The sequence below is a fragment of the Medicago sativa genome, chromosome 6, assembly GCF_051527215.1.
Source record: "Medicago sativa cultivar Bolivia chromosome 6, Bolivia_mono, whole genome shotgun sequence".
Taxonomy (NCBI): domain Eukaryota; kingdom Viridiplantae; phylum Streptophyta; class Magnoliopsida; order Fabales; family Fabaceae; genus Medicago; species Medicago sativa.
Window position 1 is genome coordinate 75,289,524 of NC_140754.1, and position 72,089 is coordinate 75,361,612.

At 34.5% G+C, this 72,089-nt stretch overlaps 2 protein-coding genes across 8 annotated transcripts; one reads left to right on the forward strand and one right to left on the reverse strand.

The window, feature by feature from the left end:
• The first annotated feature begins 13,473 nt into the window (after nt 1-13,473).
• Nucleotides 13,474-14,585, forward strand: LOC146916830 (uncharacterized). Its single transcript, XM_085717136.1, has 2 exons — nt 13,474-14,140; nt 14,452-14,585. The coding sequence occupies exons 1-2, from the start codon at nt 13,474-13,476 to the stop codon at nt 14,487-14,489; spliced, it is 705 nt and encodes a 234-aa protein (XP_085573262.1). The 3' UTR covers nt 14,490-14,585.
• Nucleotides 14,586-22,952: 8,367 nt separating this feature from the next.
• LOC146916831 (glucomannan 4-beta-mannosyltransferase 9-like) lies at nt 22,953-28,029 on the reverse strand. 7 transcript variants are annotated; one of them, XR_015015318.1, is made up of 7 exons: nt 27,727-28,029; nt 27,597-27,641; nt 26,711-27,008; nt 24,997-25,095; nt 24,441-24,693; nt 23,596-23,787; nt 22,953-23,503 (listed from the first exon to the last, which is right to left on the reverse strand). XR_015015318.1 is itself a non-coding variant. In XM_085718736.1 (6 exons), exons 2-6 carry the CDS (start codon nt 27,602-27,604, stop codon nt 23,276-23,278), a joined length of 825 nt encoding a protein of 274 aa, XP_085574862.1. In that variant the 5' UTR covers nt 27,605-27,641; nt 27,727-28,029; the 3' UTR covers nt 22,953-23,275. The 7 variants fall into 7 exon arrangements, 3 of the variants coding, with proteins under 3 accessions (XP_085574862.1, XP_085574863.1, XP_085574861.1); XR_015015320.1 differs by having other exon boundaries at nt 23,596-23,808; XR_015015319.1 differs by having other exon boundaries at nt 23,596-24,112.
• Nucleotides 28,030-72,089: the final 44,060 nt, after the last annotated feature.

The window sequence follows — 72,089 nt, forward strand, 5'->3', positions numbered from 1 at the left end:
GCATAATCAAAGCAATAAATATTTTTTTTGAGCAAATCAAAGCAATAAAGATAAGCAATGAAAGAAAGGAACAAACACACCAAAGATTGGTAACCCAGTTCGGTCCAATATGACCTACTAGGGGGATGAGAGCAGCTCTCAAATCCACTAAGATGAATTCGATACAAAGGGGTTACAAGAAATTATCTTGCAAGCTCACAAAGAACAAAGCCTACTTTCAACCTATTTTTCAAGTCACTCACACTCTCAGTGGATCCTAAGAGAAAACAAAAAAGGAAGCTTTTTGATCCTTCCAACGGTGAAATCTCACTATCCAAGGTGATTACAATGTTTCCCAACCCAATAGAACCTCACTACAAAGACACTCAACCCTAAAGTTACCTCCTTTGTACTCCAAGTTTTCCCTCTCTAAAAAATTTGAAGATTGAAGCCTTAAATAGGGTCCAGGAACACGCAGAATCGTGCCACGTTTCCTCCCATCGTGCCACGATGGAGCAGATGATAGTACAATACTATACCTTATCTGTCTCAATCGTGCCACGATTTTTCCAAGTCTTCATCTCCTTATATAGGGAAGGATACGAGAGATGTTGGAGAGAAGGCCGCGCATAATTTAGAGTCTTTGAGAAGCTTGATTAAAAGACTACAATTCGGATGTGTCCTTCAGAGTCTTCATGCTTTAAGAGTCAGATGTTCCAAAGTTTGATGTCTTCAGATGCTCTAGATTCTAATCTTCAACAACCTCTAAGTGCAGCTAATCTTCTGATCAAAAAGTTTACTTCTAGTTTACCTTTTTTCAGATCTTCTACCAAGTCTTTCATTTTTGTTTTTTAAATTACGAACAATTTAAAATATTTTTTTTAAATAAATTAAGTGTTTGTTGTTAATTCAATTTCTAAAAATTATTTTATAGAGTCTATAATTTAAAAAAAAAAAAAGTAAGCCCTCTCCTCTCTACTCTTGGTAAACCCTCCATCCATCCAAACAAAACATAAGTAAATTATAATCTACGATCCTGCACATAGAACACGTATTAACATATCCAAGTGTTCTTCAATATCGTCCATCTCAAGCAGTACTGTAAACCGAAATGGACTATAATGTTTTCATTATAGTCCATTTCCGGTTTACTCTTGTAATTTTAATTTTTTTAATTCATCTTTGTAATTTGAATATTTTTGGTTTACCCCCTTCATGAATTTTGACCGTCAAAAATTGATGACATGGCAGGGGATAAACCAAAATTTACTTAATTACATGAGGCAAAAGTACCATAAATTTTGTAATTTGATGCCATGAAAATCCAAACCAAAGAATTTTCAAATTACAAGGATGAAATCTAAAAAATAAAAATTACAGGAGGGTAAACCGAAATGGCTTATATTACAGAGGTAAAACACTGTTAACCCAAAAATATAAATATACCAAAAACTAAAAGAGAGAATGGAACATCATAAACAGTATCCCAATGGATAAGTCATTTATGCAATCCCATTACTCAATCATATTGGGAAGGCACCCAGACGATTATAATCACTCTCATACTAGTACATCCTGTCAATGTGGGACTATTTGTATGGCTCCATTATGCTTCTTTATCTGGCGCCTCTTAGAAGTTGAACTCTTCAGTTTATGTCAATTTTAAAGAACATGTATCATTAATTGCTCATAGTTACAAAAAAGATATTTAGGTTTCCACTATCTTAAACTAAATGATCATATAAGACAAGGTTTGAATGGTATAATTCAATTGGTCATCCTTGAAAGTTTTTCTCTTAACTCCTTATAATAGTTTATTTTTCTCATTTTCAAATACCATATGATCTATATGAATTTACATACTCAATAGTTTAATCAAACAACACCAAATTTACAAGCAAATTTGCACTGGTTCTATAGGATGGAAGGTATAGCCGTCTAATCTTCGGTACTAACCTCATTGATATGACAGGTACTAATTGGAACCAATTTGATTAGTCTAGATAATTAGGAGGACATATGTAATTGATGATCGAATTGAACATAGATTCTATTTATTATCAACGATGGATGAATGTGTAAAATGACTATAACTTAACACAAAGATTCTGAAGTAAAGACGGGATTTTTGTTTTGGGTAAACAGTGCTTTTAGCCCCTGTAATATAGGTCACTTTTGGGTTTAGCCCCTGTAAAAATTTTTTTTTAGATTCCACCCTCATAAAATTTTTTTGTTTTGGTTTTGGCCCCTGACCCCCTTGAGTCAGCAGAATCTTTGACGTGGCAGGCAACGTCAGCAGATTCTGCTGACGTGGCGCGCTGACTGTATAATTATTTTTATTTTTTATTTTTTTATTGGGGGTACACGTGGCATTTTCGTTTTTTTTTAAAAAAATTTTTAAAAAATATTAAAAAATTCTGGAAAATTGAAAAATTAATAAAAAAATTTAAAAAAATTAAAAAATTCTGGAAAAATTAAAAATTAATAAAAAAATTGAAAAAAATATTTAAAAATTCTGGAAAATCGAAAAATTAATAAAAAATCTGGAAAAATGAAAAATTAATAAAAAATTGAAAAAAAATTAAAAAATTCTTGAAAATTGAAAAATCAATAAAAAAATTGAAAAAAATATTAAAAAATTCTGGAAAAATGAAAAAAATTGAAAAAATGGAAAAAATTAAAAGAATTTGAAAAATTAATAAAAATAAAAAATGACTAAAAAAATAAAATAATCCAATAAAATGAAAAATAATGAAAAAATTCTGGAAAATAAAAAAAATTCTGGAAAATATTTAAAAAAATTTGAAATTTTCAAAAAAAATTAAAAAGATTAATCATTCGTATTTTTCGAAATTTTGATTAGCTCAGGTTTTTTCAGTGTATTTTTTCCCTTATTCTCGGTTTATAAATACACAAAAGTTTCCGGTTTATAAATACACAAAAATTCTCGGAAAAAATACTAATGAAAATTTCGAAACTTCGAAAGATACATAAAAAACCTAAGCTCGGTTTATAAATACACATATTTTTTCCCTTATTCTCGGTTTATAAATACACAAAAGTTTCCGGTTTATAAATACACAAAAATTCTCGGAAAAAATACTAATGAAAATTTCGAAACTTCGAAAGATACATAAAAAACCTAAGCTCGGTTTATAAATACACATATTTTTTCCCTTATTCTCGGTTTATAAATACACAAAAATTCCCGGAAATTTTTTGAGAAATACTAATAAAAATTTCGAAAATTTCAAAAAATTTTCATTAAAATTTCATTTTTCCAGGAAAATTTCATTAAAAAATTTCAAATTGAAATTTTAATGGAAATTTTCGAAATTTTTAAAATTTTTGAAATTTTTATTAGTATTTCTCAGAATTTTTAAAATTTTCGAAATTTTTAAATATTTTCCAGAATTTTTTCATTATTTTTCATTTTATTGGATTATTTTATTTTTTAATCTTTTTTTATTTTTATTAATTTTTCCAGATTTTTTAAATTTTTTCCGTTTTTTTTAATTTTTTTCATTTTTATTAATTTTTCAATTTTCCAGAATTTTTTAATATTTTTATTGATTTTTCAATTTTCCTGAATTTTTTAATTTTTTTTTCAATTTTTTATTAATTTTTCATTTTTCCAGATTTTTTATTAATTTTTCTATTTTCCAGAATTTTTAAATATTTTTTTCAATTTTTTATTAATTTTTAATTTTTCCAGAATTTTTTAATTTTTTAATATTTTTTTTAAATTTTTTAAAAAAAAAACGAAAATGCCACGTGTACCCCCAATAAAAAAATAAAAAATAAAAATATTTATACAGTCAGCGCGCCACGTCAGCAGAATCTGCTGACGTCGCCTGCCACGTCAAAGATTCTGCTGACTCAAGTGGGTCAGGGGCCAAAACCAAAACAAAAAAATTTTATGAGGGTGGAATCTAAAAAAAAAATTTTACAGGGGCTAAACCCAAAAGTGACCTATATTACAGGGGCTAAAAACACTGTTTACCTTTTTGTTTTTAAACTGCACCAACATATCAGTTTTAAAAATATTTGTATGATGTGTCCACACATCATTGGATGCATGTGTAAAATAACTTACATGCATAGTAATTAATTTCTTTCATCAATTGGATCCAATCTTCATTGTTGTTCAAGGTAATTCCTACTTAGTCATGTTGCTTCTGTGATTCTTTCTTATACAAGGTCGAACTCATAAATGATGCATGGTATAGATTGCATGAGTTTATAATGTTCAAGGTAATTGCTAAATGTTTATCCCTGATTCCTCATTAATATTGTTTTGCTTTCTTTATGAATTACGTATTTGATATGCTGAATTATTTTTTTATCACAAAGATCCAGTGGTTTATAACACCAAATATTACTCGATTTGAAACATGAAAGTTTACTTTTTTTGGCGACTAATTAATCTAGTTTCAAGGCAAGTTTATATAGAAATTAAATCTTGGGGATTTGGTGAATGATTTATTGAAGGGAAGGATGGCAAGGTATAAGATTTATTGTCTTGGATTTGTCTTTGCATAATAAGAATTCAATGTGAGCACCTAAGATTAGAGGTGTCAATAGAGCCCCAAATTTCAAAGCCCACTTAAAAAAACCCCCACCAAGCCCACTAAATTAAAGCCCCCTAATTGAAAAGAATTATTTGGGGCCAAGCCCACTATAAAATCTATTTATTTGTGGGCCTAATAAAACCCCATATTATAATTTTTTTTCTTAACAGTTTATTTATGCAAAATAGCTTATTCGAAATAGTTTATTTATGCAAAACAACTTATTAGAATGACTTTTTAAAAAACGCTTATTCAAAACAACTTATTTATGCAAAACAGCTTATTCCGATCTCATTTTAAAAAACAACTTATTCAAAACAGCTTATTTATGCAAAACAGCTTATTCGAAACAACTTATTTATACAAAACAGCTTATTTGTGCAAAACAGCTTATTCAAAAAAACTTATTTATACAAAACAGCTTATTCCGATTTCATCTTAAAAAACAGCTTATTCGAAACAACTTATTTATGCAAAACAACATATTTATGCAAAACAACTTATTCAAAACAGCTTATTTATGCAAAACAGCTTATTCGAAACAACTTATTTATACAAAATAGCTTATTTGTGTAAAACAACTTATTCAAAACAACTTACTTATACAAAACAACTTATTTGTGCAAAACAGCTTATTCAAAACAGCTTATTTATGCAAAACAACATAATTATGCAAAACAACTTATTCAAAACAGCTTATTTATGCAAAACAGCTTATTCGAAACAACTTATTTATACAAAATAGCTTATTTGTCCAAAACAACTTATTCAAAACAACTTATTTATACAAAACAGCTTATTTGTGCAAAACAGCTTATTCAAAACAGCTTATTTATGCAAAACAACATATTTATGCAAAACAACTTATTCAAAACAGCTTATTTATGCAAAACAGCTTATTCGAAACAACTTGTTTATACAAAACAACTTATTTGTGCAAAACAGCTTATTCGAAACAACTTATTTATACAAAACAACTTATTTGTGCAAAACAACTTATTCAAAAGAACTTATTTATACAAAACAACTTATTCCGATTTCATTTTAAAAAACAACTTATTCAAAACAACATATTTATGCAAAACAACTTATTCAAAACAGCTTATTTACGCAAAACAGATTATTCCAAACAACTTATTTAAACAAAATAGTTTATTTGTGCAAAACAGCTTATTCAAAACAACTTATTTATACAAAACAGCTTATTTGTGCAAAACAGCTTATTTATACAAAACAGCTTATTTCGATTTCATTTTAAAAAACAACTTATTCAAAACAGCTTATTTATGCAAAACAGCTTATACGAAACAACTTATTTATACAAAACAGCTTATTTGTGCAAAACAGCTTATTCAAAACAGCTTATTTATACAAAACAGCTTATTCCGATTTCATTTTAAAAAACAACTTATTCAAAACAGCTTATTTATGCAAAACAACTTATTCGAAAAAACTTATTTATACAAAACAGCTTATTTGAGCAAAACAACTTATTCAAAACAGCTTATTTATACAAAACAGCTTATTTATTCAAAACAGCTTATTTATTCAAAACGGCTTATTTATGCAGAACAACTTATTATGAATAAGTTGTTTTTGCATAAATAAGCTGTTTTGCACAAATAAGCTGTTTTGAATAAGTTTTTTTTGTATAAATAAGTTGTTTCGAATAAGCTGTTTTGCACAAATAAGCTGTTTCGAATAAGTTGTTTTGAATAAGTTTTTTTGCATAAATAAGCTGTTTTGAATAAGTTGTTTTGTATAAATATGTTGTTTTGCATAAATAAGCTGTTTTGAATAAGCTGTTTTGCACAAATAATTTGTTTTGTATAAATAAGTTGTTTTGAATAAGTTGTTTTGCACAAATAAGCTATTTTGTATAAATAAGTTGTTTCGAATAAGCTGTTTTGCATAAATAAGCTGTTTTGAATAAGTTCTTTTGCATAAATATGTTGTATTGCATAAATAAGTTGTTTTGAATAAGTTGTTTTTTAAGATGAAATCGGAATAAGCTGTTTTGTATAAATAAGTTTTTTTGAATAAGCTGTTTTGCACAAATAAGTTGTTTTGTATAAATAAGTTGTTTCGAATAAGCTGTTTTGCATAAATAAGCTGTTTTGAATAAGGTTATTTTAAAAATGAAATCGGAATAAGCTGTTTTGTATAAATAAGCTGTTTTGAATAAGCTGTTTTGCACAAATAAGCTGTTTTGGATAAATAAGTTGTTTTGAATAAGCTGTTTTGCACAAATAAGGTATTTTGTATAAATAAGTTGTTTCGAATAAGCTGTTTTGCATAAATAAGCTGTTTTGAATAAGTTGTTTTGCATAAATATGTTGTTTTGCATAAATAAGCTGTTTTGAATAAGTTGTTTTTTAAAATGAAATCGGAATAAGCTGTTTTGTATAAATAACCTGTTTTGCACAAATAAGCTGTTTTGTATAAATAAGTTGTTTTGAATAAGCTGTTTTGCACAAATAAGCTATTTTGTATAAATAAGTTGTTTCGAATAAGCTGTTTTGCATAAATAAGTTGTTTTGAATAAGTTGTTTTGCATAAATATGTTGTTTTGCATAAATAAGCTGTTTTGAATAAGTTGTTTTTTAAAATGAAATCGGAATAAGCTGTTTTGTATAAATAAGCTGTTTTGCACAAATAAGCTGTTTTGTATAAATAAGTTGTTTTGAATAAGCTGTTTTGCACAAATAAGCTATTTTGTATAAATAAGTTGTTTCGAATAATCTGTTTTGCATAAATAAGCTGTTTTGAATTAGTTGTTTTGCATAAATATGTTGTTTTGCATAAATAAGTTATTTTGAATAAGTTGTTTTTTAAAATGAAATCGTAATAAGCTATTTTGTATAAATAATTTGTTTTGAATTAAAAAAAACTTTAAAAATAGTTTTTTTTTTTTAAAAAAAAAACTTTAAAAGAAAATGTTTATAGAAATTTTGGGGCTTGGGGGCTTTTGATTTGTGGGCTTGCATGAATGTGGGCCTTTTAATCTTGTGGATTTTTAAGCCCCATTACTATGTGGGCTGGGGCCAAAACTTCAAGGCCCCATGATATTGACACCTCTACCTAAGATAAGCTTAATATGCCTACTTTGTCACATATATACATACATATCACATTAGAAGATTGTGTACATAAGAAATGCAGTTTAGCCTCTATCAATTATTCTTAAATATTATTAAAGATCAAATAGTGATATATATAAGGGAATTCTTCAATTGTATCTATATCTAATAACAAAACTAAGCTAGCTGCTTCTAGTGATATAAGGGAATTTTTCATTCTTATAGCTTTCAATATTCAAATTCAACGTCCCATAGCCCCTTGTTCAAGGAGGTAATGTGCCATCCTCGTCTCTGAAATTGGATGAAAGCCTAAAACTCATGGTGTTGTGGTTAGGAATCCTTCCAATCTTCCAAATAGTGTTTGTCAAGGTTGCTTTGCTCAAAACATTCTTACATTAGAAAAAGATAGATTGGGCATACACATAACTATAAGGTTGTGCATTTATGAAAATGTCTTGACCTAGTTCCCCTTTTTTTTTTTGTATCTATTTCTTTTTGTAATGAATTTTAGTGGAGTAATTAGCCAAATACCCCCCCCCCCCGAAATTGCAAGGCGCGTCAATTACCCCCCTGTAGTTAACGAAATATCAATTACCCCCCCGAAATTGATAAACGTTAGTCAATTACCCCCCTCCGTTAATTTCCTCCATCCAACATGCTGATGTGGCAGTTAACTGCCCACGTGGCACTGCCACATGGTCAAAAAAGGCATGCCACGTCAGAGGGGGGTAATTGACTATATTTTTTAATTTTTTTTTGAAATTTTTTTTTTTTGAAATTTTTTTTTTGAACAAAAATATGATTTTTTTTTCCTTTTGAACAAAAATATGATTTTTCCTTGCAAATTTATGATAATTGATCACTACTATGAATCTTATTCCTTCTATATGCTAATTTATATGACTAATATATGCCACTGTCATTATTATCACTACTATATAATGTGAAGTTGATGGTGTGTTTCGATTTGGACAGAAGAGGGGGAATTGAAGCTTGCTTTAGGGCTTAATAATGATGAAAATGATAATGGAAGCTTTGCATGTTGATTTTTATTGAAGTACATGATAGTATTGTTGTGTATGTTGGTAGTTTTGATTAAAATTCTTGGTTCACAATAGTTATATGAAATATGTATTGTTGTTATAAGTATTTTCTTATGTGTATTGGAAACAAATGTAAGAGGCAATTATGCTAAGCTGTTTGTGCTGCTATTGTTCTAAGTTGTTTGTGTTGTTATTGTTCCAACAAGTTCGTGTCAAAAACCCCCCTGTAGTTTATCAATAATGGTCAAAAACCCCCCTGTAGTTTATCAATAATGGTCAAAAACCCCCCTGTATTTGAATTATTTGGGCTTATGTTTTGACAGAACCTGTTATGCTAGTTCTGTTTGTGGCTGGTGGCGTGTTTCTGCGGCCTGCAGTGTCTGGGTGCCTGCAGTGTCTAGGTGCATGAGTGTCTAAGTTTATAATCTATGACTAAGGTATGCTACTATATGACAGAATTATCTCTGTGAAATCATCATTTAAGTATGCTACCTATAATGACAGTATAAGCATAGAACATCTATATGACAGAATTATCTCTGTATAAGCACATTATATAGTAGTGATAATAATGACAGTGGCATATATTAATCATATAAATTAGCATATAGAAGGAATAAGATTCATAGTAGTGATCAATTATCATAAATTTGCAAGGAAAAATCATATTTTTGTTAAAAAAAAAATTTTAAAAAAAAAATTTCAAAAAAAAAAAAATTTCAAAAAAAAAAATTTTCAAAAAAAAATTAAAAAATATAGTCAATTACCCCCCTCTGACGTGGCATGCCTTTTCTGACCATGTGGCGGTGCCACGTGGGCAGTTAACTGCCACATCAGCATGTTGGATGGAGGAAATTAACGGAGGGGGGTAATTGACTAACGTTTATCAATTTCGGGGGGGGTAATTGATATTTCGTTAACTACAGGGGGGTAATTGACGCGCCTTGCAATTTCGGGGGGGTATTTGGCTAATTACTCAATTTTAGTGATTCCCTATGCATTATTTTTGCCTAAAAAAATCATTAAATATAGTTTAGCCTTAAAAAAATATTATATATTTATCTGGACTGTGATTCACTGCAGTCAGAAAAGTGATGCAGTCACACAGTCAATTAAAACACAGTCATCTGATTAAATTAAGGGTGTAGATGCACCTTCTCGAATTTTTCCATTTTAAGCCACAACACAGGATAAAAGAACAAACAGAAACCATTGTTCATCCCTCCCCCTTAGTGAGATTCATTTTCTCTGCAGCTTCAATAACAATCTTTTATATTCCTTCAACATGTTAGAGCACTCAACATTTCAAATCAAAAAGTTATGGATTCTGGGTTTCATATAATTTATTTCTCTCATCTGTTTTATTGTTTAATCATTTTCGGTAAATAAAAGTAAGCCAGAATAATGGGTAAATTGACCCTCAACATAAGATCTCCTCTAATATATCCCAGAAAAAGATCTCAATGTTTATGGAACTGATCTATATCAAGGTTTTCCATTTATTTCTTTTTTCTTTATTTTTTTATTCCGTGTTTTTGTTTTATGGAGTGCAATTCTTTTAAGGATTTTTATCAATTGAGGCCAATTCATTCCAATAGAAGAATTCTAATTAATTTCATTCCAATCCATTCAAATTTATCAACTTCACAGCAAGAGGTTGGTTGTTTTCATTGACCCAAATTTCAATGAAAAAGCTTGAAGATACTTTAATTTGTTGGCGGTGGCGGATCATATTACCTTCGTCTTGGTTGCAAGCTTGATGGGTCGTTGTTGTTTTGTTAGGGAAGATGTCGAGAAATGCAGAAGGTAGAGAGGAAGATGGAGAAGACTTGTTTGACTGTATTCAGGACTTAAGTGGAATAATTGGTGAAAGTGAACTTGCACCCTTGATTTAATTAAATGGTTGTGTATTGTTTGACTGTGTGACTGCATCACTTTTCTAACTGTTGTGAATCACAATCCTATTTATCTATCTATCCATCTATATATATATATATATATATATATATATATATATATATATATATATATATATATATATACAGTTAAAACTCTATAAATTAATAATGTCAGGACAGGAGAAATTTATTAATTTAGAGAGTTATTAATTTATCGATAAATTAATAATTATTAATTTAAAGAGTTTTTAAGTAATTATACTGTACATACCAAACAAAAAGGCAAATTAGTCTATGTCTCTTAGAATTACGTTGCAGCGAACTTTGGGACTCGACGTAAATTAGTAACTACTGTGTTCATATGCATTGGAAATCAATAATGACTTTTAAAGTACAGTAAATGTAAACAAGAGGAACAAATGTGTTCTATGAATTCTTAATATATATTTTTTCAGTTTCTATGAATTATTAATTTATGATTTTCTTGGGACCGAAAATTATAAAGGGATCTCCCGAAAAATTATTATCTTATTATTTTATCGAGTTTTTCAATTTTTTACATTGGCCCAAGTCGGGACCGGACAAATTTATTATTTTAGAGAGTTTATTAATTTACCGAGTATTAAATTAAAGAGTTTCTACTGTATATATATATATATATATATATATATATATATATATATATATATATATATATTATTTTCCAAAACTATAGAGGCATTGCACAAAACTCAAAATGCAAAGCTCTCCTTAGGCAATATTATGAAGACTTCAATGTTGAATATTTATGCGGAGACAAGTAAATGCGGTTAGCCATAATCTAGCAAAGTATTGAGTTTGAGTTAAAACAATTAAATGAGGTTGTGCAAAACCTAGTAAAGGCAGCCACATTATCAGCTAGTTTTCAAATATTTGTCGAAATAAACACATTTCGATTAAAAAAAGGTTGTTCAAAAGTTTCCCATAACTTTTGCATATATAAGCAAATGCAATTGGTAACCGTTAAACATCCTATCAATAACATTGTGATATGAAGTTTATAAACCTCGCCATACCATCCATGTTTATCAATGTGGAACTTCTTGAATGCCCTTTTCTTAAGCAAGCATTTATCTTTAATACTTGAAGGCATATGAAAATCAATCAGACTATAGTAGTTCATTTGCTTCTTCTAGCCCTCGTTTTCTCTTCTAAGAATTAAAATTTTAGACATTCACCTTTTTTCTAGTTGAGGATATTAATCTTAGTATCTTAACATCTGCTAGGACTAACGTTTGCTCTGTCATTCTATCTGATCTTCTTTAACGTTGTTTTTTAAGCTCTCAAGCCGAGTACACAAATTTTCATTCATCAAATATATGAAATAATACACTAGTTATGTTGCAATTGTAAATTATTATATATAAACAAATAGTAATACTCATTTAGATTAAATTCACCTCATCCATTTTGAATGCATCACTACAATCTTCGCCTAGTTCCATCTACGCCTTTTTAGAAACTGGAATCCCTTTCCTATGCTAAAAACATATCTTTATTTTTCAAATTTATTTAAAATTTAATTCAAAATGCAACAATATATATTTAACTATCAGCAGTTTTGAAGGGCCCAACTAATTAATTCGGATCAGAGCATATTATTGAAACTGCAAAACAAACATATCCTATTGATACAAGTTATATAGCTCATCGTGGAGTCATTTTGCAGGATATGACCGGAAACTGTGTTCTATTTGTAAATCAATCGGAAACGGCTTTCCATTTATTTGTACATGTGATTTTGCAATGCGAGCTTGGTAAGATGTGTTTAGATGGTTAGGTTTGGTGTTGGACTGCTGATCATGCTCAGAATTTATTCAGTCTATTCAAATGCATTTAGTATATTCAGATTGGTGGTTATGTTCACTTATTCGAATTGGAAGTCATCTCTTGACGGAGACTTATGACCAGCTAATAGTCAGTATACTAAATGGATTTTCTGCGTTTGGAGCTGCTATGACCAGCTGATATCTGTTTTTACATACAAAGAACGCATGAAATAGAGAACAAATCTATTTTCTCTCAATTACATCAAATAGAAGATAGCAAATCGATAATTACAAATCTGTTGTAATAAGTGTTAAGAATCATGATCCTACCTAATAACTTCCTGATTCTCTTTTGGTTGACTGATCAAGTTTAATGTTTATACTTAATTATTGCCTTGTATAGCTCCTGCTAATTACATCAGTACCTTAGTTGACTGTTTTAGTTTAATGTCCATATTAATTGTTACTTTGTATAGACTGTGCTAATAAGCACATTATCATTTCCCGCATGTATAAAAAGATAGCATCTGTATACTCAATAGATTAATAATAACAGAAGCAATTATCTTCTTTTACATGGTATCAAGAGCACTCAAACCTCTATAGCTCAAATACCCCTTTTCTCCATAGTTTCTATCATGGCAGAACATGATGAAACCTTAGAAACACCCAAAGCCTCTACAAATAAGAGCCTTACCAACAAATATGATGATCCAAGCGATCCACTATACCTCCATCACTCAGACCAACCAGGTTTGGTTCTTGTGACTCAACAATTGTCACAGAGCAATTATCCTCTTTGGAGCCATGCCATGCTCATGGCTCTCACCACCAAGAACAAGGATGGATTTGTGGATGGATCCATCAAGAAGCCATCAACAACATCTTCCAAGGAGTACAAGCAATGGATCCGCTGCAATCTCCTTGTCAAGGGGTGGATTCTCAACACTATTTCACCGAACATTGCTCAAAGTGTAATGTATAATGATGATGCCTCCAAGATCTGGAGTGAATTGAAAGAACGTTTCTCTCATTCAAACAACGTGCATCTCTTCCACATTGAACAAGAGATTCACGAGTGCGTTCAAGGAGACATGGGCATTGATGACTACTACACCAAATTAAAGGGACTGTGGGATGCACGTGATGCTCTCAGTCCTCTTCCACTCAGTGATGGTAGCGTGTCAAAGAAATTGAAGGAGTATCAACAAACTCAACACACCATTCAGTTTCTGATGAAACTCAACCCGGTTTATGCTGCAGCTCGAGGACAAATTTTACTCATGGATCCGTTGCCCCTCGTGAATAAGGTATTTTCTCTCATTATTCAAGATGAAAAACAACGTGACATTTCTTCACAAGTAACATCAGATGCAGTAGCTTTTGCTGTCAGAAATGAGCCACCAAATTCCAACAGGAATTATCAACCAAAGTATCCACACCTCAAATGTGATCGCTGCAACCTTGCTGGACACACCGCTGAAAATTGCCGCCAACATCTTAAATGTGATCATTGTGGCCACAAGGGTCATACCATTGACATTTGTCGCAAGCTCAAGCGAGCAAATGTTCAAGGGGATAAGAAAGGTTTATCAAACTCCCTTTCTAGAGCTAATCATGTGAATTCCAAATCTGACAAAGCTGAGACAACTTCATCATACAATCTGACTGCAGATCAATACCATGATCTACTTGAACTCATTGATTGGACAAAATCGGTTAGTGTTGCCAATCAAGTGTCGACAATGAACAACCTTTCAGGTATCGCTCCTAAATCTCCCACATGTGGTAAGAATATTAGATGTATATTTGACACAGGAGCCACTGATCACATGGCTTGTTCGTCTCAATTCTTCACCACTAGCAGTCCTGTTACTAATCGTTATGTCTATTTACCCAATCATGCCCTTGCTCAAGTCACACATATAGGGACAATACATTTTTCTAAAAGCCTCATACTTTATAATGTGCTTTGTGTCCCTTCCTTTGAATTAAATTTAATATATGTGGCTAAATTAAATCAAACATCTTCCTGTCATGCAACTTTTACCAACAGCCATTGTTTTGTGCAGGACCAACATTCGGGGAAGACGATTGGGACGGGAATTGAGGAAGCTGGACTTTACTACTTAGATACGTCGAAGTTTGCTAGGTGTAGTTTGTTTGCTGCCATTGTCACTTCAACCAATCCTCATCTTTGGCACCAACGATTTGGTCACCCCTCCAATAAAAGCATGCATGCCATCTCTTTGTGTTCTGAATTTGTAAAATTTCATTCTATCAATGATTGTTCCATTTGTCCACTTGCTAAACAAACTAGAAAACCTTTTTCCACTAGTTCTATCAATACAAAATCTTGTTTTGAGTTAATTCATGTTGATATTTGGGGTGGTTATCATGTTTCAACTTTGCAAGGGGCAAAATATTTCCTCACTATAGTAGATGATTTTTCTCGATGCACATGGGTTTATCTATTACATACAAAATCTGAAGCTAGAAATTATTTACTTACCTTTATAAATCTAGTTGAAACCCAATTTGAATCTCACATTAAAATCATCCGTAGTGACAATGGATTAGAATTCTCCATCCCAAACACATATCATGATAAAGGAATTATACATCAAACTAGTTGTGTCTCGACCCCACAACAGAATGGTGTTGTTGAACGAAAACATCGTCATCTTCTTAATGTAGCTCGTGCCTTACTTTTCCAAGCCAACCTTCCTAAAACCTTCTGGGGTGACGCTATCCTTACTGCCGCTTACCTAATCAATCGCACCGCAACACCCATTCTTCAAGGCAAGACACCTTTTGAGATACTATTCCACAAACCACCGAATTATCACCACTTACGGGTTTTTGGTTGTCTATGTTTTGCCTCCACCCACCATCACAAACCATCAAAGTTTGACACACGTTCTGTTCGCTGTATTTTCCTCGGTTATCCTTATGGTACCAAAGGTTATCGGGTATATGATTTAGCCACCGGGAAAATTTTTATTTCTCGAGATGTCGTATTTCATGAGCACATATTTCCATATACTTCCGCTGCCACCTTGTCTAATCCATTAACACATCAAGTTCCTATTACTACTACTTTACCTCATGTTGCTATACCATCCTTTCCTTCCTCAACACCATTAGTATTAGATGACCAACAACAAACACCACCTCTTGTGGTGCCCACTACAACACCTCCAGAAACAATTGTTCCTACCACAACGTCCACTTCAGATGCCGCAACTTCCGATTCTGCAACCTTGACACTACCAGAAGCACCTCATAATACCCCTCTTCCTGCTCCTATGCCTAAACGAAAGATACAAGCACCCAGCTACCTTCAACAGTATCACGTAGAAGTGTCCTTGCCTACTCGTTCCTTATCGTCGTCTCACTTGGTGTTGGCTGCTCCTAAAGGTAATCCTCATCCCTTGTCTCATGTTCTTAATTATGATAGACTTTCTGCTATCCATCGTGCTTTCACCACTTGCATATCAGCTGTCAAAGAACCTACCTCCTTTCACCAGGCAGTCAAGGATCCAAAGTGGCGTCTTGCTATGGACGAAGAACTTTCTGCTCTCCATGATAACAACACTTGGTCTCTCCAAGATTTGCCTCCAAATAAGAATCCAGTGGGTTGCAAATGGATTTACAAAATCAAATTCAATCCAGATGGAACCGTTGAGCGCTACAAGGCTCGTTTAGTTGCAAAAGGGTACAGTCAGGTTGAAGGTTTTGATTATCGTGAGACATTTGCCCCGGTTGCTAAGCTTGGTACTGTTCGGTTACTACTGGCTGTTGCATCATCCATGAATTGGCATCTTCGACAATTAGATGTCAATAATGCTTTCCTCCATGGTGATCTCGAGGAAGAAGTATACATGTCATTACCTCCCGGTTACGGAAGAAAGGGGGAGACACGTGTCTGCAAGCTTCACAAGTCTTTGTATAGTCTAAAGCAAGCCTCACGTCAATGGTTTATCAAATTGTCCAAAGTACTCGTTCTTGCGGATTTTACTCAATCAAAATCAGATCACTCCTTATTTGTTAGACGCCATGAAACTAGCTTTACCGCTCTCCTTTTTTACGTCGATGACATAATCTTGGCAGGAAATAATCTCCAAGAAATCGAGAGAATTAAAACTCATCTCATGGAGCAATTCAAGCTAAAGGATCTCGGTAACTTGAAATACTTTTTGGGCATAGAGGTATCTCGATCCAAACAAGGAATCACACTTTCATAAAGAAAATATGCACTTGAAATATTGGAGGACATGGGATATTTGGCAGTAAAGCCTGCCAATTCTCCAATGGAGCAGAATTTGTCTCTTAGCAAAACAGATGGTGATTTCATTGCTGAACCATCTTCTTACCGAAGGCTTGTTGGGAGATTAATCTATTTGACCATTACAAGGCCAGATTTGGTGTATCCTGTTCACATTCTCAGTCAATTCATGGACAAGCCTCTCATTCCACACTTAGAAGCTGCGCAACGGATACTACGTTATATCAAGAAAACACCTGGACAAGGCATTTTTTTTCCATCCACAAGTTCATTGCAGTTGAATGCTTATTGTGATGCAGATTGGGCTCGATGTCGAGACACACGCAGGTCAACTTCAGGTTATTGTGTTTTTATTGGAAATTCCTTAATTTCTTGGAAAACAAAGAAGCAAGTCACTGTATCCCGCTCAAGTGCAGAGGCGGAATATCGTTCCATGGCATCTGTCTGTTGTGAGATCACTTGGCTACGAAATATTCTATATGATCTTGGAATAGAGCATCGACAACCGGTTAAATTATTTTGTGACTATCAAGCCGCTCTACATATAGCCTCAAATCCGGTATTTCATGAACGGACAAAACACATAGAAATAGATTGTCACCTTGTTCGCGAAAAGGTTCAAGCCGGAGTAGTCAAAACATACCATATTTCAACATCAAAACAGCCAGCAGATGTTTTCACTAAAGCATTGAGCGTTCCACAATTTTCCAACCTTATCAACAAGTTAGGAATGATCAATATCTATTGCAACTTGAGGGGGAGTGTTAAGAATCATGATCCTACCTAATAACTTCCTTATTCTCTTTTGGTTGACTGATCAAGTTTAATGTCTATACTTAATTATTGCCTTGTATAGCTCTTGCTAATTACATCAGTACCTTAGTTGACTGTTTTAGTTTAATGTCCATATTAATTGTTACTTTGTATAGACTGTGCTAATAAGCACATTATCATTCCCCGCATGTATAAAAAGATAGCATCTGTATACTCAATAGATTAATAATAACAGAAGCAATTATCTTTTACAATAAGATCTATAAAAACAACAACAGAATCATAACAAACAACAGTAGAATAATTGAATCCAAGAAAATGAGCAATTGTAGCTAGTCATGCTCATTGCAACGTGTAGAGGAACTTGGTTGGTTTTAATTTTTCCCTCATTTTGTTAGGTTTTTAAATTTGGCCAAGTTGGTAATCAAAAACCGACTTGTAAGGTGATGATTGTTACTTTGTATAAACTCATTTTAAACACTTCGGTGCTAAACCTATTTTTATTCTAATATTATGTGTTTCCGCAATACAAATTTTACGTAAAAATTATGTTTTTTCCAATACACATTTCAATTTCAATCTATGTAGTCATACAATTAGACCTGGATAAGATATAAACATTACTACATTTGTGTGTACATGGTAATTAATTATGCTTCTACGTTTTGAGGGTCAATCAATTGTAGATCTGTGAGTAGTAACACATCATTTTTCAAGTTAAATAACATACATATAATGAAGTTAAATACCGATGACTGTCTGTCGTATAGTTTTTTAGCATCAATTAGGAGTTAGTTTTGACTCTTTAGGAAGTTTACATTTATTTTAGTTGAATTTTTGTATGGAAATCAATGGATTATATAGCAATGAGAGGAAAATGAAGAAAAACCTTGAAACATGTCAAAAATAACCCTAACCAGGCCACTACGTGGTCGTGTTGTAATTTTTACAAGGATATCAAAGTGATTTCTTGGGGTGTAGTCAATACGGTCATTTCTCGGCAAAGCGAAATGGGACAAGGGATGAATAACTACAGGGAATCAACAACTTATGTAATATCCCGCCTGTCAGTATCGGTATATTACCCGTTAATCGTGCCAGAGGATTTATGTTCGGAAAGAAAGTTTGACGGAAATATTTATTATGAGATGTCAGCTTAATACGGAGAAAGTATTTGTGTCGTATCAATTACGGTTAAAACAAGGGCATTTTGGTAACTTCACACGAAGAGATATTTATTTGGTTTTGACCCAAAATATCCCATTCTTCCTTATCCTTTCTCTCTCAAAGTTTGTTGGCAAAGAATTTCTCTCCCTTCTCTCTCCATTCTCACGCCCTCTTCCTCTCTTTTCTTCACCAATCCATTCCAAAACTTATTCCTCTCAAAGATTATGCATATGTTATGGTACTTCCAAGATCAAAGAACAAGTAGAAGCTTCATATGAGCTTGTTCTTCAACTCTATCATCACAAGGAAATAATCATGAGTTTAGGTTTTTTTTTTTTTTGGGTAAAGGAAGCTTTGGGTTGAAATAGAGATGAGCAAGCAAGGATCATGGTGCTTAGATTGCAAGAAAGAACAACAAGATTGAATGGTTTGAGCAAAGGAAGTAAGTTGAATCAAAAGCTAGGGTTTTGAGGTGTGAAGTAGAAGTGATGCTTGGAAGCTTGGGAATCTTGTGTAGCTTTGTTGAGGTGAGTTCAATAGATAGAATACCTTCCTTTGGGTTGTGTATGAGTAATGTGAGATGAATTGAAAATATAGAAGTTATGTTAGTGTATGAACTAGAAGGTTTTAGTACCCCTTTTTGCCATTAGTCATTGAAATTATGTTGTTTGTTGTTATGTATTTGTTATAAGCTTTTTTCTATGTATTCTGGGTGTCTTGTGTGCATTGGAAACTCAATTTTGAGGTTTAGAGGTCAAAATTATGAATTCTGCAGGTCTGGTACTGAAGAACCTCGCTTAAGCGAGAAAAATCTCGCTTAAGCGAAATCAATGTCGAATCAAATTAAAATCTCGCTTGGAATCTCGCTCAAGCATGATGAATCTCGATCAAGCGAGATTTCACAGCACAACACTTTTTACAAGAAAAATTCATGAAATGCAGTGGTTTCGACCAAGCTTTTCCCTGCAGTCTCTTATAACTTTAAAAACCCCTCAAAGTCAAGTTATCATTGCACATTACACCTAAAGATATTGGTAAACAAATGCATGAACAACGTTAAGAATTTCAATGACGAATTGCACATGAAATGTTATGTTATGATATAGATTGGGGTAGCAAGTTATTCCTTAAGCAAGGGAGGAACTAGAGCCTCGACATAGTTGTCGAGAACTAGCACGTTAGCAAGAATCCCGAGAATGATATGACGCGAAGTATAATCTCTTCGCACATGATCAAGAATGACATAGCAAGCATGTTAAGTCGTGGTTTGATTAGTTAATCTCTCCACCATGTTTAAGAATGTACAAACATGATCAAGTAGGAATTTACCGCTAATCGGATCGATCAAGGTTCCGAGGTAAACATGTAAGCATGAATAGGTTTATCCTACATGAACGACAAGACCATGATTAATGTAATGTAGGTGGCATGTCTGTTGCTATCCACACTAGGGGGATACAAGGGGTTCTCATAATGAGAACGATTCAAGCCGTAAGGGACCCGCATGTCACCGAGTAAACAAGCCGTAGGTGTTCGTGTCTCTTGTTATCCACATCAGGGGGATACGAGAGGTTCTTGACTCAAGGGGAACGGTTCAAGCCGTAAGGGACCCGCACGACACCAAGGGAGTCCGATGTAGTACATCGGTCATGTAAGTGATTGATCTCGGGGTTACTCCACCCGGGGCTCTCCGTAAAATGAATCAAGATAATGATTGTTTGTTCAACGCTAACTTAATGAATGAACTTATGTACGACCATGCATGCTATGTTTATGATTATGTTCATGATTATGTAAGAATGATTCCATGCACGATTATGTTTAAGAACAAGAGCACTAGATGCTATAAGACATGTACAAGACATGGAATAGAGCAAGTAAAGTATGCTATACCGGAGACGATCTTAGGTTTCTCTAATCGTCCGGATTAGAATCGTGCCATGATTATGATATGTTAGGCCTTGATACGTAGAGCGTATTCTTGGCAATGCGGTTTTAGTTTCCCCCTCGACCGCCATGTCACGTATAGGAAGTGAAGCCTATAACAAGTAAGATGAACCTATGACGGGTCTAGCATGCACTACCGTCTAGGAAGCATGACCACACACGTATAATCAACCGTTAGGTTGTATTGTAGACACGTGGTGACCGTAGGTTTCCCCTGAGGTTACCTATAGCCTAGGATTTAGGGGAACTCACTGAGACATTTTGTCTCATCCCAATCCTTATTTGTTTCAGATATCAGGTTGGACGTCAAGGTAGTAGCCGGATGGATAATTCAACAAGAGCTAGTTCGTATTCGCAGCATGATGTTCATGGATTTCAAGGATGTAATTATTACACTTTAGACAAGATACGTTGTATGGATAATGTACGAACTCGTTTTGTTGTATAATATATTCATTTGAAGATTTTATGTTGTAAATTTTTAATGTATCCAGTACTAAACATAACACACGTGCTAGACTTTCTAGATACATCTAGTATGGGTGTTACAACTTATCTGTTACGTGGCGCATGCTCCAAGCCATGCATCACGCAAGGAGAAGGGAAATATAGTGATCAGCAACTGTCCATTATGCGACGCGTGCTACAAGCTACACATCTGGCAACAACAATGAATTGCAGGCCAGCATCGCAATAATTAATCTAATTTTTATTTGATAGCGTATCCATCGCATACCCACGAAAAGATCATTAAACTCTAGTGGTTTATGCCTTGAAATACATTGGTTCAATATTTCTCATATCATTTTTCACCGCTCTTTCATTTCAGGTGCCATTTTCTTTTGAATGACTAGCTAAGGATAATTATTTTCTAACAAAAGGATAATATGTTTAATAACTTTATTCTCATTATCGTCGATGATCCACCTTTTTGTGTATCTTCAGGACTTGGCTGGTTATGCATATATAGAGTTGTTATAGCAAATGAAAAGAAATATTACAGATAAATGCTTTTAATTATAGCATAGTACAAAATTGAGTAGTTGATCTTTTATCAAAAGCAAGTTAACTGATAATATTTTATTTGTTCTTTTCATATATTCTGCTTCTATCTTGCGGTATGTGTTAAGATTTATCACAGATCATGAAATATAATTTACACATCATGAACAATAAACTTCAGTCATAGTTGCATGAATTAGGACACCATTGGAATTAAATAAGAGGGTTTAGAACTTACCTCTTGAAGCCATTGATTGTCAACGCGTATGTATGCTCTTTGATGATCTTGAATTCGAATTATGTTGGATAGGATCTTCCTCTCCTTCTTTCTCAAACTTTGATGGGTAAGTATGTAATAACATGGATGATCTTTTGCATATGCCCCAAGACATATTTATAGAGAAAGTGGAGAGGGGACCTACCCTTTCATGAATAGTCACAAGGTATCAAACCATACCCTTTCATAAAGAGTTGAATGGTTCCACCCATCATGGATTCATTCAACTATAGGCTACATTATTCAAGTACACCTACCATGTGATGTCTAATATCTATTGATCACAATATAGATATTTCAAGACCCATCAAGATACCTGATAGACGTTTGGCAAGTGCACCAAATACTATCGAAGTAGTAAAAATATCGATCCCACGAGGACTGTTTTTAACTTCAATAATTCAATTGCGTTATAAAAATAGGATGTATAAAATTTATTTTGTTTTGCCACTAGGAAGTAGATTTGGTTTGATTTTATGAAATCAAATAAAAGAAAATAGATTTAATTAAGAAAATATGAGAGAAAGATGAGATCAGATCCGTCGAATCCTCTAAGTTCCCCTAATTGGTCTACTGCACCTATTTGTTATGAATCCTCTTCTAATTTACGATGATTAACAAAATAGCCCTAATCAATCCCTTGAGTTAGGACCCTCTTCTTAAACTACAGCCCCTAATTCCTTAGGTGGTCTAATAATTCTTGAAGGTTTTACCAAACGTTAACCTAATATCACTAACAAACGATTATCTCAGTACTACAGAAATTATTTTTTACATCAGTTGGAAACGACTTTTTACATCAGTTTGTAACCGATGTAAACTGATATGATGTGGTAAGTCCACATCCTTTCACATCAGGTTGCGACTGATGTGAAATCTTGAATTTCTACATCAGGTCCACTTGCACTGATGTAGTAACGCACTTTGAAATTTAACCCTGCAGTTTTCACATCAGTTATACGATGAACACTGAAGTGAAATATGTATATTTCACATCAGTTTTCAATATCACTGTAGTGAAATAAATTTTTTTTTCTAATTTTTTTTTAAGCTTATCAAATAAGCTTGACCCCTGCTCTTTTTTTTATAGTAATAAAATGAAAACAAATTATGTATAATTTTAATGCAAAAAAAAAGTTATATTATCTAATTGGATATTACATAATCAATCCTCAATTTTCCACGTCAATATTCCAATCTATAAAAGAGGCATATGAATACAATATAGCTAGTGTGAAAACTAAAACTAAAACCCCTATGATGTAAAATATATATTTTGTAGTAGTGTGATATCAAGAATAACAAGCAAAAGGCAAATGTAATGGAAGACAACATATCTAAGCAAAAAGGCAACCATTCCATAGCCCCGACAATATTGAACTTGGGGCGTGAATATCCATCCATCAAATTCATATTTGTTTGATGGAATCTTGACACCTGATCAAAACTCCTGATGGTTGATGTACCTGGAATTGTTTCGGAGAAGTGTTGAATGACAGGAACTTTGGATACTCCGACTAAACGAGATAGTTCTCGGCTTGATGGTATATAATATTGCTGCACAATGTGACATGACATAGCCTCTAATGTGGAAATTCATGGAGGAGCTATTTTGAATGCCTATATACCATTTCATTAATATTTTTTGCCAATTCGCAAAACTGAGAACCTGTTTTGACCAATGTATAAAATTTCAAGGACCAATTTACATATTCAATCGAAAAAAGATAGAGAGAATGATATATAGACAGATCCACATACCCTATTAAGGATTCTTCCACTTGGAGTAGCATCAAAAAATGACATTCGAGCGCGAAAAATGCAGAGATGCATTTTGTTGAAGACATAAACTTGAGAATATCTCACCAAGATAAGGTCAACAGCAGGTAAGAACTCTACTTGATGTGTGACATAGATCACTGTCTTCGAACTTAAAAGTTTCAGCAAACATTCCTGCCATATACAAGGATCTTGCTATAAGAAAAACCACATTTCAGAAACAATGTAGCACTGACACTTCATATTAAAGGCATGTCTAGTGCCCACGTGTGTCAGTGTCAGGCACTGACATATGTGGTTACATTCAGTAGCTTTCATATATTCAAATTATCACTAGTGTCTGCATGTCAATGTCAATCCCTTGTTTGTGTTGGTGCTTCTTATTTCATAAGTGGATAAGAAATAGGCTATTTGCATGGTCTATGTTGTAAACAATAAAAAGTAAAATTGAAAATGAGTCACCTTAAATATATGAGATCCTGTATGAGCATCAAGAGCACTAAAAGGATCATCAAACAGATATATATCAGCATCTTGATATAAAAGATATAACCAGCATAATGTATGATCATGTGATGTGACTTAATTAAACCTTCTAACTGTGACTTAATTAAACCTCCTACATATTAAGAATATCTCTAAAGTGGTACCCACCATCACTCCAAAACCAAAATCACCCACCGACAGTTTTTTGTAAGCAAATTCCATATTAAGAATCTTAATTTAAGATTATGTCAAATGAAGCCGCCATTAAGAAAGACCAAAATCTTAATTTAGAAAAGTGCTTTTTTGTTGTTGAAACTTAAGAGAAAAAGAAAGAAAATTACCAAATTTCCAGCGAGCTTGAATAAGCCCAATTTCAGGATTATGTACCATAAACGGTACGGTACGCCACAAGAAATCAGGCTCCGGTTGAAAATCAGCATCAAATATTGCAACATGATCACATTGTTTCACATAGCTATGCTTCATTCCTTATTTTAAAGCCCCTGCTTTGTATCCATTTCTATTGTCTCTAACTTCATACTTTATATTCACTCCTTTGCTTGCCCATCTTTGACATTCTAGTTGCACCAACTCCTACATTTTTTTTGTTACCATAAAATCAATGTTAATCATCACATGATCTATGTATTTTTAAATTTGATATTTTTTCTTGTTAGGGTAAAACCAATAAAACATTGATTTTGTCCGTTGAAAGGTATGTGACTACGATCTAGCTGCGACATCAACATTTTTTATGTTATGAGAGTTTGTGACTAAGAGACATCGCAATTGAGTCGATATAAATTGTAAATGATTATGATATTTTTGCAATATTAAGAATCACGACACGAAGTGAATTAAAAATCTTGGATTTAATAATTTTAATTTAGTGGTTACCTTGATAGTTAAGTCAGTGGAGTCATCAAGAACTTGTATAATGATCCTATCAGAAGGCCATGAAAGACCACATGCAGCTCCAATTGACAATTGATAAACCTACATACATTAAAAGAAAACTCAATATCAAGCCTTAAAAAAAGTGCTTAACTACTACTATGCTTAACAAAGTTGCATTTTTTAGAATAAAAAATAAAGCACCTCTCTTTCATTATACATAGGTATTTGAACAAGAACCATAGGATAACAAGAGTTCCCTAACTCAATATCATCTTTAATCGGTTCCCATTTGTAACGTTTTTCAGGTTTTCTTCCAAATAGCTTCACAAGAGTAATGACAACACCCATATAAACCCTCTCAATGAACATCATCACCGACATTATCAAACACAAAAACACTGATATTCTTAATAATGGAACAATCAATGGAGCTTTGATTTGACTCCAAATCCAAGAAATCTGCATGGTTATGTCTTCTTTGGCTCCTTGTAATGCAAAAGGGATAGTAGTAGTAGAAGAAAAATGATCCATTTGAAATAGTAGTTTTCGACAAAAACAAAAGAGAAGAATGAGAAGGACAAGAACTCAAGAAGACAAATATGTGAACAATGGTTGAAGACAAACACTAATAGATCCAAAAGAGTTTAAAGGAATCAACTTTGGTAAAGAAACAGGAATATTTGTTTTTGTTTTGTAATAAATTGTTATGTTTTGCTTCTGGTCCACGCAAAACAATGTGAGTTACTCTAGAGAGTAAAGAAAAACCAGTTCCTAGATCTCAAACTTAACAAACAACTTTTTTTAGCTTTTCATGTGACTAGGTATGCTTCATCTGAAATGGAAATATTAACCTGGCCACAGAACTAGACTTGTGTGGAAAGTCAAATTATGTTCTGTTGTTTCTGTGATCAAATGAAAAGAGAAGCAGAACAACACATTTATAAAAAGCAGAAGTAGATAACAAAAGAAAATGTGAAAGGAAATAATAAAATAATTTAGAAGAGATAAGAGGGGAAATGGGAGAGGAGAGAATATTTTTTATTGTGTTTATTTAGGAGTTCTCTATATGGTACATTGCAATGCATTATTATATCTCTCTCTTGAATGCCTTTTATAGTTCTAAGTTGAAGCCTCAACCACATGTGCTGATATATATCTGTTTGATGATCCTTTTAGTGCTCTTGATGCTCATACAGGATCTCATATATCAAGATGCTGATATAACCAGTAGTATTCACAGCACAAATGATAATTTCTAGCATAATGTTTGCAAGAATGACAAAGATATAACCAGCAGTAACATGAAAACAATACATCCTGTAACCATCAGCAGTAACATGAAAACAATACATCCTGTAACCAGGATGTATTGACATTCAGGGGTTGTACACTATTTCTATGGCTGATGAGAAATGTTTATCATCTCATGCATCACAGTTAGGAGGTTTAATTAAGTCACATCTATAGATAAGCAATTATTTGTCAGATTTATTAGAAAACAAAGGGTTGGTCACAGGAGGTTTCATTAATTGCTTATTAGCGCCCTTCATAATTTGGGTCAGGATTTGCACCATGATGTTGGAGATATCACTCTCACACTTATTTTAAAGTAATTCATGAATTTATCAAAAAATATATAATTGAGAATTGTAGTCAAATGGATGTCATAAGGAAATGGATTAATCTAGGTTTATAGTAATGCAAGGGCACTTACACCAGCCCATTCTCCAAGGGTCTTTGCATTTGGAACAGTCAACAAACTGACACTGTGTTCAGCACAAAGGACTTTCACCAACTTGACGTAATTAGGTTGGTCACAATCCTCAGCAAGAACACAGAGCTGTGCAGCATGCTTCTCAATCACTTTAGCACTTTCATAAAGACCTTGTGCAAGACCACCATATCCGTGTGACTTTCTCAACACAAGCTGAACTGCAGTCATAATATCCATTGGCTCCCTTGGAATTCCAGCTGCAGCAACAACTGGCTCAGCTACAACAACTTCTTCTTCTCTGAACAACAAAAGGTTTCGTAACAGTCAGAAAATCATCAAATAATCTCTTAAACTATTCAAGACACACAAATGGATATGAATTGCACAACAAAAAGTTTCACTATAGTCGGCGAGATTCACGTGCACCAAATCACAGAAACAGAAAAATGTCTACACTTATACCCAGCAGTTTATAATAATTTTTTGATATGGGATTAAGGCCTCATTAGATTCATTTGACCACAATTATCCTCATAATCAACGATAACAATGCAACCGCTACTTAAAAACTTGAATTTTATTTTGAAAAATATAGTTTTGAAAATTAAATAAATACAATACTGTTAACCGTGTTCTAAATTTCATATAGTTACTACCGAAGGCTATAGCTATCAGATCCAACTATTTCAATAGTAGTACTAACAAATTAAAATCAAATCTATAATGCATTTGAAAGTTTACAAACACAGTTCATGAAAGAAAATAAAGCTATATGGATTCAACAAAAAATTGCAAATATTGCTCATAAATAAACCCATAAGATAATGAATAGACCATTAACAAGTAGAATCTCACAAACAGGTAAATTAAGCAAAAATGGACATACCCAGACATAATTGCAAGTTGATTTCAAAGAGACTCTTGTTCCTTTCTGCACAAAACAAACATTAACAAAATAAAGTGAGATTTGGTTGTGGGTGATGAAGAGGGATTGATTGAGAGAAGGAGAGAGTGACCTTGTTGTTGAAGACGATTATGCCGCCGAAAACCCTAGTCCTGCAAGTGCTAGTGGTGCGAAATCGGCAGAAGAAACAATTTATAAGAGAGAAACTATAAACCCTAATGTTTGAGCAGGATGTATTGTTTTCATGTTACTGCTGATGGTTACATGAAAACAAAATCGAACAAGAAGAGGACGGTGGTGAATCGACCAAGGCTGCGCTGCGATTGATTGAGCAGAAAATCGAACAAGAACAAGAAGAAGAGGACGGTGGTGGATTGTGTAGTGAAAAGGAAAGTGAATGGAACGGTGATGGAATGAGTGAAGGGAAAGTGGATTACGATACATGAAAGGATAAGGTCAAAGTAAAAGTTTGGTTTTACATCAGGCACTTCTCACCCAATGATGTGAAAAAAAATATACAAAGTTTTTACTCATATTACGAAAATGCCACCGCATTTTTTTCCCTTCATTCCAATAATCCACTGATGTAAATGGTACATGATTTGAAGTGAGAAGAAGAAGGAACGAAGCAAGATTTTGAACCGGCGAAAAAGAGAAGAAGATTCACCGATTTATTTTCGGTTTCAGAAGTTCCAAACAACTTACCAGAGGAATCTAAAGCCATAACGAAGTTTTCTGAAGAGTTCTCCGTTCAAATCTCTGATTAAATTCAGGTAAACTCACAAACTTCTTCGTTTTTCTTTCAGAAACTCAACGAAGGCGCGAGAGCGTTTTTAATCGATAATCTATGTAGATCGAGAAAGATTCAAAGGTTTTCTTGCGAAAAACTTTGGAAACCTGAAAAGATTTTCAAAATTGAAAAGTAAAACTTCGATCTATGTAGATTCAAGCCTTGCATGCGTGTTGTGATGATTGATTCGTGTTCAATGTGAAAACTGAGTGGATTAGGGTTTGGTTTGATTTAAAACGGTGTTGTTAGGGCTAGCCGGAATCTGGAATTCATGGCGGAGTCGATGAAGATTCTGATGAATCTTCATCTTCTCCGGCCGTTTCATTCCAGAAACCGGCAGAGGATGATGAACGAAGAAGGAGAGAGGTGAGAGCTTCTCTCACTAGGAGAAGTTAGAGAGAGAGAGAGAAAGAGAAGAGGAAAAAGAAACAGACCGGTGTGATTAGGGTTTTATAGGCAACTGAACCGGACCGGTTCAAAACCGGTCCATTCCCCTGCGTGTTGCACCGTTGGATCTAGGTTTGATCCACATGGATCAATCCAACGGTCCCTGAAGCTCCTGAGTTGGTTTTGGATCTGACTGTTTGGGCTTGGGCTTTGTTTCTGCGCTTTTCTTGCTCCTTTTGCTATGTACACCTGCTTTGTTGCTATCTGAACCCCTGTATGTTTGATTTTAGGCCAAAATTTCCTAAAAATTTTTATTAAGACTTTTCTTGTTATTTTTAATTGTTCTTGAATGCTTTTACATGTTAATTCTGACTTGAGAAATATGTGAAAATATTTTGTTTCTTGTTAGTTTAATGTTTTCTATCTTTGTTAAAACTTTGTGAAAATTTCAAAACTAAGATTCATGTATGTTTCTTGACGTATTTGTGATGTTGTTGTGATGATTTTGCAAGTTAAAAGTTGATAAAAAATTAGTGTGATATCTTTCTTGCTTATTTTGCGATGTTTAGTGTTAAATCTTGTAAAAAATTGCATGATCTTGATCCTAATTCTTGACACATGTCTTTGATTTGTGATGTGTGAATTTGTGAATAGTTCACCCCTGTATTTGATGTGTTTTTACTGAATGTTGATGTGTTGAGGTTAATTACTTGTTTTACAAGTCATGTAAATAATTGTTTGTGAAAATAAAGTGCCAAATATGTCTAAAAGTATGTCATAACTCTTGGCTTGAATATGTTCCTATAATTTCCACATTGTGGCTGCAATAAAATCTTTTGAAAAGTGCTATGATGAGAGAATTATAGGTCATATGCATATTGGGAAGTTATGGTAAATTTTTAGTGTATTTTGACACTTTATTCTTGTTGATTTTACCACTTTTGTTTAGCACTTTCTTGCCTTATTTCTTTACCCTATTATATCTTGTGCTACTAACCTTCTATTTCTTGTTTCATGCATTCCATAAGCATCTCATCTTCCATCTCATATCTTTAGTTTTATTTCTTGCACTTTAATTTTCATGCCAAGACTTAGCATGTAAAAACCTAGGGATTTTTGTACTTTACTTTATGCTTTTAATTCCTTGCAAGACCATAGAATGTAAACTAGGGCCAATGTAAAAAGACAATGGACTCTAATGATGTACACCGACGCAAGCACCGACACATGCACACACATCACATGGATACTTTAGATGTATGCTTAGGGAATGTATGCTTTAGATGTATGCTTAGGAATCACGATACTTAGAAAAATTCTCTTTTTCAAAAAAACATGAACAACTTCACTCAAATAATTTTCCAAAGAAACCTTGGGATCAAAATCCCATTGAATTTTCCCTTTATTTTCTTAAGCAAAAATCTTAATGAATTTTAATCATACTTAGGCTTTTTTTTTTTTGCAAAATAACTAACTCCACCTCACGTTTTCCAAATCTTATGCCCTTGAGGCCTCTCTCTCTTATTCTTCAAAATTCTATTTTCAAAATTAAAATCAACCAACAAAAACAAAAAAACATTTTTTGGAAGAGAACTACATGGAGTTTTATCCCTTAAAAGGGTATGTAGGCAAGAAGTCAAAAACTTCTCCAAGTCCAATAAAACAAAAATTCAAATACATTCTTCTCCCTCCAATTCTTAACCTAGCAAAGCCCTTAGGTGTAAATAACACTTTCAGATAGCATTTAAAAATAAAGCGCGCGCGTAGAAAGTAAAGACGGTTCCTATAGGATACTATAGTCGTTATGGGTGCCTAACACCTTCCCGTAACGAAATCAACTCCCGAACCTCGATTCTCAAGGGTTTTTCTTATTTTTCCCTTCCCAAGAAAAAAAATGAGATATCAAAGGTTAAAAAGGTTCAAACTTAATCAATGTTTGACACCCGAAAAACCAAGATAAAACAACTCTAACAAAAACAAGCAAATTCTGCAGAACCCCATTACTTCTAGTTCTACAACTGTTAGAGAGCATGAAATCACAATGGGTGAGAAAATCAAATTTGGTATGAACTTTACATTTCTATAAGAATTGTATATATCATTGTGTTACATGGTGTTACTATGTATAGGAGCACTTATTTGTTATCGACATTATGAACGAAAAATAATTGCAAAAATGAGGTACAAACTGTTATAAATTTTGAGTATATTTCAAAAGTTTTAACTATTGTGTCCCATATTATTAATTGAGAAATATTGAAAACTATTTTAATAGAAAATCATTATCTTATTATTAATTATAATCTTTGACTTGGTCTTGTAACATGTTTTTAATTCTAAATTTTGTAACCTCCATATCATTGATATCTCTTGAATGTGCTATTATGTGGCTTCTTTCTTGCTTGGCTTAAAAATCATGTTTTGCCTACTGATGAAGCACGTACAGAATATGGAAGTTAGAAAATTTCACTTGCTTAATTTCATAAATATTGAAACAAAACAAGTATGAGCTCTCCCTCACAATAACATAATTCTGGGTTAACATCTTCCTGAAAATATATTCTTGCTAGTTCTGCATCCTTGATTTTATATCAAGACGAGTCTGTTAAATCCTGGGGGATTAGCGTATAATTACGCGGAAAATCCTTAAGGACAGTGCGATCAGCACGTCTCAGACTTCTTTCACCGTTTGTTAATTTTGTAGCTGTCTTGTTGAATTGATGTTTAGAGATGTTGATTGAGTTATGTCCGTGGTCAATTATACAACAATCTCAAGACAAATAAGTTTCCTTGAAATCTCCCTCGATTATTTCCATTAACATAAATTGATTCTTATATTTATATTTTGATTATTATTTGTAGAGATAATTTATCCCTAAATTTACAACACAAACCACCTCAATTTCACCACGGTTTTATGTTTTTGCACTTTCTAATGTTTTTTGTTATCCTAGAACATTATTGGTTCTATTGAGAAATAAGATTACAACCAGATAAGAAAAAGGTTCACCGACTATGTCTTGAATTTGTAAAAATGTGTTAAGTTGATGAGATGAAGAGTACCTTGTGTAATGGTTTTAGTGTCAATAATGAATGTTGTGTCCCCGAAAACAGGGCAGGAAAGTTACATAAGATAAATCTAATTTATCCATACAAGTGGAGGCTTTTGGGTTGTATAGGTTTGCACCTCTGCTGATTCTGATTCCCTAAGGCTTTGTTTGCGAGTTTTGAGGGGAAGGAAAGGAAAGGCTTAGGAGGGGAAGGGAAGGAAAGGGAGGGAAGGGAGAAAGGAGGGAAAACCTTCCCCTTGTTTGAGAGTTAAAAAATCAACAAGGAAAGGAAATGGAGGGCTTATGTTATAATTTTACTATTTTACCCTTTTTTCTCTTAAAAACAATACATTGTGTTATACTTTGTAATTTATCTTGAAATTTATTCAAAGCAACTTATCTCATAAAAAGTAAATTATTACGATCTATTTTTAAAAAACGGCTTATTTATAAAAAAAAAAAAAAAAAGCTTATTACGATCTCTTTTTTAAAAAACAGCTTATTCAAAACAACTTATTTATACAAAACAACTTATTATGATATCTTTTTCAAAAAACAACTTATTCAAAACAAATTATTTGTCCAAAACAACTTATTACGATCTCTTTTCAAAAAACAACTTATTCATCAAAAAACAACTTATTACGACCTTTTTCTCAAAAAGAACTTATTCAAAGCAGCATATTCATCCAAAACAGCTTATTACAATCTCTTTTTCAAAAACAACTTATTCAAAACAGCTTATTTATCCAAAACAGCTTATTACAACCTCTTTTCAAAAAACAGCTTATTCAAAACAGCTTATTTATGCAAATCAACTTTTAACGACCTCTTTTTTCAAAATCAGCTTGTTCAAAACAACTTATTCATCCAAAACAACTTATGACGACCTCTTTTCAAAAAACAGCTTATAAAAACAGCTTATTCATCCAAAACAGCTTATTACGATCTCTTTTTCAAAAACAATTTATTCAAAACAGCTTATTTATACAAAACAGCTTATTACAACCTCTTTTCAAAAAACATCTTATTCAAAACAGCTTATTTATGCAAAACAACTTATTACCACGTCTTTATCAAAAACAGCTTATTCAAAACAGCTTATTTATCCAAAACAGTTTATTACAACCTCTTTTCAAAAAACATCTTATTCAAAACAGCTTAATTATGCAAAACAACTTATTACGATCTCTTTTTTAAAAACAATTTATTCAAAACAGCTTATTTATACAAAACAGCTTATTACCACGTCTTTTTCAAAATCAACTTATTCAAAACAGCTTATTCACCCAAAACAGCTTATTACGACCACTTTTTCAAAACAAGGTTATTGAAAACAGATTATTCATCCAAAACACCTTATTACAATCTCTTTTTCAAAAAAAAACTTATTCAAAACAGCTTATTTATACAAAACAGCTTAATACGATCTCTTTTTCAAAAACAACTTATTCAAAACAACTTATTGTAATAAGCTGTTTTGGATGAATAAGCTGTTTTCAATAAGTTGTTTTTGAAAAAGAGGTCGTAATAAGCTGTTTTTGATGAATAAGCTGTTTTGAGTAAGTTGATTTTAAAAAAGAGGTCGTTAAAAGCTGATTTGCATAAATAAGCTGTTTTGAATAAGCTGTTTTTTGAAAAGAGGTTGTAATAAACTGTTTTGGATAAATAAGTTGTTTTGAATAAGTTGTTTTTGAAAAAGACGTGGTAATAAGCTGTTTTGCATAAATAAGCTGTTTTTTTGAAAAGAGGTCGTAATAAGCTATTTTGGATAAATAAGCTGTTTTGAATAAGTTGTTTTTGAAAAAGAGATTGTAATAAGCTGTTTTGGATGAATAAGCTGTTTTCAATAAGTTGTTTTTGAAAAAGAGGTCGTAATAAGCTGTTTTTGATGAATAAGCTGTTTTGAATAAGCTGATTTTGAAAACGAGGTCGTTAAAAGCTAATTTGCATAAATAAGTTGTTTTTTGAAAAGATGTTGTAATAAGCTGTTTTTAATAAATAAGCTGTTTAGAAAAAGTTGTTTTGAAAAGAGATCGTAATAATTAGGTTATATCTAAAATTGTCAATTTGAATTATTATGAGGGCAAAATTGTCAATTTGTATGCTTTACCCCCCAAAACCCCCCAATTTGGGGGAACTTTAAAATTGAACAAATGAAGCCCTTCTAAACCCCCCAAAACCTTTCCCTTGTTTTTTAAAACTCGCAAACAAGGGTTTACCTCTCCATAAGCCTTTCCTTCCCCTCCCTTCCCCTCCAAAACCCAACTCGCAAACAAAGCCTAAGTGGCCAAATTATTAGTAGAAAAACACAGCTTGTGTTGGATTTTAAGTATAGGAAGGCTGATCGGGATGAATGTGGCTTCATCGTAAATCTGTCAAATCTTTTGCTGCAAGAAATTCTGCTGTAAACTATGTGATCTTTTAGTTCTTTGTGGTAAGAAGCAACAAACTTCAATTGATTTTGGTGAGGAAAACTGTGAACATGTGGCTGCAATTCCTCGCTCTTTTTGTTTGTGCACTGATATTTGTTCTCATCGGCCCTTTGCCAGAAGTACAACAACGCAAGTGGTGATCATGATGCAGGGGCATACAATACTGTCGTGATAAAGTTCAGAAAACTAGCACTGGCCAGCAGCATTGTGAGTAGTGTGAGTTCGGTGGAATGAGTGAATATGGGCTCAACCCTTCCATCTCAAGCAATGATCCCTCTTATGTGGGCCTGGAAGTTGGATGAGCACTGGGAGTCCTTCTGTTCCGAGCTCGATTCAATTCAAAAGCGTAGAAATCGATCTATACACTGCTCGACTTTCAACATTCTCATAATTGTTATCACTTTAGTACTATACGACCATTAACTAAAACATGTATGTGGTTAACTAATTGACGGGATTGAGGAATAGTTGAAGCCATACCCAATCGAAAAAGTATGTTATGCAAACAATTTCAAGTAATTGTAGTAAAACTTGACCGGTTGAACCTTTCGCTTTTCCAACAATACGAACGTATTTAAGCAATTAAGGTTCTGTAAGACCATAATGAAAACACAATTTTTGGTTTTCTTCTAAACGAATACGATATTGAGATTTTTTACTCCAGCGTGATTGGTTTCAAAGTTCGCTTCCAACTGTAGACGGTTTATTAGTTAGTCCTATATGGTCAAGAATTTTGTAGTGTGATATAACAATAAAAGCTTTTCCAGAGTCAGTCTCATATTCAAAATTTCCAATTCAATAATCTTTCCAATTCAATGCATAACTTGTAAAAATGACCTATATTTTATGACTTCATAACAGAGAAAATTTTTTGTAAATTGGGAAAAGATTCGAAGAAAAAAAAATGTGACTCAATTCCACAGTTACACCTACAAACCTTCTATCATCTTAAGAAGGAGGGGAGAAATTGTGGAAGATAATGAGTAATGACAATCATATATACCACTGAAGGTATACTTTGATTTATGGAATTGACACTAAAAACAATATGAGCATTAAATAGGTAAGTATTGAGTTTTCCAAGTGAAATCATCAACAATACCATTTCTACTTGACAAATTTTATTGTCAAGTATACCTCAGCATAATGTTCTTCAATTTCATTTTCACACCAAGGTGCAACATCTGTCCTTGTCTTTTGCACACCAAAGAACAACTTTGCACCAAGGTTCAGCTCTCTAATTTTCTGTTGTAATGCTTCATGATATTCATTCCTCTGCAAACTATATTTCAACTCTCTCCGTTTTAGAATTTCTTCCAAGTATATTTCAACTTTGGATCAGGTCCCTCCGATCTTGCAAGCAAATAGTCGTTGCTTGCAATAATTTTGTATAATAGAGAACCCATCACATTCATCTTGAAGCTCATAGATTGCATATAAAATACCATCCTCACCACATAAACCACTAAAAATCTCATTCTATTCAATAGAAAATATAATGTCCTTAACCAAAGAAGTTAAACATGCAAGAAAATTCACATTACTCTCTTCATTAGACATAGATTCCATACCCCAACAAAAGCAAAAGAAAACAAATGAACTAAAAACTATTGATCCAACTTTAATCGATTCCACTGCAAAAAAAAAAAAAAAAAGAGTTTTACGGAGAATCTTGATTAAGATTAACAATGATTTTAGTTTTACTTCCTAGAACTTCACTACTATTTTTTTTAATGGTGAACTTAATTAATTTTTGGAACACCTCGTAAATGCATAACTTTATGTTGGGAAAACTAGATTTTGAAACTTTATCTTTCAAATATTAAATTTTAAAAATATTAAAAATACATGCATTCTAAAATCAAAATTTTCCTCAACCATGATAAATGGACACATCTAAATTTCATACACTTATTCCACGCCTCATTCTTGTTGAGAGTTTAATTCAATTTAGTCAAAATAATAAGATTATTTGTAGTGGAAAATAATATAGAGACAAAGTTTAAAATTCTGTTTTGACTTTTGACAGTTAAGTTTGCAGATTAGTTTTTTTTTTTTTTTGGTTACCTTTGGAAAGTAGTTTTGTTGTACATTTCAAATTTTTTAGCTCTAGTCTGAGATGTATAAATTAAATACTTGACATATGAATGAAAATATCACAATTTTTTTTTAAGAAACAAAAATGAATTATATTAACACTGACACCGTAATTGTCACAGCACAAGGTGCGCCGAAACAGTCACAAGAAGAATACAGTCAAGTCAATCATACACAACAGTCAGTCGATGCCCATACATAAGAGCGGGTTCGACCACCAACTATGAATACCGAATCCAAAAATAACATTACTAGCTTTCAGCCACCACAATGAATATGATTTAACTTTATCTAACAATTGTGGTAGAGAGCTTTGTTTGTTCCTAAATAACCTGTCATTCCGATCATTCCAAATAATCCAAACATATAGGAGCCAAATAAGGTGAAAAAACAATCTCCGTGATTTCAAAACACCAGCATAATGGATAAATTGCGAGAAATGATCTGATATAACCTGTGATTCAACCCCTTCAATTTCGAGCCATGCCCTTACCAGCGGCCAAAGTGCACCATAATACGGACAAATCAGAAACAGATGCTTCAAGTCCTCAGCATACTCACCATAAACGGATTAGATGATTTCGTGTGTTTCTTTTATTTCAAGTTTCATAACAACTAGCATTATCCTTTTAAAATAGTCTAAGAGTTTTTAAAATTTTATGATATCGACTTTCTCATATGGGTACAACAAATTTGACTCCATAGATATAAACAAATAAAATCCCTAACAGACACGATGGAAATATAGAACGGCGATTTGTATATAAAACAACAAAATATATAATAGAAATACTACGTTGGTGTTGATATTTTGAAAATAGACTTGTGTTCTCAAAATTTATTATATCAACCATCAAATCAATATTTTTCTTAACGCATCTCGTATTGGTACACAAAAATTTGCTTTTACAGATATATACAAATTAAATCTACAACAGGTGGGTGCAAATATTTTATGGTTTTTTTTACATAAAATTGTTTTTAAATAAAAGGATTACATGCTTATAATTTTTATTTACTATTTTTTTAATTATCCATTTATTATCTTTAAGTATTTCATCAGAACATTCTTAAATAAAAATGAATAATGTAAAAAAGAAAAAAGATAATGAAATGTAGTATCTATCAAATTTTGATGATGTTAGTTACCCACCTCACTATACAATGTTATGCATCAGCTTTGACTTTTATAAACACTATCCATTTATATGTTTTAACCGATGTGGACCAAAAAGATCCCAAAGATTGTAAAACAAGGAACCCAAAACTCAATTTAAAAAATAAGGGGACTAAAATGTTAAGTCTTACAAAATAGATGATTAAAAGTGCAAATAGTTGGTATAGGTGGGTATGTGTGGATGAATATAGCCTCCATTACCACTCAATTTAAATGATTTTGAGTACCACAATATTTTTTTTAAGTTACAAAGAGTTTTGATTGTATACCACAAAAAATTTTAATTGTTGCTTCAAAATGTTTATACTTATGCACAATTTATAAATGTTTCACATTATTGATGCTTTTAACCATAGTAGAATTCCTCCTTGAATGTTCGGTGTGTTTTTTTTTTTTTTTTTTTTTTTTTGGGTTTTAATTATTAAGTTGATTTATGGTTTTGAATGGAGATGGACTTTGAACCCTAATCTAAAGTTTGAATCCATATTTTATTTAATTTTATTACAATAATAATAGTTAAACCTATTTTAAATAAAATAATAATAATGACATGGATATTGGTTAATGACATGGAGTCAATTGTATTCAAGTAAACAATGCCATATAATAAAAAATGGTGGGGACCAGAAAGATCGTAAAACAGGGAACCCAAAACTCAATTTAATAAGAAACAAGGGGATTAAAATGCAAATAGGTGGAATAGGTGGGTATGTGTTGATGAATATAGCCTCCAGTACCACCCATTCATATCAATGGGTATGAAGCTCATTGAACTAACTGCAATTTCGGAGGGACCAACTAGTGTTCTGGCAGTGTAACTGTAATTTTGATTAATTAGGATCTGAGCATGCTTTTGTAACAGCAAAACAAACATCTCCTAATGATATTACGTAAAATGTATGTTTTATCTTCAAAGGTGGTTATTTTCTAGTTCATCTTGGAGTCGTTTTGGCATGATGATCGGATGTACTGTGTCATGTGTGTGAATCAATCGGGAACGGCCTTACATTTCTTTGTACATGTGATTTTGCAATGCGAGTTTGGTACGATGTGTTTAGATGGTTAGGTTTGGTGTTAATCATGCCATAGAATTTATTTACTCGGTTCAAATGCATTAGTGGGGCAGTCGGAGGTAAAATGTTGAGGAAAGGAGTTTGGTTGATTTTGCACACAACATTATGGACTATATGGGAGGTGAGAACGATAAAATTTTCGCAAACGGTGATAAGGATGTTAAGGAATTGGTGGATGATATCAAAGTTTTATCTAGGAAAAAGGGTTGAATAGATTGGAAATTCCTCCGTGCTTATTTTATGAGTGGTCATAGAACTTGTTTGATTGTGTCTTTAGGGGAAGGCGGTGAGACTTTCTTTTTGTAGTGTTGTGCAATATCTGTAGTGGCTATTGCTTGGTTGTTGGCTACCTTTTGGTTTTGTTATCGTGCAATTTGGAACAGGGCGCATTGGGCCTGGATGGTCGCATGTCAGCAGAGTTTTTACCAACTTCTATTAGGGTCCGGTTGGTAGCTATCGGCATATTCAGCTATAAGTTAGATCTAAATATGGTTTATGATAGAACACTATGGCGTCATTTAATCCATGTAGCCGACCTGACTTCATGGGATAAAGCTTGGTTGTTGTTGTTATTTGCGCCTGCTGCTGTTTTGCGAATGTGCTGATGTGCTTCTCTGTTTTTGTTCGTATATCTTGTCAGCCGATTGTTGTTTTAGGAGGTAACATATTCTTGCTTTAGTTGTGGCTGGTGTTGTTTTTTTTTGGCAATTGGGAGTAGTTCTGTTGGTTTCGGTTTTCAGTTTTTTTTTTTTGGCTCTTACTTTTTTGAGGTTTGTACCATATTCAAAATTTCCGGATTTTAGTCGCTGATCTTTGTGTCAGCTATATGCGTCTGCCGGACTTTAGTTTGTTTGACATTAAGTCTTAAGTTTAAACAACCTCCAAGAACAAGGTCAAGGCTCTGTGTTTTATCCTAGTTTTATGCAAATTAGTAGCATGCAACTTTCCCTCAAGTTAGCATTAGATGTTCTATCTTTTCCAGCATCAATTTTATACCTATTATGCGCATAAAAGGAATCCAAGTATAGGGACACTGAGAGAGAAATAGATACATGCCTTCACAACCCATTAAATGGACACTTATGAGACAAATAACATTATGAAAAAAGTTTATCACTGTGATTAGACATTATAAGAACCAAGTTATGAAATTACCTTTTCTAAAAGATGAAAGTTAAAACTAGTAAGAGTTAATTAGTACTTTAATTCGATTTGTTGTAGAGCTATTCTTCCATCGTCACAAGGTCAAATAAATAGTGTTTAGACACAGTGGCGTTGCCAGGAACCTGAAGCAGGGGGTTCAAACTTTTAAAATTTAATTAATAATTATAATATTATATAATAATATATATTAATATAAATCACAAGAAGAACAGGGCCACATGATTGCGTGTTTGAATGTTTGAAGCATGTTTGAATGGAATGGCAAAGAAGACGAATAAGGGGGTATTTTGGTCTTTTTGCATTTGTCTGATGAGTACAGGGGTATTTTTGTCTGTAACATCCCGCCTGTCAGTATCAGAACTGTATCAGTCGATCGTCCCAGAGAACTTATTTGGAAGAAAGTTTAATGGAAGATATTTATTACGTATTATCAGCTTATTATGGAGTAAGTATCAGAGATGGATATAACACGCTTAAGGCGAGGGCAATTTGGTAATTGCATTGGAGGAAGGATATTTATTTGGTGTTTGGCCAAAATATCTTATTCTTCTTATCTCTTTCTCTTTCTAAGTTAGAGAAAGAGTTTTGGCTCTCTCTTCTCCTCCCTCCTCTCCATCGATTTCTTTCCTCTCAACACCAATCCCTTCCAAACTTCTTCCTTCCTTGGTAACTTCTAGATTCTTGCTTCTCTTGGTCTCTTAAGTTTATGGAAGCTTGGTTTTGTTTTGGGTTCTCTATTTATTCACCTAAGAAGAGATCAAGGTTAGGGTTTTGGTCAAATTGGAATTGAAGCATGATCTTGTGCAAGTTATGGGTTCTTCATGGTTAAGAAACAAAGAGAAAGATGATTGAAGATTGATTGGTGAGTTAAGGCCATGGATGTGAGTAAATCAAGAACTAGGGTTTGTTGAATAAAGCTTTGGCTTGGATTTGAGATGAGCTAGCAAGGATGAAGGTGATATGGATTGCAAGAAAACAGCAAGAATGGAGTGGTATGATCAAAGAAAGCAAAAGGGAACAAGAAGCTAGGGTTTGGCTTGTTGATACTTGGAAGCTTTTGGGAATCAAGTGTAATCTTTTAGGTGAGTTCCTTAGATAGATTTCCCACCTTGAGTTTATGTTATTAACTTGTAAGTTAAGAAATGAATTTTTAAGGGTTTGCATATAGTGTGTAAGCACCCCTTTTCATGTTATGCTTGCTATACTTGCCAATGCTTGCCATTCAGATGTTTTACAAGTTTCCTATGACCTCTAGAATCATACTATGCATAAAGATATTTGGTTTTGAGGCTTTTGGGTCAAGAACACCTATTATGCAGGGCTGGACTGTCACAGCTCGCCTCGCGAGCAAGTGAGCTCGCCATGGCGAGCAAGACAACTGAACCAGGGTACTGCTCGTCCCTAGCTCGCCTCGCGAGCAATGCAACTCGCCACGGCGAGTAATGCTTCTCGCCTCGCGAGCAAGACAGTGCTTACGGCATTGTTTGCTCGCCTCAGGTCTTGTTGACGTCCCTTAAGCCGGTGTTACCCGAGCAGTCTTTTATGAAATAAACCCCTCAAACCAAGATTCTATTGGCTAATTTTAAGTAAAGATCTCTTGAGAAGAAGCAAGTATTTGGCATAGTTAGCAAAGCATGGCAATGAAAGAATAGTAAGATAAGAACGGGTAGCAAGTTAACCATTAAGAAAGGGAAATCTAGAGCCTCGACATAGTTGTTGAGAACTAGTAAGTTAAGCAAGAATCTCTAGAATATTAAGACGCGAAGTGTAATCTCTTCGCATAGAAGTTAAGTACCATACGAGTATGGTGAAGCGTGAATCGATTTCATATCCATTCACAAAGTAAGTTAAGCAAGCATTAAGTTTACCTCTAGTGGGATCGTTTAAGGGTCTGAGGTAAAAGAGATAGCATGTTTAAGTTTATTTCTCATGCATAAGACTAAGACTTATAAGAAAGAAAGAATGTTATGTCTCTTGTAATCCTTCCAAGGTTGGATTCAAGGGGTTCCCAAAGGGGAATGGTTAAGCCGCAAGGGAGCCGCATTTCACTAAGTTAAGGTGTCGTGTCTTTTGTATTCCTTCCAAGGTTGGGTACAAAAGGTTCTCCAAGGGGAATGGGGTAAGCCGTAAGGGACCCTCACGTTCACTAAGGGAGTCCGGTGCGCTCTTGCTAAGCATTTCATCGGTAGTAAGGGATTATCTTCCGGGGTTACTCCACTCGGGACTAATCCATAAAATGAATTCAAGATAATTGTTTGTTACACGCTAACATAATCAATGAAGCTGACTATGCATATTCATCATTCATTTATGTATGATATCATAGAGCCTTGGCATAGACTGTCAAGAACTAGAAAGAATATAGAAGAAGATAATCAAGAGATAGCAAGCTAGAAAGAGTCACTTTTGTGGAAAGACTAAGAAAGTTTATTAGATACAACTTATTCAAGTAAGCAAGTTAAGAGAATTATACCGATGACGATCTTAGGTTTCCCCTAATCGTCTGGTTTAGAGTCGTGTCATGACTTTAGCAAGTGAAGACATTGACGCGTAAATCGTATCTTGGCATTGCGGTCTTAGTCTCCCCTTGACCGCCATGACACGTGTAAGATGAGAAGCCTATAACAAGTAAGATAAGCCTATGATGGGTCTAGCATGCACTATTGTCCAGGGAAGCAAGACTCCACACACGTATAATCAACCGTCAGGTTGTATTATAGACACGTGGCGACTATAGGTTTTTCCCCAGAGGTTGCCTATAGCCTAGGGTTAGGTAGAACTCACTGAGACATTATGTCTCATCCCAATCCTTATTTGTTTCAGATATCAGATTGGACGTCAAGGTAGCAGCCGGATGGATTTTTTAGCAAGAGCTCGTTCGTACTAAAGCATGAAGAATATGGATCTCAAGGATGTATTTTAATTATTAGACATGATATGATGTATTGATATTGTGCGAACGCGTTTTGTATATTTTAATGTATCCAGTACTAAATTCAACGCACGTGCTAGACTTTCTAGATACGTCTAGTATGGGTGTTACATTGTCCATTCACGGCATATGAATCAATTAGCAGTGCCACATCATCAGATTAGTGACGTGACAGTGATTAACTGGGGAGATGGACGAAATTTTAAATGATTAAACTTTGGGAGGGTAGTTTTCCAGGATTAGCGATTACAGGGACCAATTTTTAAATGAGCCCTAATTGCAGGGACGAAACACATATTAAAGCCTTGAAAAGAATTTGTGTCGATACTACAAATTCAATTAGTTGATCTTTTATCAAACGCAATTGAAATGAAAATATTTGATTTGAGTCCTTTTGATAACTTCTGCTTTTTAACTTGTAGTATGATCACATGTATGCTCCAATAAGTAATATAGTAAATTGCATTGAAGGTTACATTGTTAAATTTTCTTCTAAAAGATGATTTAGTATAATTTTCCTCATCACTATAAGATGCAGACAAGTACAAGGAATAATGGTGTAAAATTGGCAGTAAACTCGTTTAGGGAAAACACAGAAATGGCACAGATACTCTTTAATATTACAAAATGGCTTAAATATTGCACTCGTCCCTGCAAATATGGCCCGTTTAAGTTTTTGTCCTTGTAAAATAAAAATTCAGAAATCAGTCCCCGCAAAAAATTCTGTCTTTCAAAAATACCCCTGGACCCATTTAAGTCATGACAGGTCACCAAAACGCCTACGTGGCGCACGCTAACTGTGTAGTTGTGCCCACGTGGCATCTGACTGTTCATTTTAAAATTTAAAAATTATTTTTAATATTTGGAAAATCTATTTCTGTTTTAAAAATAAAAATAACTATTTAAAAAAAGATAAACATATTTTAATTAAATTAAAAACACTTATATATAATAGAAAGGGGGGAAAATAGAAACCCTAGTTTCAGATTTTCCCCCAAATCGTTTCATCTACTCCTTTCTCCCAACTGAGCTTCATCTGTCTTCTTTGTTGATCTGAGGTCGTATTCCTTCATCCATTGAAAATCCTTCTTCGTACACTGAATCGACGGCTGAGATTTAGCAAGATCTGGTGTTCGACGGCTGGGATTTAGCAAGAGACTAGGGTTCGACGGCTGTGATTGTCTCAAACTTCGCTACAGTGAAAGGTAACCTTATTTATGATTTTCAACTGCAGTAGTTGTGTAAATCAATGTGTTGTTGATTGCTTTTTGTTGTCTTTGTTTTGGGGACCAAAACTTCAGTTTTTATGTCTTACACATTTTCGTTTTGTTTTTTTCCGCATGGGTAGTATGTCTATCAAGGTTGTTTTTCATCATGGAGGGTTGTTTGTAAGGGACTGGGTTATAACGTACAAGGGTGGGAAAGAAAGTATGGTGGATATACATAATGATAAGTGGTCTTATTTTGAGCTGAAAGGGTATGTCAAAGATATATGGAAAGAGTTTAAGTATGAGAAAGGGTTTAGGATGTGGTGGATTGTTGAGGAAGATGTTGATTTTAAACTGGTTAGGGTTGATGAAGATGCTGATGCAATCAAGGAGTATGCTACATTGAGAAAAAAAAAGGTTGATATATACATTGAGCATGATGTTATTGACGGTGATGGTGGTCTGGTTTTTTCCCCAAATATATAGCTGGAGAAGATGAGGTTAGGTCTGTTAATAGGAAAGAGAAGGAAAATGTTGCTTATAAGGCTGGGTCTGTTAATGGGAAAGGGAAGGAAAATGTTGTCTATGATGAAGAGTATGATGACACTTATGAGCCTGATGATAATAGTGATTGTAGTAGTGATGATGACGGTGAAGATGAAAGAGGTTTAGGTTGGGATGATGGCATTATATTTGCTGATGAGATAGCTGTGAATGGTAAGGAAAATCTGAAGATAAAAGCTGGTTCTTGCAGTGCTGCTGGCCCAAGTCAATATACACAGATGTTAGATGCAAATTGATGTTGAGTATGTCAGTGATGAGTTAGGAAGTACTGACCCTGATGATTCTGACAATGAGAAAGGTCATGTTTATGACAAGTTTAGGATGGAACAACTTGGCCCAAAGTATAAGTTTAAGGTTGGCATGGAGTTTAAGTCCATAAAAGAGTTTAAAGAAGCAGTAACTAAGTGGACTATCTTAAATGGGTGGGAGTTGAAGTTTTTGAAAAATGACAAAACCAGATGTAGGGCAGTATGTAAAAATGACTGTGATTTTGTTGCTTTATGTAGTCAAGATGGTGGGGCCCACACTTATAGAATAAAAACTTGGTCTGGGGACCACACATGTGCAAGGACATTGGAAAATAGATCTGCTACCTCTAAGTGTGTTACAAAAGATGTCCTACCAAAGATGGTTGGTTCTTCTACTAAGTTAAGAGTGACATACATCATGAAAGATCTAAGAAGGGACCATGCAGTGGGAGTTACCTTTGCAAAGGCTTGGAAAGGAAAGAAGGAAGCACAAAAAATTATTGATGGTGATGCTGCCAAACAATACACACTGCTATGGAGGTATACAACTGAGATTTTGAGGGTAAATGACAAAAACACTGTGAAAATCAACACTGAAAGACCAGTACCAACACTTCAGCCAAGATTTGGTTCATTCTATTTCTTCTTTGAAGGCTTGAAACTAGGGTTCTTGACTGGATGCAGACCATTCATTGGTGTTGATGGGTGTCACATGATGGTGGTCAATTATTGATAGCTGTTGGAAGAGATGTTAATGATCAATATTATCCTTTGGCCTTTGGTATTGTTGAACTGGAGAACAAAAAAGCTGGAGATGGTTGTTAACATTGTTACTTGAAGATATAGGGACTAAGAGGAAATGGGTTTTCATTTCAGATCAACAAAAGGTATACTTCATACTCTTATCTATTTTTTGTTGTTTTGTTACTTAATTTACTGATGAACCATGAGTATGTAATAATTATTTTGTTTTGCTTTTTAAGGGGTTGATGTCTGTGTTTGATGAGTTAGTTGAAGTTGTTGAACACAGATTGTGTTTGAGACACCTTTATGCTAATTTCAAGAAAAAGTTTGGTGGAGGGACTGCAATTAGGGATTTGATGATGGGGGCAGCTAAAGCAACCTATTATCAGGCATGGGAAGAGAAGATGCTGCAGCTTAAGGCATTAGATCCAGGAGCATGGGAGTGGCTTATGAAGCATGATACTAAGTTGTGGTGTAAGCATGCATTTACCTACTACTCTAAATGTGATGTTTTAATGAATAATATCTCAGAATCTTTTAATTCCACAATCCTACTAGCTAGAGACAAACCAGTCATATCTATGTGTAAATGGATTAGAACTTATTTTACGAATAGAATTTCAACTATTAGATCTAAGGTTGGTGCTTGGCAACATAGGATAATGCCAATGCATAGGAAAAGACTTGATAGGGAGGTTGCACTTATTGGGGAATGGATACCAACTTGGAGAATTGCTGATGAATTTGAGGTTGGGAAGTTGTATGGAGGTTTCCAATACATAGTTGATAAAGGAAAGAGAACATGTACTTGTGGTTTTTGGGAGTTAGTGGGGATCCCATGCAGGCATGTTGTAGCTGCAATGGGAAAGAGGTCAAGGAAACCAGAAGATTATGTAGATGATTGCTATCAAAAGAAACATATGAGCTATTGTTTTATCTTGGTTTTCGGGTGTCAAACATTGATTAAGTTTGAACCTTTTTAACCGGTGATATCTCATTTTTTCTTGGGAAGGGAAAAAACAAGCAAAACCCTTGAGAATCGAGGTCCGGGAGTTGTTTTCGCTACGGGAAGGTGTTAGGCACCCATAACGACTATAGTGTTGGAACAAAATGTGTTTAACAATGAACCTTAAAGGGTTTTGATGATAACAAGGTATTAAAAATTGTAAATTGGACTAGCTAATATTTGTTCAAGTGTACAGGACCATAATTATAAAGTTACATCATCATTGGTTCTGAATGAGCAAATAAAGAGCTATGGAAACAACAAAAATTTGAAGCTTGGACGCTCCTGAAGGCAACTTGCTACTGAAGAGAAAAAGCGCTCCTGAAGTCAAGATGCTCCTGAAGAAATAGCGCTCCTGAAGTAAGATGCTCCTGAAGAATAGTGCTTCTGAAGACAAGAGGTCCAGAAGCCACATCATCAGAAGCTGCGTCATCAGAAGCTGCAGAAGTCATATCATCAGAAGCTGCATCATCAGAAGCTGCCTCATCAGAAGCCATTTCACCAGAAGCTGAATATCAACTGGATTTGCAAAGAATCAAGAATTGAAGAATTATCAATGCAAAAGCTGTCTATTGGATTCGAAAACACAAACAAAGGATTAGTGGAGTTTGCAACGGTCATTTCAAAGGTGTTTGAAGGCGTGTGTTTGCAATTTGGACGAAAGCGTTGACATTGTACTTTGTACGAATTGTACAACCACGTTCTCCACTACTCTGTTTTGTGTCCGCGCTACAGGACAAGAAAACAGCTCCAGAATACGGTTTCGCCTGCATAGATGTTCCTTTGGATAAGGAATGGATTTCAAATTTGTTCTTCATAGGACAACAGCCAAATCAGGCAAAAGATTATTGGTGAAAGATCAAGCTTCAACAACGACTCTTTGGTGTGCTGGCAATTTCACAACGTCTCTCTCACACCTCTATATAAAGGAGTGAAGACCTAGAGAATTGGTAATGCAAGAACGCTGAACGAAAGACTCACAAGATTTTCACAAGTACCAAACCTCTGCTGAAATTGTTCTGCATTCACTTAGAATTTCTGTGTCTCAAAGTCATATCTTAGAAATTCTTAAGTCCATTGAGTCTGTATCTGATTTGTATTGTGAGCACCTCTGATTGTATATCAAGTGTTCAACCTTAAACAATTTTCTGTGTAATTTTGTTTAGTTAGGAAGTCTCTTGCAGTTGTGCTTGAGCAGGAAGTCTCTTGATTGTGTTCTTGAGCAAAGGAAGTCTCTTGCTTGTGTGCTTGAGCATTGGAAGTCTCTTGCTTGTGTGCTTGAGCATTTGTAATCAGATATTACTCATAGTGAAATCTCCTTGGAAGTGCAAGGGGGACTGGACTACTTCCGGATTGTGGAAGGAACCAGTATAATTGCTTTGTGTCGTTCTTCTTCTCTCTCTCTCTGTTTTATTCCGCTGCATTTAGATTCTGATTATCACTTCAGAAGCTGTCTCGCTTAGCTTCTGATCAGTGTGTTCAGTTTTTAGGAGAAACGAAGAATTTTTCTAAAACACAATTCAACCCCCCTTCTTGTGTTTTTCTCACCTTCAATTGGTATCTAGAGCCTTGGTCTGTTGTGTATCACTTAACCGTGCAACAGTCAAAGATCTGAGAAAAACATGTCTACTCCTACTCCTACTGGTCCTGGTGATACTAGCTATAAACATGTCTCACATGATTATAGTGATAGTAAGAAAACCAGTATTGGAAAAGTTCCAAAGTTCAATGGAGATGCTGAAGAGTTCTCTTGGTGGAAGACCAACTTTTACAGTTACATCATGAGCCTAGATGAAGAATTATGGGATATTCTGGAAGATGGTGTTGGTGATTTAGTCCTTGATGAAGAAGGAGCTGCTGTGGATAGAAAGAAACATACTCCAGAACTGAGGAAACTTTACAAGAAGCATCATATTATCAGAGGAGCTCTTGTCACTGCCATACCCAAAGCAGAATACATGAAGATGAGTGACAAATCCACTGCTAAAGCTATGTTTGCTTCTCTCTGTTCAAATTATGAAGGGAGCAAGAAGGTCAAAGAAGCAAAGGCTCTCCTGCTTGTACATCAGTATGAGTTATTCAAAATGAAGGATGATGAAACTATTGAGGAGATGTACTCAAGGTTTCAAACCTTAGTTTCTGGTCTACAGATTCTAAAGAAGAGCTATGTTGCTTCTGATCATGTAAGCAAGATACTCAGAAGCTTACCTGCCAGATGGAGACCAAAAGTGACTGCCATTGAGGAAGCTAAAGATTTAAACACTTTAAGTGTCGAAGATCTTGTTAGTTCTCTCAAAGTTCATGAGTTAAGTCTTAATGAACATGAGTCTACTAAGAAGAGTAAATCAATAGCTCTTCCATCCAAAGGCAAGTCATCAAAAGCTCTCAAAGTGGTTGAATCTGAAGAGGAAGAACAGTCAAGTTCAGACTCTGAACCAGATGCTGCAGAAATGGCCATGCTCTCAAACAGACTTCAATATCTGGCCAAGAAGAACAGAAAGTTTCTCTCCAGAAGGGGTAACTCCAGAAGCTCAAGGAAAGAAGATCAGAAGGGATGCTTCAACTGTAAGAAGCCAGGTCACTTCATTGCTGAATGCCCTGATCTTCAAAGAGAAAAGTCAAAGGACAAGTCAAAGAGGTCTACATTCAAACCAAGCAAATTCAAGAAGCAGATTAAGCAGAGTTTAATGGCAACCTGGGATGATTTGGGTAGTGAATCTGGATCTGATAAAGAGGAAGCTGATGAAGATGCAAAGGTAGCTGTTGGGTTGGTAGCAACAGCAACTTCAGAAGCTGGGTCAGATTCAGACTCAGAAGATGAAAACGAGGTATATTCCAAAATTCCCAGAGATGAACTTGTTGAGTCACTTAAAGAACTTCTTACACATTTTGAAGTAAGAACCAATGAGTTGAAGGATTTAAAAGAAAAATATGCTGATTTGGTACAACAGCAAAAATCAACTTTATTGGATCTGAAAGCTTCTGAACAAGGACTTAGGGGCTTTGACTTCATGTGTAAAACATATGAAGATCAGCTCAGGTTCTTATGTCAGAAGCTACAAGAAAAGTGTAATGAAAAACCTTTAAGTAACCATGAAATTGCTCTTGAAGATTTTATTATATCTGGCATTGACAGAAGCAGAGTGGCTTCTATGATTTATAGCATTTACAAGAACAATGGCAGAGGAATTGGTTTTCCAGAAGTGAAACTGGAGAAAACCAATCTAAAGTCTTGTTGTGAATGCATCAAGGAAGGTCTGAAAACATTCTTTGTACCAGAAGGGGCTGAGTTGGAAACTGTTGTTCAATCAGAACCTGAAGATTCTAGTTCTAAGGCTAAGATTACTTCAAAGCCAAAGAACTCTAAGTCAAAGGCTATGATCAAATCTGATTCCAAAACTTCAAAGGTTAGGATCCTGAAAAGATCAGAACCTATTCCTCAGAGTCTGGTGAAACCAAAATCTGGGGTTCTGAAGTCTAAGTTTCAGAAGAAGACAGTTACTGCTTCTGAAGTACCAAAACCTAAGGTGATGGTTAATCAGAAGCAACCCAACTCACAGCACAAGGTACAAGAAGTGAAGAGTAAAGCCTTAAGTACTAACCTTCCAGGACCCATAGAACAATGGGTACCTAAATCTAAAAATGTCAATGATGCAGGTATGTCTAAGAGCAGTGCCAAAGCAAAGATCATGGTACCTAGACAGTGGTTGCTCAAGACACATGACAGGAGACAAGTCCATGTTCCTCAGCCTAACAATGAAAGAGGGAGGAAATGTGAAATTTGGAGGCAACCAGTCAGGCAAGATCATAGGTACAGGAACTATTGGTAACTCCTCTACCTCAATTAATAATGTATGGTTGGTAGATGGTCTTGAACATAACCTTTTGAGCATTAGTCAATTTTGTGATAATGGTTATGATGTGCTTTTTGAAAAACCCAACTGTACAGTAATCAACAAGGAAGACAAATCCATTGTGTTCAAAGGAAAGAGAGTTGACAATGTCTATAAAATCAATTTTTCTGAACTGGCTGATCAGAAGGTGATGTGCCTACTATCAGTGAATGATAAGAAATGGATGTGGCACAGAAGGTTGGGACATGCTAACTGGAGGTTAATCTCTAAGCTTAGTAAGTTACAACTTGTGAAAGGGCTACCAGACATTGACTATTATTCAGATGCACTCTGTGGTGCATGTCAGAGAGGGAAAATTGTGAAATCATCTTTTAAATCCAAAGACATTGTTTCAACCTCAAGACCGTTAGAATTACTCCATATTGATTTATTTGGACCAGTAAGTACTGCATCCTTATATGGAAGTAGATATGGATTAGTCATTGTTGATGATTACAGCAGATGGACTTGGGTGAAATTCATAAAGAGTAAAGATGTTGCGTGTGATGTATTCAGTAGCTTCTGCACTCAAATTCAATCTGAAAAAGAATCAAAAATTTTGAAAATCAGAAGTGATCATGGTGGAGAATTTGAAAATGAGCCATTTGAAGCTTTTTGTGAAAAACATGGAATTTTCCATGAATTCTCTTCTCCTAGAACACCACAACAAAATGGGGTTGTAGAGAGAAAGAATAGAACTTTACAAGAAATGGCCAGAACCATGATTCATGAAAACAATTTACCAAAACATTTTTGGGCAGAAGCAGTGAATACAGCATGCTATGTTCAAAACAGGATCTATATTAGACCTATTTTGGAGAAAACAGCATATGAACTCTTTAAAGGAAGAAAACTCAATATCTCTTACTTTCATCAATTTGGATGTACATGTTACATTCTGAACAACAAGCTCTACCTAAAGAAATTTGATGCCAAGGCCCAAAGAGGAATCTTTTTAGGTTACTCTGAAAGGTCAAAGGCATACAGGGTGTATAATTCAGAAACACTCTGTGTTGAAGAATCTATGCACGTTAAATTTGATGACAAAGAGCTTGAAGATAAAACTTCAAAGCAAGGTGAAAGTTTTGCAGAGATACAGGTTCCTGAAGCTACTCCAGAACCTGATCAGATAGCTGAGTCTGAAGATAGTCCAGAAGCTGAACCCACATCAGAAGCGCAAGATGAAACTGCTTCTGATGAAGCACAAGATGGCTCACATCAAGAAGATCCTCCCAGAAACACATTCAAACACAAGTCTTCACATCCTGAGGAGCTAATCATTGGAAACAAAGATAGTCCAAGAAGAACAAGATCACATTTCAGACAAGAAGAGTCAATGATTGGACTAATCTCAATGATTGAACCTACAACAGTTGATGAAGCACTTTTAGATGATGGATGGATCCTAGCTATGCAAGAAGAGTTGAATCAATTTCAAAGAAATGATGTGTGGGATCTGGTACCCAAACCTCAGCACAAGAACATTATTGGAACAAAATGGGTATTCAGAAACAAGCTGAATGAGCAAGGTGAAGTAACAAGAAACAAAGCCAGACTTGTTGCACAAGGGTATAGTCAACAAGAAGGCATTGATTACACTGAAACGTTTGCTCCAGTTGCAAGATTGGAAGCAATCAGGTTACTTCTTTCCTATGCAGTTAATCATGGCATAATATTATATCAGATGGATGTCAAGAGTGCATTTCTCAATGGTGTCATAGAAGAAGAAGTGTATGTTAAGCAACCTCCTGGATTTGAGGATATTAAATATCCTGACCATGTTTTTAAATTGAAGAAATCACTATATGGCTTGAAACAAGCTCCCAGAGCTTGGTATGATAGACTAAGTAATTTCTTAATCAAAAATGATTTTAAGAGAGGACAGGTTGACACTACACTCTTCAGAAGGACCCTTGGGAAAGATATTCTTGTTGTGCAAATATATGTTGATGATATAATATTTGGTTCTACTAATGCATCTCTTTGCAAGGAATTTTCTGAGTTAATGCAGGATGAATTTGAAATGAGCATGATGGGAGAGCTGAAGTTCTTCCTTGGCATTCAAATCAATCAATGCAATGATGGAGTCTATGTTCATCAATCAAAGTACACAAAGGAGCTTCTGAAGAAGTTCAAACTTGAAGATTGTAAAGTGATGAACACTCCAATGCATCCTACGTGCAACCTGAGCAAAGAAGATGAAGGAACTAAAGTAGATCAGAAGCTGTATAGAGGTATGATTGGTTCTTTGTTATACCTCACTGCATCTAGGCCAGATATTTTATTCAGTGTATGCTTGTGTGCAAGATTCCAATCAGATCCTAGAGAATCTCATATGACTGCTGTCAAGAGAATCTTCAGGTATTTGAAAGGAACAACTAATCTTGGACTCCTTTATAGGAAATCCTTAGATTATAAGCTAATTGGATTCTGTGATGCTGATTATGCTGGTGATAGGATTGAAAGAAAGTCAACCAGTGGCAATTGTCAATTTCTGGGTGATAATCTTATATCCTGGGCTAGCAAAAGACAAACAACTATTGCTATGTCTACAGCAGAAGCAGAATACATTTCAGCTGCAAGTTGTTGTACACAACTACTTTGGATGAAACATCAGTTGGAAGATTATCAGATAACTGCTAACAGTATTCCCATTTATTGTGATAATACTGCTGCTATTTGTTTGTCTAAAAATCCAATTTTGCATTCAAGAGCTAAGCACATTGAAATCAAACACCATTTTATCAGAGATTATGTTCAAAAAGGAATTTTAGATATACAATTCATTGATACTGAAAATCAATGGGCTGATATATTTACTAAGCCTTTAACTGTTGAAAGATTTGATTTTATAAAGAAAAATTTGAACATGCACTTTGTATCTGATTAAATGCTTGCTTGCTCCTGAATAGGATTTTAGGTTCTGAAGTTAGTTCAGAAGCAGTAGTCCATCAGAAGCTCTTTATTGAGGTTCTGAGGAGAACTCGCTTCTGATGATGACGTCAGCATCTGAAGTCCAGAAGCTGGATTTATTGCTTCTGAATAGTTGAATTAGTGGAAACGTTGGAAGTTACCTTTTAAAAAGTAACTTTTGGCCCACTAACTTGGTAGTTACTCTGTGAACTTCTTACGTGGCCTGTATGTGTTGGTGTATAACTAAAAGGGCAATGATGATTTAATAGCTTTGAAAGTACTTTTCACGCGCCCCCAATTTTGTCATTAATGTTATGTTTGTTTGTCTCTTTTGAATTGCAATCGTTTTACTTTTAACACTTTGACAATTCACACACTACTCACTCACAACAAACACATTTGCTCTCAAACCTCTTGCGAAGTAAGCGCATTCTCTCAACCTTAGAACCCTAAAATCTTCATCTTCTTCAAATCTTCGTAAATCATCAAATGGCATCATCAAGCTCAAAAGTTTCAGAATCTACATCAAACAAGCAAAGCGTATCAGAATCTGGGTCCATCTACAAAGAGAAGACTATGGATATTCCATGGGAATCCTTAATAGTTCAAGTAGAGTCACCGGTGGATTTTGCTTCACTCAAGAAGTATGAAGTAAACATGGAAGGTTTGATAGAAACTCAGATGATGTCTGAGTATTTCAAGATGCTAAATGGGCCAACATATGTGAACTTGGTCAAGGACTTTTGGTTAAAAGCTGAAGTGTACAATGAAAAGCCTGCAAAAGTCGTAAGCAAACAAGCGGGGTCAAAGAAAGGGAAAATGGTCATGGAAATGAATCATACATCATTTGATAGCTTAGAAATAAGGTCTGAAGTGATGGGCATTCCTATAATCATCACTGAGGACGTTATAGCTAAAGCTTGTAGGATGCATGCAGAGGGAAGATTCCAAGAAATAGTCAGGAAGGAAGATGTCCTGCTAAAAGGTTACTACAACTCTCTTCTGGGTGGGAAGAAAGATGCCAAGCCTTCAGAGATGGAGATTCACAACAGAATGTTGGTGAAATTCAGTAATGATTGCTTCTTTCAAAGAGCAGGAGGGTCTGACCAACCCAACAACCAACAGAAGCTAGCAATTTATTTCATGACCAATCTTGAAAAGATAAACTTCCCCAGATATGTAATGGATCATCTCTGCTGGGCCATAAACGAAAGCACTACAAGAGGAAGAAAACAAGTACCCTATGGAAGATTGCTTTCTGAAATCTTTCATCAAGGAAGGGTGCTGGAGTTCTTAAAAAGGACAAGGAGTGCTTCTGATAAATGTTTCGAAGTTTCTACTGCTGAAAGGACTATCAGTAGCAGGAGCTTATGCTCTATGAAGTTCATCAAAGAAGCCCCTAAAGATGAAAAGTGGTTAGAGATGACAACTGCTGAAACTGAGATAATCAGGGACTTTCCTCCCATCTTTAAGGAAAGTGACTCTGATTTCCTAGTTCAATCAGTAGCTGAGTACGTCTTGGAGGAAGATGCAAGGTCTCAGGAGGAAGCTGCTCTTGCTAAAGGGAAAGGCAAGAAGGCCAAGGCAGTTGCTGTGTCAGAAGCTGCTGTTTCTGAGGCACCTGAAGGGAAAAGGGCCAGAACTAGTTCTGAATCAGAAGCTGCTCCTACTAAAGGAAAGAAGGCCAGAACTAGTACTGAGTCAGAAGCTGCTAAACCTGTTTTTATCAAGGAAAAAGGAAAGATGCAGAAGGTTGGTGCTGCTTCTATTCCACAGAAGAGGAGAAAAGGTAAGGCAGACTTGGTAATCACTCAAGAGCAGCTGGATGAAGCTCTTGAAGAAATAGAGAAAGAGGAGGCTGATCCCAAGCTGAAGAAGAAGAAGGCTCCCCTTCAACTTGTGAGTCCTATGGTTGAGATGACTCGAATAAGGAAAAGGATGGCAGATGAACGTGCTGCTGATCTTATATCAGAAAGAAAGGATCAAAAAGCTCAATACATTCATCAAAGAGATGAAAAGCTCAAGGCTTTGGGATTGGAGGACTGTGATAGGTTCTACAAAGATAAACTGGCTGAAGTAAGAGCCATTGCTGGTAAACCTACTGAAGACAATGAGGAAGACGATATGATGCTCGTCTTTGAAAATGCTCCAGAAGAGGGAACTTCAGAAGCAGTTTCTCAATCTGCTGATCCACAGAAGATCACTTCTGAAGCTGACCCTGCAGATCAGGTAATCCAGATTCCAGTCACCTCTATCCCCACTTCACCCTCTTCACCATCAGTACCTGAACAAATAGAAGACACTTCTGTCTTAGACAATCTTGCTCTCCACTACTCAGGTGAATTACCCATAGACAAAACTTCAGAAAAGGCCTCTGAAGCAACTCCAGAAGCAGCTGCTTCTGAAAATGTTGTTTCAGAAAACCCCCATCAACAAACACCTGAACCACAAAAACCCACAACACCCCCACAATCACCAACAGCTACCATTGACCCCCAACTCAACACTCAAACATCAACTTCACCACAACAACCATCAACTGAAATTGAACACTCCCCACAACCAACTCCCATGGATGTTGACATCTCTCTAGTCAATGTTCAAGCCTCAACCACTACCACTCACATTGCCTCTGACCAGCCTTCATCTTCAAACACACAAACACACTTTACCATTCCAGTTCCTAACCCTGTTCAAGATTTGGAAATCAGTGATTCTGATCTTGAAATCCTTGAACAATCACCCTCAAACATCCTGGAATCTGGATATATTACTTCTGAGCTTCTGACAATCCTTAGTCAATTGCTTAATCTTGTGGATCAACGAAGGACAGTTGATCTCACAAGTGCATATGAAGACTCCTGGGCATCACTTCAGAACCGGGCAACTGAGCTAATTGAAAGCTTAAGGGCTAAGTGCATCAGAAGCAAGGAAGCCTCTGTCAGGAAGTTAATGGAGCATCTGAATCAGAGTCTCAGAGTAAGAAGTTCTACACTGCTCCTGGCAAACCAGCCTTTCTTCTTTGAAACGGATTACTTGACCAGAGAAGCAAGGCTGTGTAAGCTTCTGAAGAAACAGATGGCACAGCAGCAGCAAGAAGCTAGAGAAAGGGAACAAGCTCTTCTTCAGAGGCAACAACAACTTGAAGAACTGTTGAAGAAGAAGATTGAAGAAATGGAAGAGATGAAGAAACAACAACAAACCAACCCTTAGTTGCACACCCTTGTGTTTTTCTTTGTTTGTTGTCTGTTTTAAAATTTCTTAGTCCTTGCTTCTGAAACCATCTTGTCTTATTTCTCTTGCTTCTGAATGCTTACTGATTCTGACTGTTTAGCTGCTTCTGACAATTGATATGCATGTTCATATATTTTGCTCTGACTTATTTAGTTCACTTTCTTTTATACTCTCTCCTGTTTGAGTTTTTCTCATATCTTTTTGTCTTTTATGCTTAAATTTATTTTAATTTTTTTTGATAATGACAAAAGGGGGAGTATATGTGACAAGTATTTAAAGGCTCTGAGCCCCATTAATGGCATTTGAAATTTTTGAAAACCTTCTATCATTTTTTTTTTACCGTATTGGTATAAGCTATAAACGAACGAAGGAGTATCAAAATTCAAGTAAAATTAATTGAACCATTCTTCTTATCTATAAGTTAATTCTTTCAATGATTCAATTTTGTTTTTAAGCTCTGATAATATTATTGCGCGAAAAATGAATTTAATTAACCTGGATAGAACTTAGGGGGAGCTTACAAACCTCACCTTAAAGACTATCAGACTCAGGGGGAGTTTGAGCTTACAAACCTCAGATTCTGAGCTTACAAACCTCAGAACCCCAAAGTCAACTTGTTAATTAGATTAACAACAATTGATCAATTTTAAATACTTTTGTTTGTCATCATCAAAAAGGGGGAGATTGTTGGAACAAAATGTGTTTAACAATGAACCTTAAAGGGTTTTGATGATAACAAGGTATTAAAAATTGTAAATTGGACTAGCTAATATTTGTTCAAGTGTACAGGACCATAATTATAAAGTTACATCATCATTGGTTCTGAATGAGCAAATAAAGAGCTATGGAAACAACAAAAATTTGAAGCTTGGACGCTCCTGAAGGCAACTTGCTACTGAAGAGAAAAAGCGCTCCTGAAGTCAAGCTGCTCCTGAAGAAATAGCGCTCCTGAAGTAAGCTGCTCCTGAAGAATAGTGCTTCTGAAGACAAGAGGTCCAGAAGCCACATCATCAGAAGCTGCGTCATCAGAAGCTGCAGAAGTCATATCATCAGAAGCTGCATCATCAGAAGCTGCCTCATCAGAAGCCATTTCACCAGAAGCTGAATATCAACTGGATTTGCAAAGAATCAAGAATTGAAGAATTATCAATGCAAAATCTGTCTATTGGATTCGAAAACACAAACAAAGGATTAGTGGAGTTTGCAACGGTCATTTCAAAGGTGTTTGAAGGCGTGTGTTTGCAATTTGGACGAAAGCGTTGACATTGTACTTTGTACGAATTGTACAACCACGTTCTCCACTACTCTGTTTTGTGTCCGCGCTACAGGACAAGAAAACAGCTCCAGAATACGGTTTCGCCTGCATAGATGTTCCTTTGGATAAGGAATGGATTTCAAATTTGTTCTTCATAGGACAACAGCCAAATCAGGCAAAAGATTATTGGTGAAAGATCAAGCTTCAACAACGACTCTTTGGTGTGCTGGCAATTTCACAACGTCTCTCTCACACCTCTATATAAAGGAGTGAAGACCTAGAGAATTGGTAATGCAAGAACGCTGAACGAAAGACTCACAAGATTTTCACAAGTACCAAACCTCTGCTGAAATTGTTCTGCATTCACTTAGAATTTCTGTGTCTCAAAGTCATATCTTAGAAATTCTTAAGTCCATTGAGTCTGTATCTGATTTGTATTGTGAGCACCTCTGATTGTATATCAAGTGTTCAACCTTAAACAATTTTCTGTGTAATTTTGTTTAGTTAGGAAGTCTCTTGCAGTTGTGCTTGAGCAGGAAGTCTCTTGATTGTGTTCTTGAGCAAAGGAAGTCTCTTGCTTGTGTGCTTGAGCATTGGAAGTCTCTTGCTTGTGTGCTTAAGCATTTGTAATCAGATATTACTCATAGTGAAATCTCCTTGGAAGTGCAAGGGGGACTGGACTACTTCCGGATTGTGGAAGGAACCAGTATAATTGCTTTGTGTCGTTCTTCTTCTCTCTCTCTCTGTTTTATTCCGCTGCATTTAGATTCTGATTATCACTTCAGAAGCTGTCTCGCTTAGCTTCTGATCAGTGTGTTCAGTTTTTAGGAGAAACGAAGAATTTTTCTAAAACACAATTCAACCCCCCTTCTTGTGTTTTTCTCACCTTCATATAGTATCCTATAGGAACCGTCTTTACTTTCTATGCGCGCTCTTTATTCTTAAATGCTATTTGAAAATGTTTATTTACACCTAAGAGTTTTCTAAGTGAAGAATTGGAGGGAGAAGAAAGTGTTTGAATTTTTATTTTATTTGAATTGAAGGAATTTTGATTCCTTGCCTACGTACTCGATTAATGGATCAAATCCACCGCAGTTCTCTTCCAAGAAATGTTTTTTTTTGTTTTTGTTGGTTGATTTTAAGTTTGAAAATTGGAATTTTGAAGAATGAGAGAGAGAGGCCTCAAGGGCGTAAGATTGTGAAATTGTGAGGTTTGATTAGTGATTTTGAAAAAAAAAGGTCAAGTATGATTAAGATTCATTGAAATTTTGATTAAGAAAATAAAAGAGAAAATCAATGGGATTTTGGATCCCAAGGTTTATTGTGAAAATGATTTGAGTGATGTGGTTCAAGTTTTTCGGAAAATTGATTTTTCTAAATGTAAATCCTAAGCATTCATCTAAACATTCAATCCTAAACATACATCTAAACATGCATATCCTAGCCATACATCTAAAGTGAAGTGCGTGCAAGTGTCGGTGCTTGTGTCGGTGTACATCATTAGAGTCCATTGTCCTTTACATCATTGGCCTAGATACATGCTATGGTCTTGCAAGAATTTAAAAGCATAGGAAAAATATTACAAAATTCCTAAGTTTTACATTCTAATTTTTGGTAAAATTTAAAGTGCAAGAAATAAGATGAAGGAGGAGATGAAGTATGGAATGCTTATGAATGAATGAAACATGAAATGAAATGGTTAGTAGGATAAGGTATAATAGCATGAAAATTATAAGCAAAAGGAATATTAAACAAAGTGGCAAAAAGCTAAAAAAGAGTGACTAAACTTTTGGCAAAGTATGCCTAAAATTTATCATGATAACAAGACAAATGTATGACCTATAATTCCCATATCATGGCAATATTCAAAGATTTTTATCACAATCAACAATATGAGATCTATGAGAATACATCCAAACCAAAGAATCATGCTATATTTTAGGCATATTTGGCATTTAATATTCACGAACAATATTCACATAACTTGTAAGACAAGTAAACTCACACAACATACTCACATGTATTAAAACACTTCAAAACAGCAAGAAAATCCATTGCAAATTCATACTCCACAAATCAAACATCATGTATCATGATTAGGGATCAAGACCATGTACTTTTCACAAAATTTTTACACAAAATAGCAAGAAAAGCATCATATTATTCTTTTCAAGTTTTAATGTGTAAAAATCATCACAAAAATACCACAAAACTATCAAGAAATGTGTATGAAAATTTTTAAAATTTTTAAAGAATTTTTAGATACAAAAACATATAAAACTTCACAATTTTTTAACAAAAATAGTAAACAATTAACAAGAAAATAGCACACATTTTTTTTTATCAAGATTTAACACATGATAAAAATATCAAGAAAATGATCAAGAACACATAGGAATTTTTTAGGATTTTAGACTCAAAAATACAAGAAATTCACAAATTTTAACAAAAAAAGTAAACAAACTACCAAAAAATACTACATATAATCCCCTCAAGTTTTAACACCTAAAGATATCACAAAAAGGTCAAGAAAAATATCAAGAACATCTAAAAAAATTTATGGGATTTTTATGAGGAAATTTGGGCAAGACAAGGGGTGTAAGAATTAAAATGCGGTACTCAAATAGCAAAAAATAGGTAAGGAACGAAAATCTGCAAAAGACAAACCCATGCCCAAGGTTTCTGATGGATCTTGGACTATCCAAACACCACAGAGGCGTTGGATTGATCCAACTCCATCGAAACCCTAGATCCAAGGGTTGAGAGCACGCAGCACATGGTAACTAGGTTCAGGTGCATGGAAACAAGAAATCACAGGCATACACGTGGCAAACCGCAAATCAAACGGTGTAGATCAAGGAGAGAGTGAACCAAAACGAACCAGAGCGGTTCAGGTGTTTATATTAACACAAACCTGCCGGTCCAATTCATTCCTCCTTCTCTCTTCTCTCTCTACAACGTTTTAGAGAGAGAAGATCTACAACTTCTCTCTTCTTCTCCGTCGTCTTCTCCAACGGAGGTACGGTGGCTGCCGGTGGCACCGCCGTACCTGAACACCTTTTCTGGAAAAAAAACATGTCGTTGTGTTCGTCTTGAACTCCTCTTCATGATTTCGAAACTATTTTTTTGAAAAGAGACTTAGATCGGAGTAGATCTACAACTGAACTATTCGGTTTTAGGTTTTTCAAAACTCTTTCGAATCTCTTGAAACGAAACCCTAATCTACTCTATCTTCTTCACTGAGGACGAATTTGAACTCTGATTTGAAAAATAAATGGTGAATCTTCATGAATTACATTTTTAGGGTTCGGTTTCGAAGCTTTTCGAATCTTTTTTGAACTTTTTCGCATGAACAAGTTCTAAACTTGTTAATCCACGTTGTTTCACCGTTTACTTTTGTTTATGGACCTTCGATGATGATTGTAAGCTAAAACGAGAAGGTTTTTTGAATATACCTGGATTTGATTGGAGATTCGAACGAATAGATCCTTGCGAAGGCTTCTGGTGAGTCTTTGAACTGAAAATAAATCAGTTGTTCTCTTCTCTTTCTTCACCGGTCTGATTCTGCTTCGATCCTCTTCTTCTCACTCTCTTTGCTTCTGTGATCGTTCGAATTTGTTACTCAGGTAATGAATTTGAGCTTCGAATTGCAGAAATCAAAGTTCGATGATGAAGATTCACTTCGAATCTCTGAGAGCTTGCGAAACAAAATGTTTTTAATTCGAACTGTTTTTGTTGCGAAATTGCTGGATTTGAGTTTTATGTGATGAAATTGTTGAGAATTTGTGATGGATTGGTATGGATTTGCGAGGAATTGAGGTTAATGTGAGTTAGGGTTTATGATTTGGGGATGAAGTTCTTCATGAACTTCATCGTGTTCTTGAGTTTTCTGGATTTTGATTCGTTTGATTATGGAGAGAGAATGGAAAGGTGTTTGTTGAGTTGGCACCGAATGAATGGATCTGTGATGATTAGGCCTTTTATAGGCTGACACCTGTGCTTGGGACCCAATAGTGAGCTGACACGTGGCCTGGACCGTAACTAACTCCCTTTGGACTAATTTGCAAAAACTGAAACTTGAGGACCAAACTGCAAAAAAAATAAAAAGGACTAAAAAAAAACCAACTGGCCAAAATGTGGACTGTTCTGCAAAAAAAAAATTTTAAAAGAAAAGGACTTAAAAATAAAATTCGAAACAAAAAGGACTTAGCTGCAATTATTAGAATTTTGAGGACTTTAAAAAAAAATAGAAAAAATTAAAAATAAAATTGAACTAAAAAATGGTAAATTTGACTAAACGTAAAGTGAAACGATTAAAAATAACAAAACGGACTAAAACGAACCAATTACTTAAATGAGGTACTTTAAAGTAACCTCTCTCTGCCAAAATTTCGTGTGAAATGACCAAAATGCCCCTGGGAACTAAAACGACTCAAAATGACTCAGATGCAATTTTAAAATGAATTTTATCATGAAATTAAAGCAAGAGTTTATTTAAACCAATTGAAAAGACTCAGAGACAATTTTTTTAGAAATTAAACAGAGTTTTAACACATGAAAAGACTCAAATGCCCCTAGGGGCTAAACTGACTTAAAATGACTTCAAATGCAATTTTTGAAATGGATTTTGACATAGAATTGAAATAAAGACTTATTCAAACTAATTGAAAAGACTCAAACAATTTTAAAGGACTAAAATGAGTTTGGTTACAGGAAATGACTAAAATACCCTTTTTCATGAATTTTGCAAATAACATTGAAATAAAATGCAGAGAAATATGCATTTGATCAGAGACAAATTCAAATGACTTGAAATGCAAGAAAGATGTTTTGGATGACTTGAAATGCAAGAAAACATGGACAAATACACAGTTAAAAAGATTTGTAAAGCTAAGTTGAAAGATAAAGCAGAATAAAATGTCAGTGTAAACAATAGCAAATTGGCAATTCTTCAAAAGTAATGGACATATATCAAAGATGAAAGAAAATTTTAAACAAGTATTTTTAGGTCCAAAATTTAGGGTATAACAGCTATGTTATAGCTTTAATGTTAGTTCAATCAATGGACGAGACATGTGGCCAAATGTTGAAGTGGAAGATATAAGAGGCAGAATTCTAAGTATAGGTGCACAAAATGCAACCTACAAGAAAGGTCCAGGAAGACCAAAGAAGCTAAGAAGAAGGGAACCTGATGAACCTGATGCCAGGAAATATAAGAGGCAGAATTCAAAGTATAGGTGCACAAAATGCAACCAATTGGGGCATAACAATAGAAGCTGCAAGAGTTCAACTGTTAACCCAGAGGCTCAGAAAAGAAAGGTAATTTTTTAGGATAACAATATTTACAGAAAAATATTGATTTAATTATGTAACAATGTGTCTGTAGTCGGTGATTTTTGGGTGTCAATCCATTAATTGGCTTTGAACCTTCAATCGTTGGACTTTTCGATCTTTATTCGTGGGAAGGGAAAAGATGAATTAAAACCCTTTTTCAAAGACTTTGGATCCGGGGGTTGGTTTCGATAGAGGAAGGTGTTAAGCACCCCTAACGACCACGGTACTACGTGGGAACCTCTTTCCTAACTTTATCTTGTCCTAAATTGATTATTTATTTTGAAAATTCTTGCTTAAAACTAAGTGAAAGAATGGAGGGAGAAGAAGTATGTTTTTTTGTTGTTTTTATTTGATTTGGAAGGATAAATCCTTTGCCTACATACCCTTAAAGAAAAGGGATCAAAACCCAATGTAGTCCACTCTTAAAAATATTTTTGGTGGGTTAGATTGATTTTAATTTTTTTGAAAATGGTTTTAAGAAGGGTTGCGAGACCTCAAGGTATAGAAGAATAAAATGGTGTGAAGTTGGTCAATTTTAATTAAGAAATTTAGTCTAAGTTCAATTAAGATTAATTAGAAATTTGGTTAAGAAAATAAAAGGAAAAACAACTTGGATTTGGATCCAAGGTTTATTAGGAAAATATTTTGACTTTTTGCTTATTTGATTTTTTTGAGATAAAAAGATTTTTCTAAACTAACGGTAAGCTAGCGTAACAACGTGGAAAAAAAATAAAATTTTAAAAATAAAAAAAATAAAGCGAGCGTAAAGCGATAAGTAAAGTGGTAGTGTCGGTGCTTGTGTCGGTGTGTTCATTTACTACATTATTACATACCCTCCTAGATACACTCTATGCGAAATAAAAAGCAAAAGAATAAATTACATCAATACCTAAAATACACAAAGTATCATGGAATTTAAATAAAATGCAAGCATAAAGAAAATGCATGAGATCATACTAGAATTAAAGCAATCATAAGAAACTTAAAAGCACCACATACTAGGACGAATTATCAAAGAGAATGCATGATGTCAAAATATTAAAGAAATGCATGAAGTATAAATTGAAATACTAAAGCAAAATTAACAAAGAAAATTATGAAGCAAAAACGTTTAAAATAGACGAACTATCATTTAAAATATTAAAGCAAAATAAAAGGTCATGAAGGTTTAAAGTGTTTAAAAATGCAGGAAAACATAGTTACAAAATAAGTTTAACATGTATGAGTCTTTTTGGAAAAAATATACACAGCAAGGGGGGTGCATCAAACAGTACTGGGGGTGTAAAAAGAAAAATTGTAGAGAAATTAGACAAAATAGTTTGGGCTCAGACTGCAGTCTCATCACAGCCAAATGATCTCACTTGATCATGATCAGAGAGTTAAAAAACTAAGGAACACAGTGAAGAATAAAAAGGTTTTAACATAGAAATAAAGAAAAAGTAACTCGGGGACCGTCAGATCTACGATCTGACGGTTCAAACAGATAGGTATACGATAACACAAAGATATAAGCACACTGGATTGGAAACAGGCTCATCCTCGGCCGTTAGATCACAGATCTAACGGCCTAAATCCTGAGAGCATGCCGACTTCCATGGGGTAAAAAGCACAGTAGTAACAAAAACAGCATACTATAAATTCGATTTTCAACAAAAAAAACACCATAAACTCAAACACTTCTCTCTCTAAATTGAACTTAGAGAGAGAAGCTATCCCCTCTCTCCTTAAAACAACTCGCCTGAGAAGAAGAAAGTGTGGTGGTCGGATTTGCTCCGACGCGGTGGTCGGCCGAAGAGCCGCCACGTCGGAGCCTTTTTTTTTAACAAAAAATTTCAAATTTTTTATACCAAACCACTCCTTCCTTCCTTCTCTATCCAAAAATCCAAATAGTTTTCACAAACACCTACCAAATAATCCTAGGTCTAAAAAAATGAAGTTCGGAAGAAAAAAGTTTACCAAAGTGGATGAATACGAACGGATCCGGTTTGAACTTCTATTGTGAGTTGCGGTTCCGTTTCCCTTCCTCTTGTTGAATACCAAAGTGGATGAATACGAACGGATCCGGTTTAAGATGTTGTTGATTGAGTTTAGGAATGATTTTTGAAGAGAAAAAGCTTGTTGTTGTTATTGTTTATGAATCTGGAAAATCAACTTGATATTCATATGTTCTTCATTTTCTTGAGTTTAATCTGAAAATGTGAAGAGAGAATGTAGAATTAGGGTTTGTGACTTGAAGGTTGCGGCTGTGTCAATGATTGGGTGAACAATGCTGAGCAATTAATGCCCTATTTATACTGTGTAAAATTAGGTTAACTCTGCAGGTGCATCAGATTAGGTGTCCCTTTCACTGGACCAAAATACCCTTACTTGGATCAGACTGGACACTAAGGACAAAAGGACTATAAAAAGGACTAGACTAAAAAAAAAACAAAATAGAATCATCTTAAAGAATAAACAAAAAAAACGTGACATTGAAAGGAAAATAAAAATGAAAATGGAAACAAAATAAAATTAATAAAAACATGAAACAAAAAAGGAAAATAAAATAATGAGTATAAAGGCAATATAAGTGAATTAATAAAATGTAAAATTGTCTCTTTTGGTAACTAAAAAAATTGAGGTATTTTAAAATACCTCTTTGCCAAAATTTCGTCTGAAACGACTAAGTTACTCGGCTTTAAAAATATGATTAAAAAAAGATAGAGACAGATGCCCCTATTTAAGTTTCCTCGTTGTTATACCCTAGTTTTGGGCCTAAAAATACTAACTCAATCCTTCTTTTCTCGCATTTCAAGTCATTTGATATGTCTCTGATCAATTGCATCTTTCTCTGCTTCCTATTTCAATGTTATTTGGAAAATTCATGAAAAAGGGTATTTTAGTCATTTCCTGTGTCCAAACTCATTTTAGTCCTTGAAAATTGCTGGAGTCTTTTCAATTGTTTGAATAAGTTTTTATTTCAATTCCATGTCAAAATCCATTTCAAAAATTGCATTTGAAGTCATTTTGAGTCAGTTTAGCCCCTAGGGCATTTTAGTCTTTTCAAGTGTTAAAGCTCTGTTTAAACCTCTTAAAATTGTCTCTGAGTCTTTTAACTTGCTTGTATAAGCTCTTGCTTCAATTCCCTGATAAAAATCCATTTTAAAATTGCATCTGAGTCATTTTTAGTCGTTTTAGTCCCCAGGGGCATTTTGGTCATTTCACACGAAATTTCGGCAGAGAGAGGTTACTTTAAAGTACCTCATTTAGGTAATTGGTTCATTTTAGTCCGTTTTGTCAATTTTAATCGTTTCACTTTACGTTATTTTCCATTTTTGCCAATTTTAATTCAATTTTACTTTAATTTCATTTTAGTCCTAAAAAATTCTAAAATTGCATTCAAGTCCTCTCCCTAGTTTCAAATTTTATTTTTAAGTCTTTTTTTTTATTATTTCGAAACTTCATTTTTTTTTTAGATTTTTTTTATAATTGCAGAATAGTTTTTTAATTTACAATTAAGTCCTTTTTTGTCCAAAGTTTTGCAGTCTGGTCCTTTTTTAAAATTGCAGGTCAGCCCTTCAAAGTTTCAAAATTGCAAAGAGGCCCTCAAGTCCAGAAATAGTCCAGTTTCGAATCAAAGCAAGTCCAGGGACACGTGTCAGCTCATTATTGGCCCAGAAGGCCACATGGCAGCCTATAAAAGCAGCCACATCACCAATTACACAGAACAATTACCATTCCATCACTGACACATCATCAGAAAGCCCTAACAAACTTTCTCTCTCTCCTCAAAACCCTAGCCACCGTAACAAACTCTCAACCACCACAAAAACCACCGTAACAGAATCAGAAACCACCCTAATTACCTCAATTCATCACAAATTCATACCAATCGTCATCAGAAAACTCAAGTCAACGGTTACTACACAAAATTGACTCGAATTCATGGAAGATTCTCAGAAAGAGTATCATCACTGAATCTTCACCTTCGCAATTCAAGCAAAGGTTCGTCAAAGACGAATTTGCGATCACGAAGGATTTGGTGAGTGAAGAAGAAGAAGAAGATCAAATACCAGAAAGAGTTCGAAAAGACGAAAAGTGAGAAGACGAGAGAGCTTCGATTTATTTTCGAAGCTTGAATCAAAAATAAGCATCAGAGACGAAGAAGAGGATTAAAACATCGTTCTCACCCTTCTCTTGGTTCGAATCTTCAGTGTTCAACAGGTATATTCAAAAACCTTCTCATTTTTTCACTTATATCTTCATCGAAGGCTCGAATACGAAAATAAACGGTGAATCGAAGCTAAAACTTCGAAAAGATTCGAAAAGATTTGAAACGAAACCCTAGGAACACCAATCCTCAGAGATCCACCATTTATTTTCGAAAACAGAGTTCGTAATCATCATCAGCGAAGAAAATAGGTTAGATTAGGGTTCGGTTTCAAGAAGATTAGAAAAAACATGAAAACCCTAGAAACCGTAAATTCAAAGTCCGATCTACTTCGTTTTCATCACAGTCTCGCAAAAGTAACCTTGGATCTGTAAACTGGAGAGGAAGACGAACATTTCTGGGTAATTAGTTTAGAAAATAGCATTAGTTCATCGGAGAAGATGAAGATTCCAATGAATCTTCATCTTCCTCCGCCGTCCTCCCCAGTTTCCGGCAAGGTTGATGTTGCAGAGGGTTTAAAGAGAGAAGGAGAGAGTTAGAGAGAGAAGTTAGGGTTGAAAATGATTTGGACCGGTCTTCTCTTGTTTAGAAGGGGAAGTGAACCGACCGGTTCAGTTGAGCCAGTCTGGTTCGTCCCTGAACCATGTATCCTGACCGTCTGATTTAGGGTTTAGGATCCTGGATCAATCCAACGTCCCTGGTATGTTTGGATGATCCAGGATCCATGCCGTTTTGGGTTGGGCCTAGGCCTCCTTTCTTTTTTTCGTTTTTGTTGTCTTTTTTGCTATATACACTTGCTTGCTTGCTGTTTGAACCCCTGCCTTGCCTAAAATTCTGATAAAAATTCCATGAAATTTTCCATATGCTTTTGATATTTTTCTTGACCATTTTGTGATACTTTTATGTGTTAAACCTTGATAAAAATATGTGTAGCTTTTTAGTTGTTTACTAGTTTTTTTGTTCACATTTGTGATTTTCTTGTACATTTTTTAAGTCCAAAAATCCTTTAAAAATTCTAAAAATTTTCAGATACATTTCTTGATAATTTGGTAGTGTTTTTGTGATGATTTTTGCATATTGAAAAGGATAAAAATAATGTGTTGGTTTCCTTGCTATTTTGTGATATTTTTTTGGGTTAAAAACTTGTGAAAATTGCTTGATTTCAGTTCCAATTTTTTTATGAAAGTTTGTGACCCATGCCATATGATTTTGTGAAGTTTAGCTACTGTTTGTATGTGTTTTTTTGTTGCATGTGTGAATTAGGTTTAATTGCTTGGTTTGCAAGTCATGTTTGTGAATAAAAGATGCCAATATGCCTAGATATATCATGGATCTTGATTTGAATGTGTTCTTATGATTCTCATATCATTGATTGTAAGAAAACCTTTAGAAAATTGTCATGATATGAGAATTATAGGTCACATATTTGTCTTGGTGTCATGGTAAACTTTAGGTGATTTTTAGCTACCTTTAGATTAAAAATTTCACTAACTTTTGCCAAACTTTAGTATTTCCTTTTGCTTATAAATTTTCAATTCCTATTATTCCTTATGCCACTAACTATTTCATTTCATGTTCCATTCATTCATAAAGCATTCCATACTTCATCTCCTCCTTCATCTTATTTCTTGCACTTTAAGTTTCACCAAAAATTAGAATGTAAGACTTAGGAATTTTATAATATTTCTCCTATGCTTTTAAATTCTTGCAAGACCATAGAATGTATCTAGGCCAATGATGTAATATGGACAATGGACTCTAATGATGTACACCGACACAAACACCGACACATGCACAAACCTCACTTGAGATGTATGGCTAGAATATGCATGTTTAGATGTATGTTTAGGATTGTATGCTTAGATGAATGCTTAGGCTTTACACTTAGAAAAATCCATTTTCCAAAAAAATATGAATAACATCACTCAAATATTTTTCTAAATAAACCTTGGGATCAAAATCCCATTGTATTTTCCTTTTCTTTTCTTAAGCAAAAACCCTTAAAGAATTTTAATAATACTTAGACCAAATTTTTCAAAATAACTAATTCCACCTCACCTTTTCTAAATCTCATGCCCTTTGAGGCCTCTTTCTATTCTTCAAAAATTCCAATTTTCAAACTTAAAATCAACCAACAAAAACAAAAATATTTTTTGGAAGAGAACTACGGTGGATTTGATCCCTTAAAAGGGTACGTAGGCAAGGAACCAAAATTCCTTCAATTCAAATAAAGTAAAAATTCAAACACATTCTTCTCCCTCCAATTCTTCACTTAGAATACTCTTAGGCTTAATATCATCTTTCAAAATAGCATTTAAAATAAAGCGCGCGCGTAGAAAGTAAAGACGGTTCCTATAGGATACTATAGTCGTTATGGGTGCCTAACACCTTCCCGTAGCGAAAACAACTCCCGAACCTCGATTCTCAAGGGTTTTGCTTACTTTTTTCCCTTCCCAAGAAAAAATAAGATATCACCGGTTAAAAAGGTTCAAACGTAATCAATGTTTGACACCCGAAAACCAAGATAAAACACTCGTCATGAGGATTTAAAAAGATGAAATTTTTAAATCAGCAAGACGAGGAGACTTAAATATTAAGTACACCAATTTTTGACCAGTTGAAATGTTGAGAATGCAATGCTTATGAATATAATGATATGAATTCTTTGTGATGCAAATATGAATATAAAGACGACGAAGATAAATTGACTGGGGATAAACTGATAGGTATGACTAGGGAGAAAAGACTGTCTATTACCTTTAAAATGATAAAGACGACATTACAAGAAATTAAACACATGTCTATTACCTTTAGAATTGATAAAGACGACATTGCAAGAAAGATAAACACATGTTTATTACCTTTAGAATTGGTAAAGACGACTAGGGTAAAGTCATCTGCTATCGGTACAAGAGTAGATTCAACAAGATACTGGGGAATTGAAAATCATTGGTAAAAAATGATTGTTTGACACAATGGTATTTGCGGGCTATTAAACTGATCCAAAATCTCTGTAGGTTATTAAATTGGTTGAAAAGATGGTGGTAGGGTATTAACTTAGTTCAAAAGGTAATGGCAGGGTATTAACCTGGTCCAAAAGGCACACAAGATATTGGCATGTGATTAACCTGGTCCAAAAGGCACACAAGACATTGGTAGGTGATTAACCTGGTCCAAAAGGCACAAAAGACATTGGCAGGTGACTAACCTGGTCCAAAAGGCACAAAATATATTGGCAGGTGATTAACCTGGTCCAAAAGGCACAAAAGACATTGACAGGTGATTAACCTGGTCCAAAAGGTACAAAAGACATTGGCAGGTGATTAACCTGGTCCAAAATGTACTAAAGACATTGGAAGGTGATTAACCTTGTCTAAAAGGTACAAAAGACATTGGCAGGTGAGTAACCTGGTCCAAAAGGTACAAAAGACATTGGCAGGTGACTAACCTGGTCCAAAAGGTACAAAAGACATTGGCAGGTGATTAACCTGGTCCAAAAGGTAAGTGAAGACCGAACATAAGGGATACGACCAAACAAGACTATGGCTGACATCTCTGGATCATACACATTGGGGATGACATTTTTTGTGGGATATAATTGAAATAAGACACAAGATGGTCAATGCAATAATGTATAAATGATATTTGTATGCATGTAATATTTGCATGAAAGTTTATATGCATGAATACGTATATGAATGAATGTACGAATGTATGAATGTATGACTCTTTATAACAAGCGAAACTGACAAGACTGGACAAGTAAGATAGGAGCCAGACAAACATCGCAGCATAAACACTCGGCAATTTTCTTTGGGGATAACATCACTGGAGATGAGTCAAAACATTGTCGGGGTAAAGCCCTTCGAACACACCACTGATGGGGATAAAACCCTTCAAACAAACCACAGATGGGGATAGAGTCCATTAAGATATACCAACTGCTAGGGTAAGTCCAAAAAATCAAACCACTGAAGGGGTAACAACCCATTAATCATACCACTAAAGGGGTAAAAACCCATTAATCCAACCACTAAAGGGAGAATGCCCCATAATCATACCACTTGAAGGGGAAACAACCTATTAATCAAACCACTGAAGGGAGAAAGCCCCATAACCAATCCACTTGAAGGGGTAAAGCCCAATAATCAATCCACTTGGGGAATCAACTCATCAATCAACAATTTGGCAGAGGTCGCCATCTCTAAGGGATAAAATACATCAATCAAACCACAGATAGGAGACACCGTCAATCAAACCATAGGTCAGAGTCGCCATTTCTCGGGGTAAAACTCATCAATCAATCATTCTGGCAGAAGTCGCCATTTAATCAAACCACTGGCAGAAGTCGCCATCAATAAAACCACTGGCAGAAGTCGCATTAGTAAGCGACCATAAAGTGCATTCTTCCCATTTGGTCCACTTGAACTGTGATGCCTCTGTCTTTTATTCATTTTTTTGTATTGTTTTTTTTTTGTTTTTGTTTTTGTTTTGCTTTGTTTTCTTTCTTCTTGTTTTTTTTTTTTTGAAAAACCCCTAACTTTTCCCTGGACCGCCCTTTCGGGTTTTCAATCAACCAGGAATACATTTTTTTGTATGCCCCTAATTTTGTCTGGACCGCCCTTTCGGGTTTTCAATCCACCGGGACGCTCATTTTTGCCTAAGCCACCCTTTCGGGTTTGCGACTTATCGAGCTTTTTCATTTTAACAAAGTATTTCTTGACTGCATCGGTATTCACAGGACATACAATTTTACCACCATTCTTTGTAATTTGGCATCCATTTGCCCCTTGGAATCAGATAACATATTTTTGAACACCA

What these genes read in the sequence shown, in the direction of transcription:
- LOC146916831 (XM_085718735.1), bottom strand. Translation starts at nt 25,527, where the DNA reads ATGGATCATTTTTCTTCTACTACTACTATCCCTTTTGCATTACAAGGA. An exon ending in CTATGTATAATGAAAGAGAG is followed by an intron (nt 25,096 to 25,197) that starts GTGCTTTATTTT and finishes TAATGTATGTAG; the next exon opens with GTTTATCAATTGTCAATTGG. An exon ending in GTGGAAGAATCCTTAATAGG is followed by an intron (nt 23,504 to 23,595) that starts GTATGTGGATCT and finishes TGGTCAAAACAG; the next exon opens with GTTCTCAGTTTTGCGAATTG.
- LOC146916830 (XM_085717136.1), top strand. Translation starts at nt 13,474, where the DNA reads ATGGGCATTGATGACTACTACACCAAATTAAAGGGACTGTGGGATGCA. An exon ending in GACAATGAACAACCTTTCAG is followed by an intron (nt 14,141 to 14,451) that starts GTATCGCTCCTA and finishes TGTTTTGTGCAG; the next exon opens with GACCAACATTCGGGGAAGAC.